The sequence below is a fragment of the Hyaena hyaena genome, unplaced genomic scaffold (genome assembly GCF_003009895.1).
Source record: "Hyaena hyaena isolate Hyena2069 unplaced genomic scaffold, ASM300989v1 scaffold_91, whole genome shotgun sequence".
NCBI lineage: Eukaryota > Metazoa > Chordata > Mammalia > Carnivora > Hyaenidae > Hyaena > Hyaena hyaena.
Genome location: NW_024080725.1, coordinates 476,751 through 547,714, shown reverse-complemented (window position 1 = coordinate 547,714; position 70,964 = coordinate 476,751). Strand labels below are relative to the sequence as shown.

At 49.1% G+C, this 70,964-nt stretch overlaps 1 protein-coding gene and 1 non-coding gene across 3 annotated transcripts; one reads left to right on the top strand and one right to left on the bottom strand.

Annotated features, from left to right (window-relative positions):
- Window positions 1–20,916: 20,916 nt before the first annotated feature.
- Window positions 20,917–56,750, bottom strand: MARCO (macrophage receptor with collagenous structure). 2 transcript variants are annotated; one of them, XM_039234866.1, is made up of 16 exons: window positions 56,642–56,750; window positions 44,065–44,166; window positions 43,022–43,231; window positions 41,692–41,727; window positions 36,894–36,938; window positions 36,572–36,616; window positions 36,224–36,331; window positions 32,637–32,735; window positions 32,506–32,541; window positions 31,921–32,019; window positions 31,766–31,828; window positions 24,114–24,158; window positions 22,973–23,071; window positions 22,406–22,450; window positions 21,741–21,917; window positions 20,917–21,185 (listed from the first exon to the last, which is right to left on the bottom strand). In XM_039234866.1, the coding sequence occupies exons 1-16, from the start codon at window positions 56,748–56,750 to the stop codon at window positions 21,055–21,057; spliced, it is 1,449 nt and encodes a 482-aa protein (XP_039090797.1). In that variant the 3' UTR covers window positions 20,917–21,054. The 2 variants fall into 2 exon arrangements, with proteins under 2 accessions (XP_039090797.1, XP_039090798.1); XM_039234867.1 differs by lacking the exon at window positions 44,065–44,166 and having other exon boundaries at window positions 56,642–56,714.
- Window positions 48,059–48,165, top strand: LOC120233585. The gene has a single exon (XR_005528858.1). It is a non-coding gene; the product is annotated as a U6 spliceosomal RNA (small nuclear RNA).
- Window positions 56,751–70,964: the final 14,214 nt, after the last annotated feature.

Here is a 70,964-nt window from a genome sequence, read left to right as displayed (position 1 = left end):
CAGAGTTGGGCCGGATCTGCCGATTCCACACAGTGACAGCTCAGCATTTGGGCCTTGGGTTTCCCCATGTCCATCGTCATAATAAGATCCCTGCGCAGAGTTGATGTGATGCTCACGAGGCCCAGGGCCTGGCACCTCCGGGGCCCTCTACACAATCTGCTTTTGCTCTGGTGCCCCGGTCCCCTCGCCAGACCCTGTCCTGCCCCTCCTGCCCCCACCCAGCTCCTTCTAGCCTGTCTTCCCTTTGGTGACACCTCTCTGTGGCCCAGTCTCGTGAAGCTTCCTCGACGGGATGCTTTGGCATATTCGGTTAATAAGGCACAGAGGGAAGGCTGCAGGGTGCAAAGGTGGGCATGAAGGCTCAGGGAGCTGGACCCCCAACGAGGAAACTACAAGCCCAGCCAACCCCTCACCTGTTCACCATGTGTGTTGTGGCTGGAGGAAGAGGGTGCACCCAGTTGTAGACACTCCAACCCCTCTGAGACCTAATAGAGACCGAAGACAGGGGAGTGTGACTGCAGCCACATAGGCACTGGGCCAAACCCCGCTTTGGCTGCCCACTCAGCTGTGTGACTGCTGGCAAGTTAATCTCCCTCTCTGAGCCTTGGACTCCCCAGGTAGGAAATGAAAAGCAATGTTGAGAACCATCCTCAAAGCGGGTAACGTGAAGATGCAATGAAACAGTGCTAACAACGTGCTTAGCACAGTGCAGGGAACAGGGGAAGTGTGGGAGGAATTCTAGAAATTAGTGAATGCGTGCAGGTTCACAGCTTTGCCAAGCCGAACGAACAGAATAATCCTTAGGGTCCATGGGGCCCCAGGAAAATATTTGATGAAAAATGTGTGATAGCAGCCATGTGGAGTCTAATGACTTATTGATGAAGATTTAGAGGTGGAGAAGAGGAAACTAATTGTCACTGGCCCACGAATGCTCATGAAGGTCCTTCAGAGAGCACAGCATGGTCTCTCCCCATTCGGGCCCAGGAAACACCTCCTTGTGTTTCTTGCTGACAAGAGCACATCGCTGGCTAATTTCATATTTGCCTCTGCAAGACACAGGTGGCGGCACCGTTTAAAGTCACAATGCCATGGCTCTCCAGCGTGTAAGCCACGGAAGCCGAACGTCTTTGTGGCTCTGCCATTCCCCGGTGACACTTACTGGATGCTGATAGACAATCAGCCATTGTGCTGTCCGTGAGCACTGACCTCACGGACGCCAGGTTGTTGTGGTACTTAGTTGCTGATGACCATGTGCGCGAAACCTGTCCCGAGTTGGCCCTCCAGGGAAAGGGGGACAGGATTCATTTTCCGGTCATGTTCAATTTGCCGCTTGGAATTTCGCAGCATAAACATAGAACAACACAACGCCCACCCATGTCTTCTTTCTAACTCATTAGGCTGTGACTACTGTGTCCCTAGAACTCGATGGCTGTCACTGCGGCCCAGGTGCCTGCCTCTTCACACCGTCACCAGTGTGGAGGATGGGCGAGGTGGCCTGGGCGAAGGGTGGGGAGGGAGCCCGCAGACTGGAGCATCTATACAGTGTCCATCTCTGGCGTGTCTTTAGATGGGCCAGGGGGCAGCGTGGTGTCACCACCCATGTCAGCCAGAAGAGATGGTGGCAGCGGCCTTCTCCAGAGCTCTGAGGAGATAGACATGGAAACGGCCCTGCTGGGAGCCAGGGAGGGGGCGTGGGCACCATCCTTGGTGCCAGGGGTGGGAGGCACACAGGGTGAAGATGGCCCCCACCCCTCCCACTGCCCTCAGGGGCCAGAGACCTGAAGCGGCACTGCGGTGGAAATATGCCCGCTGAGAACCAGCACATGGGCCCACATAGGTGGCAAGAGCTTAAGGCCCCATGGTGGACTGTAGGGAGCACAGAGCCCCCGAATTTACCCTCTATCTGGCATGAAGGATTACCCAAACCAGCATGTCAGCACATGCTAGGGGCCCCAGCTCCTGCTTCCAGTGAGAGGAAGAGCATGTCAGCCAGCGGTAGCCACCCACTCCTCAGACCAGTCTCCCAGAACCATGGCCTGGCAGGTTGGTGATCCCCTCGGCGTGGGTTCTGAAGCTCCTTCAGGTGCTTTGTAGATGCCATGCAAAGGGGAGACGGTAGGAAAGCTTCTGGAAGGGGAGAAACAGCACCAGAGGCTCCTGCCAGTCTAGGTCTGCACGAGGGGTGACCCACACAGAGGCTCTGCCACTTGTGACAGAGGACCTTTCTCAGGTACTATAGGGGACCAAAGAAATTCTCAAGGAGGGGGCTTCTGGAAGGCAGGACCCATGCCAGCCCTGGGCTTGGGGTCTGGGCTTGGGGTGCCCTGCATGGGCAGAACTCCCAGCCCCCACTGGTCCCAGGTACTCCAGGGAGGTTCAGAGAACTGCAAGGGAGGCACCTCAAAGTGGGACCCCCTGAGGCAAGGGTCTGCTTGCCTAGGCCTAAGGAAGCTACCTTGAAAACAAAAACAAAAACAAAAACAAACCAAAAGCAAAAACCAAAAAAGCAAACCAAAGAATGAGACTTTGAGATTTTAAATCCAAGGGTCATGAAGAACTGAACTGTGTAAGAATTTCCCTCTCTGTGCAGGGTTCACGCTAACTGCTGTGGGCCTGGCTGACCAGCAATGGGGCACGTGGACTGGGGTGGCAATGGGTCAGGCCCCCCAGGGAGGCTGCTGTTTGCAGATCCAAACTCAACGGGTTGGTGCCTCTCCCTGGGGCTTGTCTTCCTGGGCCTGGGCAGGGGTGCCCAGCCTGGCTGCACACTGGGGTGACTTGCTGATGTTGCTAGACCCATGCCAGAGCAGTCAAATCAGAATCTCTGGGGGCTTTTGTGCTTAGGAGAAAGATAAAGAAAGGGTAGGAGAATAGAATGAGCTTTGGGAAGAGCAGGCTTGAGTTCAAATCCTGATTCCTTTACCAAAGTGCTGTGTGACTTTCAACAAGTTAGTTAACCTTCCTGAGATTCTGTTCCATCCTGTGTAAACTGGATACTTCATAAGACTGTCATGAGTTCAGTAACACAGACCACGGACTTCAGGCAAATATGTTCTGTGCCTTACTGGCTGTGTGAACTTGGGCAATTATCTAACAGCTTTTGAACCTTCATTTCTCCAGTTCTTAAAAAAATGTTTACTTACTTTTGAGAGAGAGAGAGAGGGAAAGAGAGAGCAGAGAGAGACAGGGACAGAGGATCTGAAGCAGGCTCTATGCTGACAGCAGAGAGCCCAATGTGGGGCTCGAACTCATGAACATCACAACCTGAGCCGAAGTCAGATGCTTCACCAATTGAGCCACCCTGGTGCCTCTCCAGTTTTTAAATGGGTATAACATCCCATCTCTCCTCCACCCACCCACCCCCACCCAGGGCTGTGGAGATAGAATAGGACCCAGTATTTTAAATACCTAACATCGTGCCTGGCACACCCTAAGGAATGAAAATAGATGGTTATCATCTTGCCTATGGAAACTGCCTTGAAGAAATAGAAGATCCAAATCCCCTATCCAGCTTTCAGCGGTCTCCACTTCCCTGTCACTTTCCTGTCCGCCTCTCCCCGCCCCCCCCCCCCCGACAACACACACCTCATCAATCCTCCTCTCCCCTAACTGCTCCAGTCATATTAATCTTCCTTGTTCTCTCTTATCTTCGAGGCTTTGCTCCTGTCAGGTGCGACGGAATGATCTCCCCTCTCCTCTCGGCCGAAGTAGGATAAGCAACTTGTTCACGCCTTTGTCAGATTAAAATTTCCTCCGTGGCAAAAAATACCAGGAGCGAAGTAGAAGGACACACCAAGGGAATGTATTGACGTATTCTTACCCGGGCCATATGAAGAGCTCTTACAAATTAGTGGAAAAGAGTAATAACTCAATTTTTTAAATTAGGGAATAAACACATAGGCAGGTTACCAACAGGGACGTCCAAATGGTCCATTAATATAGGAAAAGAAGCTCAGATTCACTCTTTATGAAAAAACAAGGAGGTGCCATTTTTCACAATTTTCTTGGCAAAACGATGATGACTATAGAGTCGGGCAAAGGATCAGGGAGGAAGACACAGCCGGGGACTGTTTGTGGGAACGTAAAGGGGTGCAGTCTGTTTTCCTGGTGGTCTGACAACCGTACCAACATTTTCAAGGCTTTTCCTCTGAGAGGGCGAGGCCACTGCCCAGAGCTATTTTATAGTTGGAATCGCTTGTGCCCCTCCACTCATTCAACAAATCCGTAGCAAACTCGGTTGTCTGCAGGCATGGCTCTTGGCATTGGGATGCAAGGAGAGGAAAGCAAAACAGCAAAGCATCGATTCGTTTCTTCCTGCTGCTGTAACGGGACTTCAAACATCGTGGATTTAGCACCTTACAGTCCACGTCATTGCAGGTGGCAAGATCTCTCTTTTTTATGGCTGAGTACTATTCCTGCCCATGCGCGTGCTCGTGTGTGTGTGTGTGTGTGTGTGTGTATCCATTCATCAGCTGATGGACACCTGGGCTGCTTTCATAGTTTGGCTGTTATAGATGCTGCTAATATGAACAGCGGGGTGAATCTATCCTTCCATATTGGGAGTTTTGTATTCTTCTTCCATATTGGGAGTCAATACCTAGTAGTCCAATTGCTGGGTCATAGCGTAGTTCTGTTTTTACCTTTTTGAGGGAACTCCATTCTGTTTTCCAGAGTGGCTGCCCCAGGTTGCATTCCCACCAGCAGTGTGAACATGGATGGAGCTACAGAGTATGAGGCTAAGTGAAATAAATCAGTCAGAGGAAGACAACTACCATATGATTTCACTCATATGTGGAATTTAAGAAACAAGACAAATGATCATGGTGGAGGCGGGGTTGGGGGAAAGAGAGAGAAGAAAACCAAGAAACAGTCTCCTAACTACAGAGAGCAGACTGCTGGTTACCAGAGGGGAGTTGGGAGGTGGGGTGGGTGAACCAGATGACGGGGATTAAGGAGGGCACTTGCTGTGATGGGTGCTAGGCATTATATAGAACGGATGAATCGCTAAATTCTACCCCTGAAACTAATGTCACATTGTATGCTAACAAAGTGGAATTTAAATAGAAACTTAAAAAACAAGAAACCCTACAGCCAAGGTGTCTCATCCTGGAGGCTCTAGGGGAGAATGCACCCACTTACCTAGTCCAGCTTCTAGAGGCTGCCTGTGCTCCTTCCCTGATGGCCTCCTCCTCCTTACACTGACTTTGAACTTCCTGCCTTCCTTTGACAAGGACACTGTGATTACATTTAGGCCCCGCCTGGAGAAGGCAGAATGCTCTCCTGATCTCCAGATCTTTAATGTAACTGTATCTACCGAGTCCCTTTAGCCACCTAAGGTAACATGTTCAAAGGTCCTGGGGTTTAGGATGTGGAGGTCTTTGGGGATCCTTTTTCTGCCAACCACACGGCCTCCTGGGGTTAATATGCTGGTGCTTAAACACAAAGGTATTCACGGCAGCATTATTTGTAGCCACAGAGAACTTGAAACGCCTAACCGATCATTAATAGCAGACTAGTTAAATTGGTTATGATGCTTCCATTTAGTGGAGTCCCAGGCTGTCAGAGATCTGAGCAAGGTGGGGCTGTTCGTAGTCGCAGGGACCCATCTCGCAGACGCTTGTCACTGAGTGAAACAGGGACTGCAGGGCAGGATGAAGAGCGAGCTGACAGCCGAGCAGAAAGAAAAGTGCATGTGCTTTGATATGCATAGAATGCATTTGGAAAGATACACAAGAACCTGTTAATGAGACTGGAACTGAATCGAGGGTTGGAGTCCGGGTGAGACGCTTCATAATCCATCCTGTGGGTGGCTTTCCTATTTGCCATTGGTAAGAATAACTTGTCAATTAAAAAGAAATCTAGCCAAGGAAAGGACAGACATGAGACAACTGGTGTCTTAGCGGCAAATCCCACCACTTCCCAAAAGATCTGCCCCAATTCTCTTCCTGATGACTGCTCTGCCCTCGAGGGCACCTTCTGGAACAGCAAAGGGCTGGTCTGCCCAGAGCTGAGGGAGTAGATGCTCCATCCTGGAAGGGCGGCTGGAGGGTGCAGGGCTGGAGGGCACAGGGCTGGAGTGCGGGGGGTGGGGGGGGGTGGGGGGGGCAGAACACAGCCATGGGACCTGAAGGGAGGTGAGGGCAGGATGGAGAACAGCCAGGTATGGGTTCTTCCTTCCTTCCTTCCTTCCTTCCTTCCTTCCTTCCTTCCTGGTCAGGGTGGGGAGGGACACTCACTGGAGCCTAATCTCTTAATGTCCCCGTCTTACTTCAAACCCATAGACGTTTGTCAGGCGCCCCGGTCCTGAGTAGGCTGGGTACCTGGGTCCTCTGCCTCACCCTTGTTGAAGTCAGATGTGAAGTTTAGAAAACCTTTGGGCTGGGAGGGGGAGCGGTGGGCAGAGACCTAAAGGGGCAAGAGGTGAGGCAGGGCAACTGCTGGAGGCCAGCTCCAGAGGAGCAGGACACAGATCCAGATGAAGACAGTGGCTGCTGGGAAGAGGGAAAGGGTCTGAGGATGACTTAGTGACAGATGGAAAGGGCTGGGGGAGCTGGAGGGACCCCTTTGTCTCCTTCCTGAGAGGCTGCGTGGAGAACAGCATCTTCCCCCGAGAAGGATCGTGAAGGGGGCAATGGTCCTACCGAGAGAACACGCAGGCGAAGGCACCTGGGAGGCGCCCAGAGGATGGTGACGCTGCAGGGGTGGGCGAGTGGCCAGCAGCAAGGTCGTCACCAGAGGGACGGGGTGGCGGCGGTGCAGGGAGGGAAGGGCCACACCGCCGGGGCTGCTCATGCATGCACAGCACCCGCTCCTGCTCACCTTACTGCCGTAGAAAAAGCAAAGTCCTCTAAGCTGTTTTCATTCAAGCTTTCCTCAAGGATGACAAAACATGCACGTCACTTGCTTTTTCTCCCTTACTCTTCCCCCTCCTCATCTTTGTCCGCTTTGGAGGTGGTTTTGGAGGAAGCACTTGGCGTCTTCCTACCAAAGAATGTATGGATGTGAAGCGAGAGAAGGTGACTGTCAGTTTTTCAGGACCAAACAGAAGAGAAAGAAGCTGAGGAGGAATACTGAAGGGAGGTCAGGGAAACAGCGGGGTAAAGCTCCAAAAAAGTTTGAGAAAATGAAGGAGAGACAATGTTTCAAAAAACACATAATGCATTACGAATTTAAAAAACATTTTTTTAAAGAAGGCAATGGTTAACACTGTCAGTTACCTCCTCTGTCTCTCTCTCTCTCTCTCTCTCATCTCTCTATCCATTCATCCATCTGTCTAACCTGTAGATACTTATGCCTGCCAAGCACCAGGCACTGTGGTAGAATCTTTAAGCAATGGTTTTAAGTACCTATACTCTAGTTGGGTGAAAATTGAAAAACTAGCCATAAAATACTGAAAGAGCTGCTTAACCCTGAAGCCACGAAGGAAAAGATTGGTATATTTGACTACACACGAAAAATGAAAAGCTTTAGTACCAAAAAAAATCCTTCAGTACACACTGCAAAGGTATTTGGAATGCATATGACAGACTTCCCATTTCCCTAATTTACACTGAAAGAATCGTTGAAAGTCCCCAAATGAGTAGACGTGAACCGGAAGCTCTTAAACACGAAAGGCAATATGAAAAGTATTCTCAACTTAACTCATAATGAAAAGAATGCGATTTAAAACCGCAAGGAGACTTCAATAAGGCACATCTCAAACTTGGCAAGTATTAAAATGCTCGTTACCATCAAGCGCCGTCCGGTATTGGGGGAAATAGTCACTGCCGGTGGCAGTCAACTGGTAAACCTTTCCGGAGTGCACCGAGGACTACGTCAACATGTAGAACACATACCCCGTTTGACTCAGCAATTCTACCACTACGTGCACAAGGTACACCAGTAGGAACGCTAGGGGCCACACTGTTTAAAGACCGCCAACTATCTAATATCCATCACCTGGGGACAGGATAGATGAGTCATTTTGCATCTCTATTGTGGAATACCGTGTAGCCATTAGGAAGGATGAGGTATAATAGAGAACAGTATGTCTAGAATTATGCCATTATGTTGATAAAAAGCTTAGGCAGTCAGCCGTATGTGGATTACACCCCATTTGTTTTGGAAGGATGCATGTGAAACTGGTAACCATTTCTGTCTGAAAACACTATATGAATGGTTACTCCATCAGGCCAGATGAGAAATGCAGGAGCAGATTTTCAGATGGAAATCATGAGTCTGGCTTTTGATTGTTGAGTTTAAAGCAAATTTAGGAGGAAGACAGAGAGGGGCTCAATGCAGACAGAAAGGTGCTGCTATTATCTATTTTATGTTTTCAAGTCCTATTTCAATGTCTTACCATGTGCACGTGTTACTTTTGTCTTGTCATAGATTTTATTTTATTTTATTTTATTTTATTTTAATGTTTTATTTATTTTTAGGAGAGAGAGAGAGAGACAGCGTGAGCAGGGGAGGGTCAGAGAAAGAGGGAGTCACAGACTGAAACAGGCTCCAGGCTCCGAGCTGGCAGTCAGCACAGAGCCCGATGCGGGGCTCGAACCCACGAACCGTGAGATCATGACCTAAGCGAAAGTCAGACGCTCAACTGACTAAGCCACCCAGGCGCCCCTGTCATAGATTTTAGATAAAATTGCATATTAAGGCAATAATTGAGGAGTTGGCCCAAGGCCACATGTGAGAGACATTGACTTGCTCAGCCAACAGGGGCCAGGGAAGGAGGTCTCTCTGGCCACCCCTCTGCACCATGTTGTTTCTCTATTTAGTGAAGGCCTTGTGTTACCATGTATGGTTCCTAGAGGCCCTCAGGAGAAGCCCCTGCAAGGTGCGGGAGGAGTTCCCCCACCACCACGAGTAGCCAGCCATCTTGCCCCGAGATACAGACTTGGCAGAAGTTTGTTCTGAGCAACTTCCGTCAACTTCCGTTTCATGGTGATCCTGAAACATCGGAGTATTGTCTTGGCCAAAGACAAAATGAATCACGAATTTGGGTAACTGTGTGTGTGTGTGTGTGTGTGTGTGTGTCCCACGGTGGCACAGCTTGGTGAGTGAGAGGAGCCCTGAACTGGGGACAAGGAGACTTGTGTTCTAACCCAACTCAGCAGTGAACGCAGCTGTGTCACAGTGCCCATCTCACTTGCCAATAAAATGAAAGAATCCAGTTGAAGTCATGCCCTCCAAAGATCCTCATAGCCCAGACATCTGGTTTTTCTACATTTCTTTCTAGACCCCATTGCAAGCCTTGGTTCTACATTCCTCCATTTCTCTACTTTACCATAGAGCCTCCTATAGAGCTGAGCCAACAGAGGGCTGGGGCGGATGGCACCCCAGGGTGGAGAGCTTGAGCCTCAGAGTCAGTCACGTATCCTTGGATTGGGACCCCAATGCTGCTTCTCACCAGCTATGTGGCCTGGAATAAGCTGCTTATCCTTTCTGAAACATGGGTTCTCCCTATACTGAGGACCCTCAAGGTGGTAATGCAGATTAGAGATGCTTCATCTCAGGGGCCCAGCACATAGTAGGTGCCCAAAAAAAGGGAAGTTCTTGTCATTGCACCAGAAAGTAAAGATATGAGAGTACAGAATGTCTATTCCCTCACCTCCTTCAAGGCTTGTCAAATGCCCTTCCTCTAGGCCTCCATGTTACCCCACTGTTGACTGTATGACTCATGCCCTATTGAAATTGTCTAGTGATATCCCCATCTTCCTCATTAGACTGTGAACCCCATGGAGTCCTGGATTGTGACTTTCACCCCCTGACCCCCCATACTTGGTGGCTAGCACCAGAACTGCTCTGAAAACCTGTGTCAAGTGCATGTAGCCATGCGTAGACCTGTGAGGCCTGCGGGCTTTGGAGGGTAGTTTTGTCCCAGGGCCAAGCTTTTGTCCCGCCCACCTGTCCCAGCTCTGATTGAGCTAACCCAGGGGGGTTCCTGTACAGATGGGGGCCAGGAGGGCTCTCTGAGCAGACCGATGCGAGCAGCACGGAGGAGGCTCATTTTTAATTAATTGCAGCCTCTTTTATCAGGGACAGCAGGGGCCACAATTGGCATCACAGAACTGCTCTCATTGCCTCGGAGAACTCTCCACACTTTGGCTGTTCTGGGAGGGCCTCCTCAGCAGGCCCAGGCAGCCCTGGGGACTCCATCCTGTCCTCACCAATGAGATGGCTCCTCTGGGTGGGTGGGGGGAGGGGGTGTGCATCGGTCAGATTCAAGCTTCTCTTTTCCACAGCCTGCCCTGTTCCTGAATTCTCTGTTTCAGTGGCCAGCACAGCCACACTCCTGGGCACGCGGGCCGGGAATCAGCCTGGAATCCACCTTCCACTCTGGGCATCGAGGGCCCACCCTGTGCCCCAGGCCCCTGTTCTGGCCCTTGTCCTGCCTTTGCTAGGCTGCTGAGCCAGGCCCCTCACTGGCCTTGCCTGTTAAATGTCCAGCCCTTATACCCTCCCCATCCAGCTCTCGCTGTCTAGAGCAGCTTTGCTCTGGCCTCATTCCTCTGGTCAACTTCTGTCAGCGTCTCGTGAGCTCCATCACCTCGGTTCACTCCCCTGCTCTGTGTCCCTGGGCCTCATATTGGATTATCTAGTTGCGTGTTGATGGTCCCTCTCCCCAGCTGGACTGAGAGCTCTTAGTGGGCCTGGCTGCTATGGGGACATCCCCCTCTCCCCGCCCAGCACCTGCTACAGGGCTCCTGACACTTAGAATGTTCCTGGGCAAGTTCTGTTGAAATGGAATTAAATCCAACATATTCACAGAGAAAGAAGCTGAAGAGAAAGCTTTCTTCAAGGTGGGGGGGGGGGGGGGAATGGCTGTCAAATGCTGGGGGCAACTCCTGATGCCAGAGACGTAACAAGCGGCTGCAGGCACCCTTAGACCATGGGTGAGCACCTGCTTGTGAGGGCATTGCCTTCCCTGCTCCCCTGTTTTCTCAGACCAACTGGCCACCATCCAGCAGGCCTCAGGGAAGCCCTTTTCAGTGGCTCTGGCTCTCAGAAGTCCCTCCATCCAACCTGCTGGAGTACCCACCTCCTCCTGCCCCAATTCTTTACCCTGGGGTGTGGGTGTGGGAAGAGGGCTGTGAGTGTAGGAGAAGAACATGGGCTTCTAGGTCAGCTTGTGTTTAGGTCATTAGCTCTCCTGCATACCAGCTTGCTGTGTGGCCCTGGGTGAATAAGTTAACTTCTCTGAGCTTCACTTGTCTCCTCAGTAAAATGGGAGTTATAGACTCTCCTGGGACTATTCTGAGGACTTGGTGCATGTAAAGAACCCCATAGGACACCAGCTCACAGTCAGTGCTTAATAAATGGAAGTTTTCCTACATCCTAAGGGTGCTGACCCCAAGGACGTGCCTTTTTGAAAGGATCCTGTCCAGGGCCAGCTGTAGATTGGTTATTCCTGGGGAAGGGGAGGAAGGAAGGAGAAAGGACTTTAGTGCAGGCCTGCACCAGGAGCAGATGAAAAGCGTGTATTTTTTCCAAGGCAGGTGGGCTGAGGCTGGACGGCACCGCGGGTCAGGGAACCTTGGCGGCGCGCAGAGTCCAGAGGTCTGTGGCAGAACCAGGCAGAGACGGAGGGGAGGTGCCTGGTGGGCTGAGCATGGCCTGCAGCGCCCCCACGTGCCTGCAGCGAGAAGCAGCCTCCCAAAGCTCTTCAGGCCTTGTGTCCTGAAGGGAAAGCAGGGTCCACTCAGAGGCCCAGAAATCAGAGGCAGTCGGGTTATGTTTAGGGGAAGTGAGAGGCTCGAAACCCAGCCTTTTCCAGACTGTTCCTCAACAGCAGCCCTGTCACCACCTACAATGGTCACTCATTGCCCAACATATACCAAATTCTTGCCCGGGGACTGACAGCCTACGTGCCTTAGACCCCTGCTCTGCTCCTGTTATATTCTTCCCAGTCCTGACCAAACGGGCCAGAGACCAGAGAAGAGCTTTCAGCAGCTTATCGGAGGATACAATAAGAAAATCGAGATCAAAGATGCTATTTAATGTGTATCCTAACAAACTCGAAAAGCTCCTGTGTTATCTTCTGCATGGTTTTGAGTGCAGTTAGTGGGGAGACATCAAAAGCTGTTTTACATGTGTTATTAAGATTTTACTATAGAGGGGCACTTGGCGGCTCACTTGGGTAAGTGTCCAGACTCTTGGCTTTGGCTCAGGTCATGATCTCTAAGTGGGTTCAAGCCCCACGTCTGGCTCTGCACTAACAGTGCTTGGAATGCTCTCTCTTTTCCTCCTGCCTCTCTCTCTGCCCCTCCCCCTCCTCAAAAAATTAAAAGGGGCACATGGGTGGCTCAGTCGGTTGAGTGTCCAACTTCAGCTCAGGTCATGATCTCATGGTTAGTGAGTTCAAGCCCTATGTCGGGCTCTTTGCCAACAGCTCAGAGCCTAGAGCCTGCTTCCGATTCTGTCTTCCTTTCTCTCCGCCCCTCCCCTGCTTGTGCTCTGTCTCTCTTTCTCTCTCAAAAATAAATAAACTTTCAAATAAATAAATAAATAAAGGATTTTACTATGTAGCTTTGGGAAGTGGGGCTGAAGGAAGGAACCCCAGTTGGGGCCTGGGGCCTGGCCGGGGTTCAGAGCAAATCCCCCCACCCACATTCCTGGGCCAGCCCCGCCCATTGGTCTGTACTGAGAATATATTCACTTGTGGCTTCCCCCACAGACCCTGACCTCAGGGGACAGGAACTGAGCCGTTTCTCTTTGTGTCAGTGAGTCCCTCGTAGAAGGCACAGATGAGTGTCCGGCAAATTGCAGGGGGAAATACAAATGCGAGATGGTCAGGTTGGGAACGGGGTGGTTCCCAGCGGAAAGGCAAACAGAGGTACAGCACAGTCTAAGGAAGAGGGGCCCTGGCCAAACACACCTTTGAACTCTCTTGGTAGGGCATTAAAGCTCCAGCAGCCATCGATATGTGAGAGACCCCAAATTTGCTGGGTTCTCAGGAAACAGGACTTGACTGGGAAGAGAGAAATGGCACGAGGTGGTACCCAGATGGGCAGAAGGGGAGGCCAGGGTGTGAGGCTCAGCAAAGGTATCCAGCAGCGTGTGTGGAGGGTCACTTATCTCTGTCATCAGACCTGCCTGGGTTCAAACCTAGCCTCTGCCTCTTAGTGGCTGCATGACCTTCAACACACAGCGCCTCATCTGCACAATGGTTTCAGGAATCTTCACCTTGCAGGGTTTTATTTTTTTAATTGAAGGCTAGTTGACACACCACATCACATCAGCTTCAGGCGTACAACGTAGCGATTCGACAAGTCCATAACGCTGCTATGTTCACAAGTATAGCTACCATCTGTCACCATATAACACCATCACAGGACTGCTGACCATATTCCTTATGCTGTACATTTCATCCCCATGACTGACTCATTCCGTAACTGGAAGCCCATACCTCCTACTCTCTTTCACCCATTTTGCCCATCCCCCCATTAACTATCAATTTGTTTTCTGTATTTAGGGTCTGCCTCCTGCAGGTTGCTTTGAAGATCAAATGGGAAGATGAGTATCTGACACAGGGTAAGCCCTCAGTGGTTGGGCAGCCTGACAACCCCTAACATTTCCAGTAAAGGCAGCAGTGGGGCCCTCCCCTCCCCACCCCAGAGTCACATCCTTCTCCATTCCTCCCCGTGCCGTTCAGCTGCTGACCTTGGTTCATGCCCTTTGAGAACATAGAAGCAACCAAACAAGAACTCCACCCATTCCTCGTCTTCCCACTACCAAATGCCCTGGCTTCTGCATCTTTATTCATATTTTTGCCTTCCTTCCTCCTGCCACAGAAGAGCTCTACTGCTCCCACCGATTGCTCTGAACCCCTCTGACCTCAAACCCTTGTAAGGACGTAGCTGCTGAAATGATGCCCTCTCTCCTGATTTACTAATTTCTCCCTACCTACTTGGTCATTCCTGTCAACATACAAGCAGACCTAGTATATCTTGTTATAAAATATAAAGTCCTCCCTTGCACGCCCGGTCTCCTCCAGCTCTGGTCCCATTTCTCCTCAGGGCCCACCGCACCCGAAGTGTTCTCTGGACCCCATGCCTCTTGTCCTCCAAGGGGCTTGAGCCCCAGGACACAGAGACGGGGGCAGGGGGCAGGATTGGAAGTCTGAGCCCAGCGTGGGGGAGATTCTGGACTCTTTGAGGACACATCGCGTACTTTTACTGTCCACTTTAAATGACAATCTCTCTTCTGCTTATAAAGATATACTCATGGGATATATTTATTGTCATGGTCGACAACTCTCAACCCATAGAAAAATATAAAAAATAAAAGAAAATTCAATGATAAAATAAATTTTAAAAAAATGAAATCTATCACTCTATCATAATCCTGCCAAAGAGAGACATGTTAGTGTGTTTCTTTCCAATTTTTTTCCCTAAGCATATACGGTTAAAAATTATGTATTACATATACATATACCTTACACACACACACACACACACACACACACACACACACACACGATATATATACGTTGTGTGCTGTGCACTGTGCCAAATAACGGGAGGACACCATGACAAACACAGTTCCTGCACACAGAGCAGAGAGAGGCAATGAACAGTTCTTTTCTTTAAAAAAATGTTTAATGTTTATTTATTTTTGAGAGAGAGAGAGAGAAACCAGGGGAGGGGCAGAGAGAGAGGGAGACACAGAATCCGAAGTAGACTCCAGGCTCTGAGCTGTCAGCACAGAGCCCACTAACCCCAAGATCATGACCTGAGCCAAAGTCGGACGCTCAACCAACTGAGCCACCCAGCCGTGCCTAGACCCCTATTTAAATTGCCATTTCTCGGGGCGCCTGGGTGGCTTAGTCGGTTAAGCGTCCGGCTTTTGCTTAGGTCATGATCTCGCGGTTCGTGGGTTCGAGCCCCGCGTCGGGCTCTGTGCTGACTGCCAGCTCAGAGCCTGGAGCCTGTTTCAGTCTGTGACTCCCTCTCTCTCTGACCCTCCCCTGCTCGCGCTGTCTCGCTCTCTCTCCTAGAAATAAATAAAACATTAAAAAAAAAACAAAAAACAAAAAAATAAATTGCCATTTCTCTTTTGATTTTTCTGAACACAGGTAACTGAGCTTACACAGTTAAAGATGCATCCGTGTGCCTCGGTAATGTTATGCTCCACAGATATACTTCTGTAGGTTTATAGATGCCTAATTGGCCCCAGTTCCAGACCGCCTCTCCCATACATGCCCTTTGTCTCTTTGCCATCCTCTTACAGGTGGCAAAGTGGAGGGACATTCCTGTCCTAGGACTTTGGGCTTAACCATGTGACTTGCTTTGGCCAGTGAAATGTGGGCAGAGGTGACAGTGTGAGGACTCCGAGCCGGGGCTTTAAGGAGTATCATGTATTCTTGCTTATCCTTTGATGTTGCTGCCTTTACGAGGAGACAAGCTGTAGAGAGACTGCATGTGGCACAGCTGAGCCCTCTCCATGGCAAAGAGCTTAACCCAGGCGGCCCTGCAGCTTGAAGCAGGCTGGATCCGCCAACCTCCAGCCAACCGGCAGGTGCACGAATGAGTATAAATAATCGTAACCTGCCAAATCTTGGTTTGATTTGTTGTGCAGCCATAACTAGCCAATACAGTGGGCTTTTCTGATTAGTTCCTTTTTCTGTTTCAAAAAGCTCAAGTCACATTTTGCCACATTCCCCTTTCCCACACCTGGGCGATCCAGCTATATTTCTGTTTGCAGTGGTTAACAATATTCTTTTCCTTCCTCTGACCAGCATCAAGGATTTAAAAAAATTTTTTTGTAGTTTATTGTCAAGTTGGTTTTCATATAACACCCGGTGCTCATCCCAACAAGTGCCCTCCTCCATGCCCATCATCCATTTCCCCCTCTCCCCCACCCCCATCCGCCCTCAGTTTGTTCTCAGTGTGCAAGAGTCTCTTATACCAAGGATTTTTTTAATTGCCCATTTGACACAGAAATAAAAGATCTCACAGGTTTTTTTGCATTCTTTTTACTTCGGTGTAAGGATGAACTTTTAAAATAATGATTATTGGACTATGGTCTCTTGTGGATTGATGGTTTATATTTCTGGAGCTTGATCTTATTCGCCTCTCTTCAGTTCCCTCTTGTGATTTTTCCTTCCTTCCATGCATGGGCCATAGGGGTTGAGTGAAAGGAAAGATTCGTCGGCAGTGAAAGCCATCAGAAAAGGTTTCCTAAAGGAAGTAGTCAACTGGGCCATAAAGGGCAGAAAGGATTCCGGAGTGGTGGCTGGAAGAAGGTAAGATACTCGGTGTGGAGATGTGGTCAGAGTGGAAGCTTGGAGTCAAGTTGTTCTAATAAGCCTTGCTGTCATTCAGTTCCCCATATGTGCCAAGAGCAGGGCAGTTAATCCACATGAGGCAGTATATTATTTTTATTTTCATCATCATTATCATTTTCCCCCCTTTACAGATGGGGAAGCAGAAACTCAGAGAGGGTATGCAACTTCCCCAAAGCCACACAATTTATCCTTGGTGCTGGGATTTAAATTTGGTCCCAAACCCCACACGCCTTCTCCCAAACCATCCCCAGTGGACATGCGGGAGAGAAGCTGTCGATAGGCTGTGGGAGCACAGGAGCCTCCAGCGTCTGGGCGGCGACTTCATGACGCACCTCCACTTCCCGGTCAAGTCCGTACACTTCCCGGGCAGCCTGGCCAGGGACTGAATGGAGCAGGGGAGAGTGTAGAGCTTGACTCTTCCTGCCCAGCAGGGGCGCCTGTAGGGGGCAGTCCTTCTTCCGCATCTCACTGTCACTTTTGGTCTTTCACAGACCTGACCCCCAGCAAACCTCTTCCACTGCCAGCTCTGTCGGTGTGGGGCCCTGAAGGACCCATGGACCCCGTCCTGGTGTATCCCACCCTGCAAGCCTGGCTTGGATGGGAGGGCCCCGGGAACACCCTCCTGCCAGGGGCACATGGCCCAGCACAGCAGTGCGGGGGTGGGGGTGGGGGGAGGGTCAAGGGGTGGACTGTGGAGTGTCTTGAAGGATCATATCAAGCATTGCCATGTGCTAGGCACCATGCTAAATATTTTCATTTTAGTTACCATTTGGAGTAATCCTCACAAGAACTCTAAGAGGGAGGAATTCTTACTATATTTTATAGACACCGAACCCCAGGCCCAGAGAATTTCTTTTTTTTTTTTCTTAATTTTTAATGTTTACATTTGAGAGAGAGAGAGAGAATGAGTGGGGGAGGCTGAAAGAGAGGAAGACAGAGCAGTCTGCATGCTGATAACAGAGAGCCCTATGCAGGGGCTCGAACTCGTGAACTGCAAAATCATGTCCTGAGCCAAAGTCCTACGGCTCACCAACTGAGCCACCCAGGTGCCCCGGGGCCCAGAGAATTTCAACACCTTGACTGTCCAGGTTAAACCCTGTTATAGGCTGCCCAGCCCAGGCAGCCTGGCTCCAGAAACTTCCCTCTTAGATGCATCTCTACAGCTGGATGCCAGGGAGCTCTCTGGGCTTGCCCTGCTGGGAGCGGAAGTGATGGGTGAGGGGGAGTTGTGCACAGAGGGTTCTTTGAGGGCCACTTCTGTCCCCCACAGTTACAGCACTGTCTCAGCCAGGCGGCTCCGTGCTGGTGTGTGTCCCACAGGCCTCAGCGGTGCCATGGTGTCTCCAGGAAGAGGAAGCAGGGAGGAGAATTGCTTCACGTGAACAGCAGTGCCTCATAGAGGTTAGGAGGTCATGGCCAACACTCAGCGGCCCCAGCCCTGCCCTCGTCTGCTCTCTGGCTGTTAAGGATTCTGCCATGCTAATTTTACCCAGTTCCTCTTCTGCCCCGCAATCAGCCACCCATCAGCCGCAGAACCTGTGTACTGTGCCCTGCCCCACCCAGCCATCATTCTGGAAGGGGAGTTTTCTCAGCTTGGTCCGAGAGCTAATGAGGGGAACTGCCTGGCAGAGGTGCGGGTGGCAGCAACTTTCCTTTGTCTCTTACTGTTACTGGAGTCAGACAGACCTGGGTTCAAATCTCTCTGTCTCCTATTAGCTGGGTGTCCTTAACCAAGTTTGTATATTAGATGGTTATTATTATGTAACAAACCACCCCAAAAGTTAGTGGCTTTACGCCACACCCAACTGTGATTGCTCATGAGTTTGTGGATTAGCTGGACAGTTGGTTCCTCCTTGACCTGTCTTGGCTGGATTCCCTGATGTGACTGTGGCCAGCTATGGGCTGGCTGGTGAAGGCCGGCCTCCGCTGGGGTAACTGGACCCTCCTCACATGCTCATCCATCCCCCAGGGGGCTAGCCTGGGCTAGTGTTCATAACGTGATGAGAATTCCCAGAGAAAGGGTGTAAGAGCCAAGGACCTGGCTTCCGCTGATGAGCTGCAGGGTCACGTTGTGAAGACCATGGCCACATGCCACATCACTGAACCTCGCTGCAACTCGGTTTGCTTGTTTATAAGGTGAGAATAATGTCATTTGTATCCTGTGATGCTCTAGTGTTCCCTGTCCTTTTAAGAGATGGCCACTCACATGCTGCCACAAAAGGGGGCACAGGAGAGGTACAGGAAAAGGAAGTTTACTAAACTCACAGAGTCACTGCGGGCTGAGGTCCCGCTGCATGGGGAGAGCGCTTAGCCATGCAGGTGGGGATCTGCAAGAGAGCCAGGGCCCATGGGCAAGGGCCTTTATGCGGGTCCAGGTGGGTACACAGGCAAAAGGCATGAAGGGTCTTCATTGGTCCCCTTTGGTGTTTGACTATCACTAGGTCACAGTCATGGGAGGTAAGAAGGGGAACTTGGGGCAAGGGCCCACCTTACTGCACTGGTACACCTGGTCCCCTAGACTGGGTGCTCATAGCACATTTGTGGGGATGCTGAGGCAGCAAGAAGGTAGGAACTGTTAAAATTTATGATGTACCTAGTAAACCATGAGCTCCATGACTTTGTTTTGAAAGCCAGCCTTATAAAATAAAAACAACCAAGGAGTAGATTCACCTTTGGAGGAAACTATTCCTTCCTTTCCTTGGGAAAGTGTTTGAGTGGGGAGGTCCTTGGTCACCATAATTAAAGCATGATGCAATCCCAGTGCAGAAAAGCTGAGTGCTCTGCTTAGCATTCCTTCCTTCCATCCTTCCTTCATTTTTTTCAGGGAGTCAATCAGAAAACGTATAGCAAGAGCCTGTTGTGTGCTGTGTAGGAAATGCTGGATGTAACAGAGAGAGAAAATGAAGCAACAAGGTTACTGGAGGGCTGTGTGAGGTCGCTTGTCAGGGGCACTTCCTTGAAAGCCATGTGATGAGCGTGGCTCAGTGCCCCAGAGAATGGGGAGCCATTGAAGGCTTGAGGCAGGCATCAGTATGGTTTCTTGGTCATTTCTAAAGATCTCTCAGGCTGCTGCCTAGACAATGAAGATGTGGTGGTTGGTGGAGTGTGGTGCAGGGAAGAGACTAACTGGATGTTCTAAGCATCTGGGCTCTTGGTGCTGTGGCCTGAACCTTCATGGTTGCAGAGACGGAGAGAGCTGGATGGACTGGAGAGACTTTTTGGAGGGAGGGAGGTAGACTTTGTGGGACTGGGTGCCTGGTGGGTGAGGGGTAAGGGACGGGGAGGCATGGTGTTTGACATTCAGTTTCTGTCTTCGTCCCCGATGGAGGGAGTCACTGGCTGAGACGGGGGACACATGAGTGGCAGATGATGAGTCAGGCCTTAGCTTCTTCACCTTGAGACACCCACATGGAGGTGACTTGTAGACAGACCTATATGACTGGAGCCCAGAAGAGAGGTCTGCACTTGGAGTATAGGTTGGGGAGTCAATAGCTCAGAGATGGAAACTAAGGCCATGGATGGGAAGTGTTGAGTGTGTACTTAGGTCTTGAGAAGAATTGTGTATTCCTGCTTACACTTTCATGCTGCTGCCTTCACCGGGAAACAAGTGGTAGAGGGCATCTAGGTGGCACAGCCGAGCTCGGCCCGCAGTGAAGAGGCAAAACCAGGCAGCCCTGCAGCTTGAAGCAGAGCTCCCTGGTGGAGCGCAGCCTGGATGGGCCAATCTCCGGACGATCTGCAGGGGCATGAATGAGCATAAACAATATTTCTAACCTATCAATACTTGGTGCAATTTGTCATGCAGCAATAGCTAACCCATACAGTGAGTGTTTCTGATTAGTTCCTTTTTCTGTTTCAGAAAGTTCAGGTCATGTCTCACCAAATTCCAACTTCTCCGTCCTGCAGAGATCCATCTATGTTTTTATTTGCAGTAGGTAACTCCTGGGCCCAGCCCTTCCATTGCCCCTCCCTGGGTTCTGACCTTGACTCCACTATTTACAAGTGACCCTGGGCAATTTTCCTTGCCCTGAGGCTGAGCTCCTCATGGGTTCAGTGCAAATGATGATACCTTAGAGTCATATCACACATGCAGCTCACTCTCCCAGATTTAACATTTACCAAAGCATTTATAATGCTGAGAGAGAGAGAGAGAGAGAGAGAGAGAGAGAATACTCATGAGAATGCACTCAGAAAATATATAATCCAGGGGAAGCCTAAAAAGGGAGAGGGAAGTCAAGTTTCTCAGAGCTGCTCTCCCTTCTTGGTTTAATTCTGTTGTTCATTCAGTACATGTGTACCAAGCCCCTACATGGGTGAATAAAACAGACAATAGTCCTTTTATTTATGGAGCTCACATCCTAAGAAAACTAATTTTCATGCTTAAAGCCACAGTTCCTATTTATCATGCAATATGCCATCTAAGACATACCAACGTCCCCCTTCACTGGCGGATGGATGGAAGGGAGGGTCGTGCCTCACTTTGACTTCAGGCACTCTTCACTTTCCATGTCGCATTCAGCTCCCCCAAATTGAGACTCCACTGTTCCCCCAGTGAGAACTCAGTGAAATGGGTGCGTTGAGTGGGCTCCTCAGTAATGGATGAGAGGTACAAACTAGTGATTTCAGCCCCAGCCAATGACATTACCAGGTAGCGCTTTGAGCTTTATTAGTGACCCCACCCCAGAGTGAGCCCCCAGAGAGCAGCGGCCCTGCCCCAGGTGAGTTGAGTGTCCCTGCCTGCAGACACTTTGGGAGCAGAGCAGTGGAGGGGCTGTGAGGGGTCAGCTGCATTCCACACCCGCATCCTCACTGTGGTTGCAGTTGTGAGAGCCCCAGCTATTCTTGCTGCAACTCCACAGGGTTCCCTCTGTCCCTTGACAGGCGACGTTATCCAGCCAGATATCCCCAGTGCCTGGATATACAGAAGGCAAGGAGAGAGAGGAAGCACAATTAGGGGCCAACTTCCATTTGGCGGTAGACAGCTGATCTTCCTCGCATCTACTCAGGTCCAAGGTGCTGATTTATTTTCTCATCCCTTTGCACCTTCTCCTTAAAGACGGTCACAACATGGCCTGTCCTGGTCTCTAGTTTCCAGACCAAGCTGAGATGAACACCTGCGTTTGCCTGCCCTGCCTTCCAGGACCTGTGCCTAGCCGTCCTTTAGAGAGTCCTGCCTCACAAGCCCCGTCGGTCATGGAGCGACCTGGCTTCAGGGCCGTGCAGACAGTGGTCCAAGCCAGGTTAGCGGGAGCCCCAACCAAACCCTTGCTCTCACTGCTGGGAAAGGGAAATCATCTCTTTCCTGGGGCCACCCGCCTGGAAGGCTGTCCACCAGGGGCACTGAACTCTAGGACTGTTCGTTCAGTTGCTTAAACCAACCCTTTTCTTTGAACCCACACTCACTGAGTCACTCACAGCCAAAGGGAAGGGCTCAAGGAAAGAAGCTCCCGGCTGAAGACCCACTCACCAGGTGTCATGTTGACAAGGGCCCTTCCCCTGGAGAAGCCCAGCATGCGGCAGAAGACAGTGGCATCTGAATTGTCCCAGTCATCATCGCAGATGGTCCCCCAGGCACCGTTATAGTAAACTTCAGCCCGGCCTCGGTTTCTAGAGCCAATAATCCTGACGGACACTAGGGATTCACCTGGGTGCAAGACGTACATGAGAGACGTGAGAACGGCCTGGGGCTCCACGCAGATGCACTCTCTGCTTCTCTGTTGCTGGAAAAGCAAGCCCCCTGCGTGACCGTCCCCAGCACCAGGGATGTCCACATATGGTACCCGCACAACCTCCATGCACCTGCAGGTGACCTTGCCTTGCCTTATTGGGAAAAGAAAAGGAAGAGGTGAGGGGAAAATAGAGGGAGGGAAAGAGGGGAGGGGAGACACAGGGAAGGAGGGAAGAAGAGAGAAGGAGAAGGAATGGGGGTTCAGTGGGGGGAGAGGATGGGAACTAACTGGCTGTGTTGTGGCTCTCAGCCAGGGGCAGGCTTAGCCAAGGCACGAGCCGGTTAGCTCTTCCCAAACTGAGGAATTTCTCTGAGAATTGGACCCGCTCCCCCTCGCACCTACAGTTCTCAAGTACAGAGTTTCCTCTAAAGCCCAAATTTAAAAGAATAGAAAGAATGATTACCTTTTTGACCTTTTTGTCCCTGTATCCCTTGCTGTCCAGAGGATCCTGTCACAAGGGGGGGAAAAAAGCCCCATACACAATATGAAGGCAACCAAGAAGCCAGGACCTCCTCACCCTTCTTTGCCAGCACTGGGAGGAGGGTGGGGGATGGGGGAAGGTCAGACTCTCTCTTCCAGTATTCCCAGTGACCTGGCATCGTGAGTGCTGGATGTACCCTGGGAGCCGATGACTGAGCAAGACGAAATAGGCTTACACTACAGCATGCAGGATTTAAGCTAGATCAGTGAGGAGCATGTAATAGGGAAGAGGTATGGAGTGGGGAGCAGCTGCTTTGTGGAAAGTTCCAGTGGCCTGGGCACGGGCTGGGCGTCATGCGATCACTGGTCCACATGTCCGCCCAGGACGTGCCTTATTCACCTCTGCATGCTCAGGGTCAAGGGCAGTCCCAGCCCATAACTTGTCCAGGGAGGAGCCAGCAAACCTCTACACCTCTGGTTCTGGAAACTTCCAGACCCCATGCAATAGGGACTCTCCTTAGAACCCACAGATCAGAGACGGAGGCCTTACCTTTCACTCCTGGGTCTCCCTTTTGGCCTTTCAGTCCGGGTGCACCAGTGAGGCCTACGAGGCCCGGGTTTCCTTTGTCGCCCTTCATGCCTGCAGGGCCTGGAGAGGAGAGAGGCCATGTTGGTCAGATGCTTTGTTCTGCTTTCCCAGGGGAACCAAGGACCTTGGTCTTCAGGGACCGTGTTGTCCTTGACCACCACGTTTCGCGCTTCCATGAGTGGGCCGTTTGGGTGTTCAGCCCTGCCTGTGGCCCACCTTGAGGGGCAGTGGGAGGTGGGGCATTGCTCTGATCTCCCCCCGGAATCCCCTCTGAATGCTGGTTGAGCAGACACAGGTAAAAACAGGTGACAGGACTCCAGGGGTTGTGGGTCCTCATTGAACGGTATGATTGTGTGCAAGTTCTGGCCATTGAGAGAACGTGCTATCCTGTGTCTAAGTCCCCCATTCTCCTTTAGCAAGTGAAAACAGGAACTGAATACGCAGATCAGGAGAGAGGCCATGTTGGTCAGATGCTTTGTTCTGGATCAGGAGGAAGAAAGAGGGTTCAAGAAATGCGTCTGGGAAGTTTTACGTTGGTGCCCATGGGGGCGGGACTGTGGAGAAGACTAGAAGGATGCTCTCTGTGGGAAGCGCTGCGTGCAGTGACCAACCACAGGTGGGGGCTTGGGAGGTGATCGATCTAACAGGCTCGTGGGAAGCGGCAGGGAGAGGAGGGGAGGGGCTTGAGGGGCCAAAGGAAAGACAGAGATGGACCATGGCAGGTATGGGGAAGCAGAGAGAGGCCCCACAGCCCACCTGGCAGGTGGAGATGAAGGCCACACAGCTCCATGGTGGGCGTACGGCCTGAAGCTACCAGCTGGCCCAGCTCTCCGGGCCCTTCTTACCCTTTCTCTACCCTCAGCCAGCCCCCTACCCCTACCCCCTCAGGTTACTGAGTTCTGTCGCTCTCCAGGTTTTCCAGGGGAAAGAACCTGAGGCTTGAGGGACAGAGCCCTGGAATCTTAGCCTCAAACAGGCTTGGGCGCCGGCCCGTTTGGGGAAAGGTTATAGCATCATGTTCAAAGTCAACCCGACCTGTCCTCTAAGCGCGAGGTTTTCCAGACATCATTCTGAGAAATTAAAATGAAGTCCGGCCCTTTACCTGGAAATCCTGATTCTCCTTTTGTTCCTTTCTGTCCTTGAAGTCCTAAGATCGAAATACAAAAAAAAAAAAAAAAAGAGGGGAAGATAATAAAACTTAGATATTAGACACTTTTAATCTTAGACAACCTCTACTTTTTGCCTGATTAATGCAGACGGAAAGATACATTGGTTCTCCACAATTGTTTAAAGCCTCCTGAGCAGAGCATAAAAGGAGACAGACTGCAGATAAATGGGGACATGTGTTGAGGACAAATAGAAATGGAGTAGATGAAAGTCTGCCTTAGACAGACAGACAGACTCTGGATTTAGTGGCTGGCCTTCTTCGTCCGATTGTAACGAACTCCAGTGTGTCTAACTCCAGTCCCATTCCTTCCTGCTGCATTTTATTGGAAAGGAATTGAGAGATATTTTGAAAACAAAGTTGTCTTTATTTCCAAAAGCCTGTGGAGGGGACTCACTGGTCGCCAGGAGTGTTTGGGGGCTCTTACCCACAGTGGTTGCTCTGTAGAATTTGTTGGTTTATTTCATCATGGCCCTAATGTGGCATAAGATCTATGTGGCTAAAGGGTCTCATGTCCAGAACATGGAAAAATAATCACTGCCATCATTGGTGATGATAGTATTTGTGGTTCTAATGTGAAAGATCCTTTCTCTCTCCCTCCTTTCCTTCCCTCCTTCCACCCACTCATCCCCTTGTTCACTGACTTTCCTGGAAGACCCACATGAAGAGGAGAGAAATAACAGGTAGGGAATACTTTGCTGGTTTAGCACCACTGTGGTTTCCTTTTTATTTTTTTTTGTAAACTTTTTTAAAGTTTATTTATTTATTTTGAGAGAGAGAGCAAGCCAGTGGGGGGTTGGAGGCAGAGAGAGAGGGAGAGGGCGAGAATCCCAAGCACACTCCACGCTGTCAGTACAGACCCCGATGTGGGGCTCAACCCCCGAATCGTGACATCGTGACCCGAGCGGAAATCAAGAGTGGGCCACTTAACTGACTGAGCCGCCCAGGTGCCCTGAAACGTTGTGGTTTCTTGACTTTTAGCGCCAAAACCGATTTGATTCCAGAGAAACAGGACTCTCTAAGACACACAGACTTGGGGAAATGAAAGCTCAGTATTGCCTGGGAAGCCACAGTTGCTAGAGACGAACAAGAGGAGCACTGTGCTCACCTCCACACGCCCCCAACTGGCGTCCTTCCCTTGGCTCAAGTCCACCTGTGGCAATGACCAGCAGCCTCAGGGAACCCAGTTACCCAACTTGCCCATTGCCTGGGGGAAGTTCCTACCTGGGGAACTTCCTGCCTCTCCCTTCAATGTCTGACTTTCCTAAGCACCTACTGTGTGCTGGTCAATGGGCGGCAGGCGAGGGGCCTGGCGGACCTCTTCGGGATCCCTTTCTGGAATAATGAGCAAGGACATTCCTGGCTCCCAGCAGCCCTTGCGATTATTCCCCTGAGGCCGGGAGCCGCCTGGAAGTAGGTAAGAAACCCCAGGACTCAGAGCTGCTACTGTAGGCCTTGGCATCAGAGAAGCAGGAAGCACTGGAAGGATCTGAGAGGGCAGCGAGTTCAGTCCCTCATGTTAGGGATGGGACGGGACCAAGGATCGGAAGGAAGTTTCTTCTAAGGGCTAAAGGACCCTCAGAGGTCAGACCCTGGCAGGCAGCCCCAGCTCACTCCGGGGCCATTGACACGTGCTGCAGCCCCTCCCTCTCCCATCCCCTGGACAACTCAGATCAAGCCTGTGAAACCCGATAAGTTGTCAGATGTTGCCAACTGTGAAGCCTTCTCTGGCCTCGCCCATGGATGGCACACTCCCTTTCAAGGGAGCAAAGTGGCCAAAGTCAGAGACCCCGGGCTTGCATCTGCCTCTGTGACCTTGAGCCAGGCGCTGCCCTCTGGGAGCTCCACTTTCCTCCTCTGACTCTCCTGGCTGCCTCGGGGCGGGGGGTGGGACACTCGGGAGCCTGAAACGAAGCCCTCCGTGTCATGTGCTGAGCTTCATATCTGGCGTGTGCTCAGTAGACACCGTCCCAGGGACCCCATGGACCCTGTTTTCATGCATCTGCCTCCCCTCTCAGTGGGGAGTGCCTCAGACACTGGCCCACGTGAGTTCTGGGCTTGCTGCCCAATGAGTCCCATAAATGTTTGCTGGTGACCTGAGGTCGCCCAGCAGAGGTGGCAGATGTTTCCCCTCCCCTCACCTACTTCTGAATTGCATGTGTCAAAATTAGAGAGGAGAAGCTACACTCAGAAATAATGTCTTTGGTTGTTAATAAATAGAAAGACGGGCCATACCTTGACTCTTGGCTCTTTGCATCCTAGAGGACACCGGGTTGCAGAAATCTCTACCTCAAGAGTCTGTCCCTGGAAGACAGGTTCAGGGACGCGAGGCCCTGTGACCTCCCCTTATAGTCCCTTCCCGAAGAAGGGCCCAGCTCCAGCTGTCCCCAACGCACCAAACAACAAGCACCCTGTACAGACAGAATCCCCTATTCTCTAGGTCTGTGGTCCCTGCAGCATGACCCCACCCGGCTCATTTCTCACACCGTCCTCCCTACCCCCTTACCCCCTTGGGGACTCTGCTGCTGCCAGCCCTCTACCAGGCACCACGCCAGGGGCTTCACAGGTACTGCCTCATTCCATCTTCCAGCTGCCCTACACGGTAGTGCCATTTTCCTTCTTACGGAAGAGGAGGAAGTCCACAGTCCCAGATGCCAGGTGATTTATCCAAGGTCACACAGGTAGTGTGTGGCGGACTTGAGTTGTAACCCAGGCCTGGCCTCCCCTTGGGTGCTGTAGCTCCCTGTGTCTGGTTCCCACAGCAGCTCACACCTTCCTGGAGTTGCCCTCGGGCTGTCTACCTGCTTCCAAAGACACCCCCGGCCCACCGTGGGCCATCCCGCTCCCCTGAATGAGTAGTCACACTCGGGGTGCATCAGAATCACCAGCACAGGGCTTGCCAGACAAACCAGCCTGTTAGGCTCTACCCGATGTTGCTGATTCAGTGGATCTGGGGTGGGGATCTGAGACTCTGCACTTCTAGCAAGTTCCCAGGTGAACTTTGATGCCATTGGTCCAGAGACCACTGCCTTAAACAAACCTCACTGATGCTTTAAGGGGGCACAGCCCACCTTCTCCCCACTGCCTTCCTGTCTGGGAGGCCAACAAATGCTGGGTTTCTCCTCTTAACCATAGCTAACTGGGTTTTCCTGGATATTGCACACATCCCAAGCTGAGGGGACCCCAAACTATGTATTTGCAAGGTGTTTATTTAGAGAAATGATTTTCTCCCAAGAAAATCATGTAGTTCGAAAGCACTGTCCTCTTACTGTTTAGCGCTCAGCTAGTATTTTGCCTAAAAGCTTGGAATGTTCCCGCTCTGAGGAGAAACTGTCCATTTCAAACCCAGAGTGCTGTCAAACTAGCAGGGACAGGGATATTATTCTAGACTATTCCTCTCATTCCACAGGGGAGGAAACTCCAGCCCGGGGCAAGTTGGGGAGCAAGTCTCCCAACTCTGATTTAATGCAGAAATTTCTAGTGCATTAGGAAACTTTCTTCAATGCTTCCCTGACATACAGGTTAAGTGGAGCTTGGCAAGTCGATGAGTTTAATAACTGACAGATTGAGCTGCGTAGCAAGCAGGGGACCAAACACTGAGTGCCTGTAGAAATCTGCAGCTATCCCTGAGAAATTTAGAGGCAAATGAGAAAAGTTTTATAAGTGACAATTTAGTAATGTGATTTGATAGAATTCAGTAAATTCTGGGGCTAACTCAGTCCTTAGACATGGGGGCTGGAATGAGCTGAGAAACTATATTCACAATGCAGGGCTTAATTGCTATTATGACTAATTCTTTGCTGCTTACCTTCAAAGTAAAATGTCTTAAAATACAGACGAGAAAACGGATTTCAGGTTATTTGCATTTTGGCTTTGCCTCAAGAGGAAAATAAAAGAACATGGGAAATTCAGATTCTTGCTGTATTTTAGACAGGAAGGGATGTTGAGATGCAGAACTTCTAATCAGATCGGTGTTTTGGAGCTGAAATGTTTTGGCTGCTTCTAACATCATTTTATGAGGTGGAATGAGAGAAAGAGAAATGGCATGACCACATGATGAAGCGAGCCCTTCCTCATTTCCAAACAAACTTCAGAACAGCTAAGGGATTTTGAGCTAAAATTATGTTTTTGTGTGTGGGGTTTTTGTGTTTTGCAATTCTCCCCACTTCAAAATCAAATGATTTTGTCATTCTTTGGAAGATCAAAGGTTAAGGGGAGAAACCGAAGTTTGGGGGGTTTGGTAAACTGCTGTTCAGTGAATGCTAAAGGAAATGACCCTGAGAGACAGTTCTGCTGAGTGATAATGCCCGACTTAATACATTAACTGTGTACTTTGTCTTCCCGACAGAAGGAAAAGAATTTCCTCTTCACCATCTTTAATCTGAGCTGGCTCCTTTCTCTCGAGAGGTGTCAGTGAGGGAGGGGAAACATTTCACCAGGATGGGGTGGGGTGTGGTTAGTGGCTGTTCACGGCAGGAGGGGGATCTGGTGACAGAGCCAGGATTTACCTGGGAACAGAAGTCCAGGCGATTCTGACTTCTCTGGAGCTCTACGCTCTGTTATTCTATATGACAAAGTCTGGAACAGCACAGTTTTGGAATCTGACTTTGGGATTAACTCCTGGATTCAGAGTATATTCAGGAGAGGCTTTGCCCTTGAGGGAGTCTTTGCTTCCTCTGCTGTAAGGTAGTGAAACTCAGGAGTGTGGGCAGGGGAACTAAGATCAGGGGAGTAAATCCCAAGCACAGCGCCTGGCCCAGAGGCATTGCTAATCATAAACAGGCTTCTTTGTTTAGATACATGTAATTAACGCACGATAATAGGATCTAGCTGTTCCCTAGGTCAAGCCAAGGCACTGTCATTTCTCTGTTCTCATCTAGGGGGGCTAGATATCCTCTTGAGAGATTAATGATTTTATTTACGAAATGGGAAATACATTGGTTCACAACACTGGCTTGATATCATCCAAACTGGATAAACACTGGAATGTCTCCAGTTTGGGGAATACCAGCGTCCTGACATGAAAAAGTGTGTATTATCTTCCATGATAAGAAGGCTGGGATCCTGTGTAGGGGCCCAGCCTTCCTTTTCCTACTTCAGAAATCTCCAAAAATTCATTAACCCCTGACTCGGGGAGGTGGGTAGACCCGCCTGTGTGTGACCAGATTATGGACCTGTGGGCATTCCCTCTTGAGATGTCCATGTGGGCCATTAGCTACAAGATCAAGACCGGCATTTGGATTTGTGTGGGAAATCTATGCAGTTGTACATAAGCTGTAAGTATCACACGCTCCACGCTGAAAACATAACCACCATGTTTACTCAAGGCAGGGGAGCCAGAACTAAAGAATACCCCTTAGCATTTGCCCGTTTGGGATTCACCAGCAGGCCTGATTGGTGGAAATCCCCCCAAAAAGTGCTCAGCAAATATACAGGAACTTGATAATGGGGTTAAACTGATCCCCAGGCTAAGGGCCAACAGTCTCTATGCTGTAAGGGAAGTGGGTTTGGGGGTAAATAATGAAGAGCCGTAACAGGGCCTGAGAACGTCATCTCCTTCTCAGAGTGGTAGAAGCTGCTAGAGCCTCAGCTCTAATCGTCCCTGGCCTGGGATGGAGAGAGAAGGTGTGGGATGGAGAGTGCCCGATGGGGGTAAGGGAGCACGTTCAGGCCTCCATGCCTGGGCAGGAAGGCGGCCTGACGGAGTGCAGTGGGCGAGGCCTCAGGCTTTGGGCTTGGATTCCAGCCCTGGCTTGTCCTGGCTCCTCAAGGCTGGGCAAGTTGCAGTGAGACAGAACTTAACTTAACTTAACTTAACTTAACTTAACTTAACTTAACTTAACTTAACTTAACGGTGCTCCTTGTGGATAATATTATGCTTTTCCCCGAATACCCTTGCTTGGTTAAGATTAAGAACCATTGGTCTGGCAGTGGGGGAAGAGTGGGGACAGGTGGGGACAGAGACTCACTGTTTATAGTTGAGGGGTAAAAGCCACCATCCTTATGAAGCCAAACAGAAAACTCAGGGACAGGGCAGCCTCAGGCCCTAAAATCTGGGACCAGAGAAGGTGACAATACATGTGATCAGGAGGAGGTGGCAGCCCACATGTCAGGGGCATCTGACCACCACAGCCAGATGGAACCTTTCTAGAAGGTGACACCTGGCTGCCTGCCTTCAAGTGGCATCTACATGGCATCAGGGAGCAGATATCCTCCCCACACTGACACGCAATCCATGAACAAGAAATCAACTCCAGGAGCCCATGGACTGGAAGGGCAGTGGGTGCTAGAGGTGCCTGGGCCACAGCTCCTGATAATCTTCAGAAAAGCCCAGATAGCTGAAGGCCCAGAGTCAAGTGCCAGCCAGGAAGTGGCCCCACTTACCCCTCTGGCCAGAGCTCCTGACCCTCTCTCACGTCTCCACCCTCGATGCCAGGGACATCAGCCTACAGAGCCCTCCCGCATTCTTCTGTGACTTCACTTGCTCTGTTCCCTCTCTCTAGATTTCCTATCCCCCTCCTCCACAGGGCCAAGCTCCACTCATTCTACTACGAGCCCCAGCTCTAGCCCTTACATCGTTCCTGTGCTGCGCTGTCTTTTGCCACCCTTGCCAGACAGGGGACACTGTGCAACTGAAGCACTTAGCTGAGTTAAGTCACATTTAAGGACTCAATCCATCCATCAGTCAACCCGTTGATCATTGAGCACTGAGAAGACACAACACTGGTGCAGGTCTGTGCACCACTCCGCACGAGGGCATCAGGTTGTCTCACACGGACTGGCCTTCGGCTCTGGCAGAGGCTGGGGTCACGGAAGACTGTCCCTGGCCACCCTACGCGGCCGCACAGCCCACACTCTCGCCCTTGTGCCGCTACCATACTTCCAGGCTGCACTTGGCTTTCTAATGGGCATTGGCCACTTCTCCATGGAACAGCTCACAATACGGTGTGCCTGGCACAACCTGGCAACAGTCTGTGTGCCCGTGTCCTGCCCCAGCCTGTGTGTGTGAGGGCAGGAAGCAAGCATCACGGTGATCCAGCACCCAACACAGTGGCCCAGACCTTCTAGGCCACAGTAGGTGCTCAGACTCAGAGACTCAACAAAATTGGCGTAGAGGTTTAGGACGCAGATCACACTAGTTTGATGGTTTGTAACCTAGAGGAACTTGGCATGAAGGTGTCTACTGTAGTCACTGTGACTTTGGTCACAGGGGTCACTCCTCCCAGCCTGAGTCCCTTTGGGACAATCCCCTACCCGGATTCAGAGCCCTGGCCCTTGGGGCCCCCCTACAGGTCAGCAGGAGAGAAGAGAAACTATACACAGAGCTGGAAGGCAGGCCAGGAGGCAATGTGGGCCAGCTGCCCTTCTCTTCTCGTTAGTGGTGGAGGTTTGGCTGCTGGGCAGAGAGAGGACAGCCTTAGGGCTTTGAGCTAAAAGGGCCCTGGCAGAGGGAAGTGGCCTTAATCAAGGTGCCTCAGGGACCAGAGCCCAGGAAACTCTGTGCCTCCTTCTCGGGGGCCCTCTGAGAGACAGTGCTCCTCCCTGTCCACCCAGCACCCCCTCCACCCCCTACCCACACCCTCTGTTACCTGGGTCCCCCTTGCTTCCCTTCATGCCGTCGGCTCCTGGTCTCCCGGGTGTCCCTGATGGTCCTGTACAGCAGATGCCCGGAGAGCATGAGGGCTGGGTTCTGTGGCTCTTCAGACATCACTTCCCATGCCCCCCGCAGGAGCGAGGATCTCACCTGTGAGCCCGGGGGGGCCAGCGCTGCCAGGCTCACCCTTGGCACCTGGGGGTCCCACCGTGCCCGGAGAACCGGGAACACCCTTCGCTCCAGGTTGCCCTGCAAGTCAAGTGACAACTGCAAGATTGGGGGTGGTGGGCAGAGAGCCTGGCCGCCCACCCCTCCCTCTACTCCTCTCTCTTCTCAGCCATGACACGGGTACCTCCTATCGCCTCGTGTGTTCCTGAGCAGCGTTAAACATCTCCCTTTAGAAGCCGTGAACTAGCCCAGTCCGTAGGAGATAAGTTACAGCCTGAGCAGTGTGTTCATCTTTGCTGGGACTCTGCAGTGTCTGGGGCCCACGGGCTCCCTGGGCACCCTGGTCGTGGCTGTGTGTGCCACACCCCTGCGCGGCAGACCATGGCCAAGCTCTAAGGGGATGCCAACCAAGCCCGTTCCTCCCAGGCGGGGGCTGGCTTTGAGAGACCCCATGTGGTCCGCATTAATGCTACAATGAAATTAAAGACGGTGGAGTCATGTTCTGGACTTGACTTTGCCCAGCCACAGTAGCAGTTCGAATGATGCCTGGGTTCCCAGAGTTCTTACCTTGGTCTCCTTTCATTCCGGGAGATCCAGCCACACCTACAATGAAGAAGGATTTTAGGGAGTTTGTTCCCCTCTAGCTCAGTCTGCCAGAGAAACAGGGAATATCTACCGGCCAGTGGACGGCCTCTTACCTGGGGGACCTGGCTTCCCTGAGTCACCTTTGCTCCCCTGGGCTCCAGGGGGTCCCATGGCCCCTGCGTCTCCTTTCATGCCCACGTCGCCTTTGCTTCCTGAAAAACCAAGGAGTCATGGTCAGGCACAGGAGGAGGACAAAGCCGGTCGCAAAGTTCCCCAGACACTGTCCCACCCAAATTCCAAACTCGAATTTCTTGGGCTCTGCCTACCTGGTGCCCAGAAGTGGAAGATACCCTCAAGGAGCAACCATCTTGCCCCAGACACCGGGTGTAAACTCGTGAGAAATGGTTGAGGTCACCTGGCCCGGCCGAAGGGCGGTGGAAAGCCCGGAAGCCAGGCTCCCAGGGCCGCAGTCAGCATGCTGGTCCCCTTGGGAGGGACCACAGCCTAGGCTCAACCAGCGCTGCCCGGCTCATTTCAGTATCTGCCTGTGGGGAATTATTCTTTTCTTTTCCAAGCCTCCCAAACCGAAATCTGAATATTCCAGAATGCCGATCCCAGATGCCGAGAACAGAAACTCGAAGGCATGAGTGGAGAGAAAACCATCGCAGCAGCTCGGATGCCTGCCAGTGCTCCAGCCTTGCCTGGTGCCCAAGGTTTCAAATTTTCCACTTGTCATCAGCATTCAAGGCTTGCCCCAGCCTGTCCTCTCCTCGGTCCTCCACTGAGCTCCCTCCTCCTCTCTGCCACTGCACGGCACATATCAATCGCATGGGGGCTGGCAACCTCTTCCCAACCTGCGGGCCTGGCTGCAGAGCGGGCTGCACGCCCTTGTTAGCTGTGCCAGCTGGGGTCTCTTTGTCCGCAGCCCACTGGCATGGCTGGTGTCGCGGCCACTAGTCACGGTCCCACCCCGGCAGCGGCCTCAGCCCTGGGACAGTCTTTTTGGGATAGAATGAGGTTAAAAGGCTCCACTGCACTCTTTACCTCATATCAGAGCTGGGAGGCCTCAGAGGGATAGTAGCCTTCTCTCCCGTGAACTGGGAAAGGAGACAGAGAGGTCGGAGGCAGGGGAAGGAATTACCTGTCATGTGAAGCTTTCTGGTCTAAGCGTGGGCTGGCTTTAGGGGCAAGGCTCGGGGAGTAGATTCTCTGAGGTGGTTTAGGTACTTGAAGGATGATTATTCCTTGATGGGAAACAAGGTAATCAGAGAGGGCTTGGTTCTGGTTGAGATCTCTTACGGCCTCAGGGGCAAGCAGCAAAGAATGTAGTTCTTGCTCATCCTGGCTGTGCACTTTGGCAGAAGGGACAAATGGCCTCTGGGAGACTGGGCTAGGAATTACTTCTCTGGAGGAGTTTGCTGGTGCCCGACTGCCCCAGGTCAGCCAGAGCCATCCCGTTATGGGAGTGGATTCGGGAGTGTGGTCTGGGACCGAGTCTGCGTGTGGCTATGACTGCCACACGTCCATCGAAGGGGTGGGCCTGGGGAAGCAAGGCGCTCTCAGTGAAAGGACCAGAGTCTGGCACCAACGCGTGAACTTCAGCTGCCATCTGGTGTCAGAACGTTTCCATCACAGCTCAAGGAAAGGTGGGGAAAACAGACAAGGCCCCTGGAACCTCCCCAGGGGCCTTCGTCCCATTGGCTGGGACAAAGCACAAAGCCTCAGGACCCCTGGAGCAGGCCCCTCTCCCCAGTCCTGTCCACCTGCAGGGGATTAGGAAAACGGTGGGTGAAAGGGACCTTGTGGTCTTGGGAGAGGAAATCTAGGAAGAGGAGGGGTGGGGAGGAGACCCGATTTCCGAAGAACTGAAACTTCTGAGTTTCCCCTAGCCAGCCAACCACAGCTTTTCCAGGCAGAGTGCGGCCGCCTCACCCTGATCCCCAGTATCTGCATATCTGGGGCACTGGATGAGTTGGGGGGGGGACACAGTAGAGCACCCGCTGCACAGGCTGGCTCTCATCCCCTCCTCTGGGACTGGCAGGGTCACCTTGAGAAAGTCTGGGCCTCCCTGTCCTGTTACCCAGTGAGCTACAGACAGCAGCCTTTGGAATCACCCTTAGAGGTCAACTGTCTAACCATCTGCCTGGTGCACAAACCGCCCTCAGTCTGCCAAGGAGAATTCTGCAGTTCCCCTCCCCTTCCCCGCCCCCCCACCCCCAGTGGCCCCTGAGCCCCGCGCATGCGCATTTCCTCACAGGGACCCCTGAGTCCTAATGCCTCCCTCCTCTGGCACCTCAGCACGAGTGGCTCTCCTGAAACCTTTGATCATCACTCCTCATTTTCTGCAGCCAGCCCAGAGCAAGCGTGTTTTCTCTTCCACGAGTGCCTTTCTGAACTTTCAGGATGGTTGACTCATGGTCGTCTCCCTAAGGGCCCTCTTCCTGAAGGCCCGAACCCCAGTCTCTTATAATGTAAATAATTCCTATTTGGGTACAGCACCACACATCGTGTGTCTTCTATTACTGTTGTAACCATCCTTATTGAAGGTTGCTCTTATTATCCCCCTCTTAGAGGTGAATAAATTGTGGGTCAGAGAGGTCGAGGCATTTGCCCAAGGTCGCCCAGCTAGGACCCAGGACCGTAGGGCGGTTCTGATCTCAGAACCGAGATCCTCCCCTTTCTACCTTAAGGAATCCCTAACGCTACTGATATCTAACCGTTATCATTTGTTTAGGGTTTAACCATGTGGCAGATAGTTTGAAAATACGATCTCTGGCCCTTGTCACTGCCCTACAAAGGATGCATAATGTAATTATTATTATTTTTTAAATGTTTATTTAGTTTTGAGAGAGCGCAAGTGGAGGAGGGGCAGAGAGAGGGGGACAGAGCATCCGAAGCCGGTTTGGTGCTGACTGCAAGCAGCGAGCCCGATTCGGGGCTCTGACTCACAGTCTGCGGGATCATGACCTGAAGTTGGAGGTTCAACCGACTGAGCCCCCCAGGCGCCCCTGATTATTGTCATCTTAATTGCCATTCTTTGCTGAAATGAAGAAACTAAACCTCAGCTGGTTAAGTCATGTGCCTCAAGGCGCAAGTGGACAGGTGCAGAGCAGGGGTGGCATCAAGCCCGCTCGCAGCACGGCCCTCATTCTCCCTACTGCACCCCAGAACCACCGAGGGGGGGTTCAGGAGGCAATGTGACACGGGCATGAAGGTGCTGGGTCACAGCCAGAGGCCCTGGCGCAGCGCTTCTCAGAGCCCCCTGGACTTCCGGCGTCAGAATGTCCAGGACTTTGAAACACAGACTCTTAAACTCTGGACAAGGGCCCCCAATGGTTCTGAGGTAGCACCTGCTTCTGGAATCAACCCCTTCCTCCTCCCTGCCAGCCAGTGTCCCCCGCCTACCCGCCCTGTGTCCACCTCACAATGGCTGCCACCCTTCAGCACCCTCTCCGCAGAGCTCCTGGCACAGCCTGTGTCCTCACTCGTCACAGGGTGTGGCTGCCATGACGCAGTGTCTCCCCCTACACATGCTACTCTCAGCTCTCACATTCCTGGTCTCTGCTCACCTGGGCAGATGGGAGCACAGGTGTGCTCCTCGGAGGGAGCAGAGCACAGCCCCGCCCTCAGTGGGACTGCACAGACTGCCCAGCCCCCAACCTCTCCCCCACAAGCCCCGACACCCCTACACGCCCCTTACCTGGGAGGCCCAGGTCTCCTTTGTCTCCCTTAGCCCCGGGTTCCCCCTTCGGGCCAACAAGTCCCCCGTCGCCTTTGCTGCCCTTCTCTCCTTGCCGTCCTGGGGTGCCTGGGCGGAGAATGGCCAACAAGATGGGCTCCCAGCGTCCTCCTAGGTCCTTCTGAGCCAAGGAGGCTGGGGGATGGCAGAAGTCTGGGGATGTTAGGTCATCTCTCGGGGGGGGGCTCTGTGAGGCACCGAAAGACTCCAAAGCAGGGGACCGTGGGAGGGCACCAAGCCCCTGGGGCTGCAGGCGGGGATGGGGGAGGGGGTACCCGGCTGAGCCCAAGCAGGGGAAACACACATTACCAGGGGCTCCTTGTTTGCCTGGAGCACCAATGGGTCCTTGGAGGCCTGTGAAGAAGGAAAGAGGAACCAATCACAGTGCTCTGGGCTCCTGGTCAGCTGAGGTTCTAGAGCCTGCAGGAGGGGACGAGGGTCCAGCAGGAGGGGAGGGGCTTTGGTCTATCTCATTCTCTCTCTCTCTCTCACACACACACACACACACAGCCCCTTCACAACAGCAAGGAAAAGAGAGATGGGGTGGGGATGGGGGGTGAACGGCTGAGTTTCTTAGGTGCAGGGGTATAAACGAGCCACGCCCCTGCCTCCTCACCCAGCCCCTACCCACCTGCCTCTCCCTTGATTCCAGGCGGACCTTGGAGTCCCGGGGGGCCTGGAAAGGAAAAGGAATTCAGAACGTAGCCTGGACGAGGAAGAGAAACAGGGTTACAGGGCCAGGGGACAGATGCCGGTGCGTGTGGCATCATGGCATGCCACGGTAGGTCCCCTTCTCAGCCAGTGGCCTTGACGGGCTGGGGATGCCAGGCATGCCCTGGGCCCCTAAAAGACCTGAAAAAGAGGAACAGAGACACCAGTGGGCCAACTCACGAGGTATGGCGACAAGGCCACGAACTGTCGCTGAGACTGAGCCGAACGGTGTGGAAGGAAGAATTGGAAAGTCAGGATTCCTTCTTGTGGGAAGTGCACGGCCTAACAGGCAAAACGCAGTCCTATGGATGAGGGAGGCTGCAAAGACGGTCCCGCTTCAGGGAACACCACCGCCCCCTCAGCTGTGTGGCCTCGTGCATGTCACTTCATTTTGAGCCTCAGCTTCCTCGTCAGTAAAATGGGGTTAATATGCCCAGTTATGCAGGGCTGTCCGGAGGCAGGCTCGAGATCAACAGAACCTACTTTTGCTACAACGTGCATGCGGTTGCATCCCTTTCTGAGGGCTGCCAGGCAGACTCGGAATCCTGACAACCCAGGAGGGTGAGACGTCCCATTCTAGTTCATTCGGACTGCTGTAACACCACAGAGCTGCTGGCTTTGAAACAACAGACCTTCATTTCTCCCAGTTCTGCAGGCCGGAAGTTCAAGATCCTAGAGCCAAGAGCTAGTGTGGTTGGGTTCTGGTGAAGGTTGTCTTCTGGGGTGCAGACCGCTAACTTCTCACTGCGTCCTTGAGTGGTGGTGGTGAGGGGGTGCCCAGGGAGCTCGTTGGGACCCCTTTGATAAGGGCACGAATCCCACTCAGGGGGGCCCCTCCGCTCATGGCTGACTCACCTCCCAAAGGCCCCGCCTCCTAACACTGTCACTCTGCGTGTTGGGTTTTCTGCATATGAATGCTCATGAGAGAAGACCACTCAGGCCACAGCGTGTCCCCCCATCACCACAAGGAGAGTGACTTTCTGAGATGCATGGCTTTGCCTGAGGTCACACACGTGGAGAGAGCCCGGCAGATTCCAGGTCTCCCAATGGCAAAGCTTGTCCCCGAGTCAGGGCAGCACGGTGACAAAGCCTTTGACACGCTTTCTATTTCGGAGTTAGAGCCCCAGTCTGATTTGCGGGACCCATAATGCTGTGTCTCTCCTACATTCACAAGACGGGGCGGGAGGGCAGAGGGAAGGGAGCAGAGAAGGGACCCAGAGTCCCTGTCACACAAGTCTCAGGGAAGGAAGGGCGCTGTGGAGAATCAGTTCGGGTGCTGACCGCTGGTCTCTACTGGCCAGCTGTGTGGCCTTCACGTGGCCTCGCCCACTGTCCGGTGGGACACGGGAACAGTGCCACCTGCCTCCTAGGGTCCTCAGGGGTCATGGGACATGGTAAAAACCCAGGGAAAGTGGGCTTTGGCTACCCTTCTTAGCTAAAGGGAAGAGGCAAGAACTCCAGAGACCCCGTGGGTACAGGGTTCTGGGTACAGGCCCCTGCACCTGGCCCTTTAGGAGTAGTTCCCCGCTTGTGATAGGATTGGTCCAGATCCTCAGGGTGTGAGTCCCTAGGATCCTGTGCCGGTCAATATGACTCCTTTCCACCACAGGCTATTCAGGCTGGACCATCTCTGCTGTGGTCGCCTGGTCTCCGGGGCGGGAATGGGATTCGCTCCAGCTGCTCCTCCAACTTTGCCTGACTTTACTTGAGTACGCCAATGTACCTCTGAGCCGGTTTCCTTGTCTGTGAAATGGGGGCAATAGCAGCAGCCACTTGGGGTTAGTGTGAGGAGTCAACAGTACACGTACCAAGGGGCACCCCCTTCACCGCCCCTGACCCAGGCCGGCCTAGTCCCTGCCGCTCCCAGCCTGTCTTCCACCTCTGCTCCTCTGGTTCTTGCACTTTGGCACACAGGTGTTCCTTCTTTGCCTTCCTATGTTCACCAAACCCCCTTCCTACCTCAGGGCCTTTGCACATATGGGTCTCTGCCTGGAACGCATATTTCCTGACACTCTCCGCTCATACTCAAGTCAAGGCTGAAAGGTCTCTTTGGAAAACTTCCCAGCACATGAAGTTCTGTTCCGTGCTCTCTTTACTTAGGGAGTTGTCCCAGTCTCTCAGAGCAGAAGGGACTGTAACCAAATCATGCTTCCCTGGGGGCAGGGGGTCTGTCTGTCTTTCTGTGTCTGAATTCCCAGTGCCTGGGAAATGCCTGGTCCTTAAGAGGCTTTCAGTAAATATTTGCTGGGAAGAGAGTATGGGTGGATTCCACATTACCCTTTCCCCAAACTTAACTTAGGTGAAGCTTCCCTCTCTACCCATGCCTGTTCTGGAAGCTTGGCCAGAATGCAGTTTCTCAGAAGGCTGCCTCCAGGCCAAACCAGTCACCTCTGAGCTCTGCACCCAGACATCCCCTGGGACCCATCTATTGGTCACCAGGGGCCTTTCAGGAAAGCGTGCCTTTGGGGAGCCCTCACCAGGCAAGGCAGGCCATGGGGGAGGGGGGAGAAATTGCAGGCTCCCTGGGGTGGGCTGGGTGGTGGGGGAAACTAGGAAGTTGTCTGGGGGTTGCTGAGTTCCAGCTGCTAGAGTCAGTTTCCAGCCTCTGGTTTCTGGGCCCCAGAAGAGAGAAAGATGGGGGACAAAGAGGTAGTCAGAGACAGAGAAAGGCTGCGAGAGACGTGAGAGAGAGAGAATGGGAGATTACATACATACATACATGTGCAGATCTTCTTGACTCACAAGGGGTCACATCCCGATATACACAATATAAATTAAAATATTCTAAGTCGAAAATGCATTTAATGCGATGAAACTACTGCACATTACAGGTCGGCCTCACCCACCGTAAATGCACTCAGAACACGTATTTTAGCCTACAGCTGGGCAAAGTCATCTAACGCGAGCCCAGTTTATAACACTGTTGACCTTGTCATGGAACTTACTGACTAATGTATTGAAAGTGAGGAGCAGGATGACTGTCCAGGACGGAGTGGTTGTCAGTGGAGTGGCTGTTTGCTCTCCTGATCGTCTGGCTGACCCAGAGCAGCCCCGCCTAGCATCACGAGAGACTATAGTCCCTCCTGTCACTAGCCAGGAAAAGATCCAAATTCAAAATTTGAAGTACAGTATCTGCTGAATGTGTACCACTTTGGCACCATTGTAGGGTCCAGAAATCGTAACTGGGGCCACTGTACATCAGCGACTGTGTGTACGTTCACACAGAGAGACAGAGACTGAAGGGCAGAAGGTAGGCTGCCCCCACCCTGACCGTGAGCTCTGTGTCTCTTCCTGGAGCCCTGGGCCTGCGGTAGGTGCTGGGGCAGACTTCAAACGTCAGACTAAGCCCACTGGGTTGACAATAGGTGTAAGCCCTGATCAAGGAATTAGCTCCTTCAAACCTCCAGAGGAAATAACAAAGCAAATAATAACAACAGACAACCACAACGGCACTATTGAATGCTTCCTCTGAGCTGGGCGCTGGACTTAGCATTTTTACATTCATCATTTTTATTCTCACCCCAATCCCAGGAGGGCTTGGGATTTTCCCACGGTGCTAGGGGAGAGCACAGAACTCACAAATGTTAAGCAATTGGCTCAAGGCCACCCAGCTCCAGAGGGAGCCAGTGTTTGTCCCTCTGTGATAGTCACACAGTGCACACTCGCACCTTTGGCCAAGGCTGCCTCAACTCTTCCTGGCCAGTGGGGGCGCCTGGGTGGCTCACAGTCAGTTAAGTGTCCGACTCTTGATTTCGGCTCAGGTCATGATCTCACGGTGCGTGGGTTTGAGCCTTGCCTCCTGCTCTGCACTGACAGTGCACACAGCTCTTCCTGGACAGCAGTGTGAACTGGGCCATATAGGAAATATCATGAAGCCAAGGAGTTCTGTCCCAAGAAAGCCATGTACCCTTCTTTTCCAGGTGAAATTTCAAGCATTTGGGTGATAGAATGGAGTAGGAGGTGGAGTGAAGTGTGTGTACATGTGTGTGCATGTATGAGACAAGACCTGCATGTGGTCAAGTAGAAAGGAAAAGCAACTGAGGCCCAGGTGTCTTCCTCGGAGAACACTTGCTACTGTCAGACGTTTGTCACACATCCCTTCACATGAATCTTACAGCGTCCGCGTGAAGTGAGTTCAATTGTCTCCATTGGTTTTTACAGGGCTGAGTGGCTGAGGTTCCAGAAAAGTTAAGTAACTGGCCCCAAGTCACACAGCTAGTAAGCAGCAGACCCGGGATTAGAGGCTGCCCCTCCGGCCTCTTCCCCACGTCATTATGGTGCTCTAGGAGACACGAGCGGTGCGGCTCTGGAAATTATCACAGCCAGGTGGGGTGACAAGCTAGGTTTCAGGTAAGAGGCCGCTGAAAAGAGTGCTCCTGGGAGACAGAGGGGGAGTCCTGCATGTGCAGCAGGGATGCTGGGGGGAGAGGGAGCAGGAGAGATGCACTTGGGATGGCCTTGGACGGTGGCTTAGATTTGGCTGGGTGGCATGATGGGGAAGCCATTTCTCATTCCAGGCAAGGAGCAGGGGAAAAGCCCAGAGGCTGGGAGTCCCGACATGGTCAGGGAACAGAGAGCAAAGCCAACTGAGGACCAGCGAGTTTGTGGGGGTCTCTGGAGGTCTCTGGAAGGTAAGCTGGGGTTGAGGCCCAGAAGGGAGCCCCTTGGGGAAGGCTGTGGGGAGTGGGCGGCGTGGATCAGAGGAGAAATGAACATACCTGGAGCGCCTCGTTCTCCTTTGATCTGGAACAGCTCTGCAAGGGGAGAGGAGAGGGTTGTAGGCTGGGCCGTGTGGGCGCATCTGCAGAGAGCGCAGCTCAGAGCTGGAAGGCTGCGCCCTTGGGGCCGAGGGGAGATGGGGGATTTGGCCCACAGGAGCCAGAACTCGGGTATTTTCCAGGAATGAGTTTCTTGAAAACGCCCAAAGTTTAGTTGGAAGTAGTGGTGGGCACCGGAGAGCGATAGATCCCTGGGGGCCACAGGAGTGTAGAAAGAAGGTTGAGACCCCCGGACTCTACCCTGTGTTGTCCCAAGACCTTACAGCCAAATCCGTGAAGGAAGAGCCTCAGGTTAAAGGCAGTCCTCGTGCGGATCATGCCTTCACGTCTCATGAAGGGAGGGGTGGTCTCTGTGTCTCAGCATCTGAGCCTGGACTCCGCCCCTCTTCCATAGCCATCACCTCTCTCCACCTCATGGCTCGGCCTTTATCTGTGCTCACTGGGGAGACCACGGCCTCCGGGGGGCCCTGTGTCCGTTCAGCATGTGCTCCCAGGGGCACAGAACCTCAGTCATGGAATTGTTCCCAAAGCCCGAGCTTGTCCCAGGCCTAAGAGCTGGTGCTCCGTCCAACAGCGTGGACCGTGCAACAATGAGGGCACACCGAGCGGCTGGTTTTGCCCAAATCAGCTCTTCCTGTCCCGGAAGGAACAGCCAGAGAGAGTGGCGGGTGCAGTGGGTGGACAGCCTTGCCTGGCCCAGGGAAGACCGAGGGAGGGGGAGGCCACTGGCATGTCCACCTTCAGGGTTGTCACCTCCTGTGTGCAGCCCTATCTTCCAAGCCACCATGCTTCCCCCGTGGGCCCACCGCCCTCTCCCTCCAAGGTTCCCACGTGGCCTGGACGGGCTTCGTGCCTACCATGATGCTCTTGCCACCAGCATATCAGTTGGCTGCATGGGAGCAGTGCTGGGAATCGCCCCAGGCTCTGTGTTTTACCCACCTTCCCAAACATTCTAGATCCACCTGTGGGCTTTGTGACTAACACCTGGCCTCGGGCTGTTTGCTCTTGTCCGTGGCTCTTGGAGGTCACACTCTGCTTGGATAGAGCCCTTGGTTCCTAGGTTCTTGACCCACCGGTCTACACCCCCAATGGGGCTGGAACCTCATGCCCCACCCCGTGTGGCTCTCACCTCTTGTCTTGGGCCAGGGTTCTGGAATGCCCTCTTTGCCAAGGAAGGAGATTCAGGCCCAAAGAACCCCTTGCCCATGAACCAGCTGCCCCTACTTTCCATCCTCTGAAGCGTCCCAGTGCAGGAAAGAGGGGGCCAAACCTGGGCTCTGAGTGAAGTTGTCCACCTTCTGCAGCAGGTGCTCCTGTCTGGTGCGGACCTGGGTGATCTGGGCCTGCAGGACTTGCAGTCCCAGGAGAGGCGGGACGGGCATTGACTGGAGCAAAGAGAAGGACGGGCTGTCCTCTGTGGCCAGCGTTCCATTGGTGAAGTGAATCTCCAGGGCCCAGAGCCGCTCCTGCAGATTCAGAACTGGACACCCCACCCCCACCCCACAGCATCCTTTTAGGGACCTCATTAAAGCCCCAGGCATGTGAGCATGTCCCGGACATTCCTGTGTCATATGTATAGCTTCTGTGGGTCCTGAATACTAAACACGCATTTCATGTGCTATGAGGACCCAGCATGAGCACAGAGCTCTTTTTATATCTTGCACGTGTGCACTTTACACCATGATGTCACACGTTCACAGAATATTCCTGCAGGGCCTAGGGACATACCTACAGCATCACGATCAACCTTCAACCTTCCCGCAGGCTCTTGGCATGAATGTATGATGACTAATATACTGGCATGACCTAACCACGCGTGACCTTAATATGCAAGTGACTCATGTTTATGACAGCTGAGTGCGCGATGTTCTTGTGTGACGTCAGCGTCTGCAGATGGGATTGCTTCACGACCTTAATATTTGGACTGGGGACACTTTGAAAGTTAAATCATTTGAAAATGAACAGCCTGCTCAATAAAGCCCCTTCACACTCAGACACTAGGGATCCTTGATGAAAGCGGCACACGACATTGTGGGCGAAATTATTGCTCTGTTCACTGCTATAGGCACACACAGGTTCACGTGAGCTTTCTCTCTCTGTCTCTCTCTCTCAATCTGTCTCTGTCTCTCTTTCTCTCATACACACATGCAGACACACACATACACACATGCTCCTATGGCCACTCTCCTCCCCATCCATGTGGCTACCCAAGGACTAAGAACTTTCTGTCAACAGGTGACCCCACAGCTCTTCACTTAAGCCTGAGCCCTGTGTCAGCCCGGGAAGCACCAGGCAGAACCCAGACCTCTTTACCTTTCACCACCAGCAACCCGGCACCTGTGGTAAGGAGAATCAGATAGATGACCACTATGACCGTGGAGCAGTTCACCGCCTTTCTCTTCCTTGACTTGTGATCTGAAACGCAACCCAGGTAGAAAGTAGCTATTGCAGAAGGCAGAGGGCAGGAAGCCCCAAACTGTGTCCGATCCCCTCTCTGTGTGAGCAGAGGGCTTCCTGCGAGGTCGAGGGCAAAGACACAAAGTCTCACTGCCTCCAAATCTTCCCCCTGATCCTCCTCTTCCCACAAGCCTGGCAGTGCCACTGTTGGTCACTCATTGGGGTGGCTGGGGACACAAACACCCGGCCACACAGCATTAGCTGCAGAACACAGTCCTTAAGCCAGGCTCAGTGTCAAAGCCCCAGCACGGTGCCCGGAAGTAGGGGGCCCTCAAGAGAGGCTCATCAGGCGAGTTGATGAATGAATATACTTGAATTTCAAAACCTTGGGAGAAGGATGCCTGTTGCCACTTTATAAACTGGGAGTGAGGCTTGGAGAAGTTGGAAAACCTATCATGTTATGAGACGCAGATCTGGGATTCAGATCCAGCCTTTGGCTTTCTTCTTCTTTAGGTTATTTCATTATAAAAATAAAACATGCTTAATATGATTTATCAAACAATACAGAGGGCATTGCAAAGGTTAATGATCTTGCGATCAGGGACTTTAAGGGACCTGAATTCCTCAGCGTCCTAACCTGCTGACATAAGCTTTGGTGGCGTTCTGGGGTGTGGCCTTTTTCTTTATCTTGTTTGCTTGCGGAAACAGACCCATAGTCTGCTGAATAGACTTGTTTTTTTCTTTCGGTTTACACGGTTTACACAGTCAATGTCATCTTACATACAATACAGCACGTTGCTTTGTGCAATGATTGCTTTTCTATGGACATTCCTCCAGTCTTTTGTTTGTTTGTCTTTTGTCCTTTTGCTTTGTAGAGAGAGATTTAACCATTCTTTTAATAGCTGCCTAATACTCCTTCAAGACAAGAGCCACAATTCATAAAGATGTTTCCTTGTTGACAAGCTGTTTCCCCATTGACAAGTTTGGGGGGTTACAAAAGAGGCCACAGTGGTTCTAACTCCGGTCTTTCCCCCACGCCAGCTGTCTCCCCACTCTGGGGCATCCAGAGGCGGGGAGCCAGCCTGCAGAAAGCCCTGCAGTTTACCACCACTGACACTGACCAAGCACCGACTCGGTGCCAGGCCCTGTCCTATATCGTCTCTAATGCTGCCCACGGTCCTGCAAGGTAGGTGTGATCATCCCTTTGCACGGACCTGGTGTTCAGAGAAGTTAGAGCAGTACAACAGGCACGTGTCCTTGGGTCCGTCGGACCCCAAGGCCTGAGCTTGCCTCATTAGCCTACACTGACCATCACCCTTGGGAAAATGCAGTTGAAATGAACTCCAAGGGCAGGCATGAAGGGAAAAGGGATCTTAGGTGAGCATCCCAGGGGAGGGGGTCAGGGGTTGTGAACACATTCCTTTGCTTTGTGGCAGGTGGCGGTGTGTATGAACCTTGCGTCTGTTTTCTGTCACCCGTGGAACTGTTATTCTGCTGACGATTGTTCCAGCCACTGCAGAGCAGAAATCTCTGTGTCAGTATTGTCGAATGCACGCTGGTCTCAAGATGGCCCCGGCAGCCACAAGAGGAGTGTGGTGATTGGGTGATTTCTGGTTAGCGGTACTCGGTTATGCTTAGCCTAGTGTAGAGTGTCCCCTGCACTGCACCTCCCAAATGGGGGCCCACACAGCAGTGAGCTCTCTAACACGCAACCTGGCCACGTCTCTTCCCTATCTTCAGCCCTCCAGTGGCCATTCACTGTCCACTGTCCTCTTCACCTCCTCCCGGCCAGTTCTCCTGTGGCTACACCTCCATACACACACCCCCGTGGACCCCGACCAATAGTCAGGCCGGACCACTCGTGGCAACACCCTTCTGATTCCACGCCACGTATCTCCTCTGAGTACATGACCTTGCCTCCTCCCTTCTGCATGACTAATTCTTCCTCATCTTTTGGGAGCACAGTGAATGCTCCAAGATGCATTCTCTGACTCCCCTGGGTTAGGTGGGGTCCTGCCCCCTTTCCCCACATTGCTCTGGGTTTCTACCTGCTTTGACATCCATCACCCTGAACTGTGTCTGTTTATGCCTCAGTTTCTCCCCAATAGCCCGGAAGCTTCTTGGGCTGCCTTCTAGCACCAACATGCTGTGGACCACACACTGCGTGCTGAAAAGATGGGTGCTGAATGGAGGGATGAGTGGCTGCGGAGGTTTGGGTACTGAACACATACAGAGGGGAGCGCCGCCAGTTTAAGTGTATTGGAAATGCATCAGGAACGCAACTGCAGACCTCAGGCAAGTGTGTCATCGTGGCGAGATGGGAAACGTGTAAGGGAAGCTTCATATTTAACAAAAGACGGTGGACAATGAATGCAATCTTTTAGACAGCACTACACTTTCTTTTTAAAAAGATGTATTTATTTTAAGATATATGTAGAAAGGGACAGAGAGAGAGATTGAGTGAGAGAGAGAATCCCAAGCAGACTCCACACTGTTAGCCCACAGCCCAATGCGGGGCTCGAACTCACAAACCAGACAGCACTAAACTTGATGAAACAATGGGAATAGAAAGACAGAGTGCTTCAGAGAGCCGGGCGTTACACAGGTCAGAGGTGGCAATGGGGGCCAGCATGGAAAATACAGATATTTTCTTTTCTTTAATTCACATTTTATTCTAATTAAATGGGGGACATATAGTTTTCTTGAACAACTTTAAAAAAATTGAGATTCAAGTTAGTTAACATATGAAAACATGAACGTGTTCAAACCAGATGGTAGGAGGGGTGGAAGGCATTTGAGTAAGGATAATGAGAGGAAACACAGGCATAGTAGTAGGATGGGAGTAGTTCAGGAGTGTTCACTCAGGCCCAGGGTGCTTTTTTTTTTTAATGTTTATTTATTTTTGACAGAGGGAGACAGCACGTGAGTGGGGGAGGGGCAGAGAGAGAGAGGGAGACACAGAATCCGAAGCAGGCTCCGGGCTCTGAGCTGTCAGCACAGAGCCTGATCGGGGCTCGTAGCCACAAGCTGTGAGATCATGACCTGAGCCAAGTCAGATGCTTAACCGACGTTAACCCAGGGGCCCCAAACATATTTTTTAATATATGAAAAAATAGAGAATATAAAAAAGAACAAATGGAAATTGTAGAACTTCAAAGTACCAATTTAAAAAGAATCTCACTAGATGGGCTCAACAGGGCAATAAATGTGATAAAGGAAAGAATCAATGAACTAAACGATAGAACAATAGAAATTATCCTTCCTGGAAAATAGAGTAAATTGACTAAAAAAAAAAAAAAAATAAAGAGACTTAGAGACTTATGTATCAATAACAAAGCACATAATATTCATATCATTAAAATCCCAGAAAGAGTGTGAAGCTGAAAAAATACTTAAATAATGGTGGCTAAAAACTTCTCAAATTTGGTAGAAGTCACAAACCTACCAATTCAAGAAGCTGAGCAAAAACCCAAACATGATAAATTCAAAGCAATCAGTAACAAAACACATCATGAGTAAAAAAATCTGAAAAAAAAAAACCCTCCATACCAAGAAAATTAAAAATCTAAAGAAAAAGAAAACATCTTGAAAGTAGCCAAGGAAAAATGATCCATTACCTATAGACATATCAGCCTAAATGACAGCAGATTTCTCATCTGAAAACAGAAGTGACATGACATTTTTCATGTGCTCCAAAAAAATGAATTATCAACTGTATCCAGTGAAAATATTCCTTAAGAATGAATAGGAAATAAAGAGATTCTCAGATGAAGGAAAACTAAGTGAAGTTATTGCTGCTAGATCTACCTTTAAAGAATGGCTAACAGGGGGCACCTGGCTGGCTCAATTGTGACTCTTGATCTCAAGGTTTTGGGTTGGGTGTAGAGATCACTTAAAAATAAAATCTTGGGTGCTCGCTTCGGCAGCACATATACTAAAACTGGAACGATACAGAGAAGATTAGCATGGCCCCTGCGCAAGGATGACACGCAAATTCGTGAAGCGTTCCATATTTTTCCCTATGACCCAGCAATAGCACTGCTAGGAATTTACCCAAGGGATACAGGAGTGCTGAGGCATAGGAGCACATGTACCCCAATGTTCATAGCAGCACTCTCCACAATAGCTAAAACATGGAAAGAGCCTAAGTGTCCATCAACAGATGAATGGATCAAGAAGATGTGGTTTATCTATACCATGGAATACTACATGGCAATGAGAAACAATGAAATCTGGCCATGTGTAGCAACATGGATGGACCTTGAGGGTGTTATGCTGAGCGAAATAAGTCAGGCAGAGAAGGACAAATATCATATGTTTGCACGTATAGGAGGATTAGGAGGAACTTGACGGAGGAACAAGGGGGAGAAGAAGGGCGGAAATGGTGGGGGAAAGGGAGAGAGGCAAACCATGAGAGACTCTTGAATGCTGACCAAAACTGAGGACTGATGGATGTGGGGGGAAGGGGGGGATGGGCATGGAGGAGGACACTTGTGGGGATGAGCACTGAGTGTTATGTGGAAACTAATTTGACAATAAACTATTTGTAAAAAAAATAAATAAATAAAAATAAAATAAAATAAAATCTTGGTGTGCCTGGGTGGCTCAGTTGGTTAAGTGTCCAACTTCAACTCAGGTCATGATCTCACAGTTTATGAGTTCGAGCCCCACATCAGGCTCTGTGCTGACAGCTCAGAACCTGGAGCCTGCTTCGAATTCTCTCTCCCTCTCTCTCTGCCCCTCCCCTACTCACAGTCTGTCTCTGTCTCTCTTAAAAATAAACAAACATTAAAAAAATTTTTTTTAATAAAAATAAAATCTTAAAAAAAAAGAATGGCCGAAGGAAGTTCTTCAAACAGAAGGGCAGTGATAATAGCAGAAGACATGGCACTTCCAGAAGGAAAGAAGAAAAAAGAATGAGTAAACATGGAACTGTGTTTAGACCAACGCCCTTGTAGTTTTTTAAAAACACATTTGATGGTTGAAACAAAAATTATTATTATGTGATACCTAGTGCATGTAGAGGAAATGTTTAAGATGATTGCATTTCAGAATTGGAAAGTCTCAAAAGACATAAATGGAAATAAGATTTCCACACTTGACTCAAAGTGGTAGAAAGCTGGTATCAGTAGACTCTGATAAATTATGTATGTACATTGTAGTGCTCAGAAAAATAAATCAAGAAAACTATTTCAAATAATAAACTAAAAAACAAACAAAAACTATAAATAAGTCAAAATGGAATTCTAAAACATGTTCAAGTAGCTCATAGGAAAGTAAAATAAGAAAAACTGGTAATGGGAAACAGAGGAACAAAGAGAAAATGCATAATAACAGAGCAGATTTAAGCCCTAACACATCAATAATTACTTTAATGTACACGGTTTAAATATATCAATTAGGAGGCACCTGGGTGGCTTAGTCAGTTGGGCGTCTGGCTCTTGATTTTGGCTCAGGTCTCTATCTCACTGTTGTGGGATCGAGCCCCATTTCAGGCTCAGCATGGAGTGTGGAGTCTGCTTGGGATTCTCTCTCTTTATCTCTCTCTCTCTCTCTCTCTCTCTCTGCCCCTCTCCCACTCGTGTGCTCCCTCTCTCTCTCTTTCAAAATAAATAAACTTTAATAAACAAACAAACCAACTTGATGCAAAATTGATATAACTGAAAGGAGAAATCAATATATCCACAGTTTTGCTGGGGATGTTAACATCCCTCTCTAAGAAATTTGTAGAAAGTCAGCAAAGGTACAGAAGAAATGAACAACAGCATAAACCAATAGAATCTAATGAACAGTTATAGAATACTCCATGCTACAACAGCAGAATACACATTCTTTCCATGTACACATGGGATATTCACCAACGTAAACTCTATCATGCATCCTAAAACAAATCCCAACAAAATGGAAAAGAAATGAAGTTGCATAGAGTATGTTTCCTGACGATCAAATCAAAACAGAAATCAGTAACAGACAATATGAAAGACCTCTAAACACTTGGAAAATTTTTTTAAAAATTAAATGATGTATGGGCTATAAAGTCTTAAATAATTTTTTTTTTTTGAAGAGACAGAGGGAGAGCAGGGGAGGGACAGAGAGAGAGGAAGACATAGAATCTCATGCAGGCACTGTACTGTCAGTGCAGAGCCTGACATAGGGCTTGAACCGATGATCTGTGAAATCATGACGTGAACCAAAACCAAGAGTTGGATATTTAACTGATTGAGCTACCCAGTCACCCCTTAAGTAAAAATTTTAAAAAACAGAACTGATCAACAGTAAGAATACAACATATCAAATTATTGGATTCAGCTAAAGCAGTACTGGGAAGGAGTTCAGAGCAGCACTAAAAGGCTTACATTACAAATGAGGAATGGTCTCAATCCAATAAGCTAAGATGCTAGCTTGAGAAATTGGAAAAGAAAAGAAAAATAAACCCTAAGCAACCACAAACAAACAAAATAACAAAGATCAAAGCAGAAATCAATGAGATTTAAAATAGGAAAACAAAAGAGAACATCAATAGAACAAAACACTGGTTCTGTGAATAAAACCCATAAAACTGATAAGGCTATGGCAAGATTGACAAAGAGAAAAAGACACAAATCATCAACATCAGGAATAAAACAGGAGCTATTACCACAGATCCTGCAGCCAAGAAAATAAGAAAATCCTGTCACTGACTTTATGCTCACAACTTAGAAGAAATGAACCAATTTCTCAAAAACTGCAAGTACCAAAACTCAGCCAATATAAAATACATAATACAAATGTCTGTATTTATTGAATAAACTTAATTTGTACTGAAAAACCTCCTAAAAATGAAATATCCAGGCCCAGATAATTTTATTGGAGCATTCTATCAAAGCTTTTAAGAGAATTAACACTAGTTTTACATAGTCTCTTACGAGATAATGGAAGAGTAGAGGACACGCCCTAATTCATTTTAGGAGGTCAGGATTATCTTGAAATGAAAACCCAAGACAATATAAAAAAAGAAAACTGATTAGTATCTTTCATGAAACGTGACATAAAAATTCTCCATAAAATATTAATAAACCGTATTAAATGATGTATAAAAAGAATTTATGTGCCATGACTAAATGGGATTTCCAGGTATACAAGCCTGGTTCAATATCCAGAAATCGATCAATATCATCCACCATGTCAATGAAATAAAGAAGAAAAATCAGATAACCATATAACTGATGCAGAAAAAACACTTGACAAAATCAAATTCACAATAAAATTCTCATAATTATAATTCATAATTCTAACTCTTAATACGTAACAAATTCATAATTTAAAGCTTTCAACAAACTAGAAATAAAAGAGAATTTCCTTAACTTAAAAAAAGGAGCATCTAATAAGGTGCCTGGGTGGCTCAGTCAGTTAAGTATCTAACTGTTGACTAGGGCTCAGGTCATGGTCTCACAGTTCATGAGTTCAAGCCTCGCTTTGGGCTCTGGCACTGACAGTGCAGGGCCTGCTTAGGATTCTCTCTCTTCCTGTATCTCTGCCCCTCCCGCATGTACACACATACTCCTTTTCTCTCTCAAAAATAAATAAAATAAAACTTAAAAGGAGCATCTAAAAATTTTTAAAGGTAACATGATATATAATAGTGAAATGGAATCATTTTCTCTGAAGATTGGGAATGAGGCAAGGATGTCTGTTCTCACTCTCTTATTCAGTCACATGTGATATACTACTGGAAAATAAGTGGAAATTGGTGGAAATCACAACTAAAACATAATGGCATTTACAGTCTCTCCAAAGGAAATGAAATCTTTAGATATAAAGGCAACAAAATGTATACAGGACCTGTAGGCTGAAATTTTGAATACCCTGATTCAAAACCAAAACCAAAAATCAAATATAGAGATCTAAATAAATGTGGAGGTACACTGTCTTGAATTGGAAGGTTAAACATAGTAAGATGTCAGTTCTCCAAAACTGATCTGGAAGTGTCACATAATTCCGATAAAATCCCAGCAAGATTTTTGGTAGGTATCAATAAGCTTATGCTAACATTCGTATGGAAAGGTGCAAGACGTAGAATAGCTAGACTCATCTTGAAAAAGAACAAAATGTGAGGAATAACTATTTGATGTTTAGACTTGCAACAACCTGTAGTAATCAAGATGGTGCGGTATCGGTGGAGAGCTGGGTATATGGATTTAAAGAACACAGAAGGCATAAAGAACACAGAAATCATCCTTACACGAAGATAACCAACTGATTTTTTTTTCCACAATGGCACAGAAGTAATTTAATGGAGGAAGCATAGCCTTGTCAGCAAATGGTGTTGGAGCAATTGGACACCCATAGGCAAAACAAATAAACAAAGAAAACTTGACCTAAACTTCACTTCACATCATATATTCATATATATACATATATACATGTATGATAAAATAAAAGTTTTATAGTTTCACATTTTACAGTTAAGTCCATGGTTCATTTTGAGTTTATTATATATATATTATATATGTATTATATATAATTTGGTTTTTTTAAATTTAAATTCAAGTTTGTTAACATATAATATAGTATTGGTTACAGGAGTAGAATTTAGTGATTCATCCCTTACATATAATACCCAGTGCTCATCCCCAAAAGTGCTCTCCTTAATATCCATCACCAATGTAGCCCATTCCCCCACCCACCTCCCCTATAAAACTTTTAGAATTAAACAAAAGAGAAAAATTGTGGGTCCTCAGGCTGGGTGAAGAAGTCTTGACACCAAACACAATCTGTAAAAGGGAAAATTGCTAGGTAGGGCCTCTCCCATAGAATTAAATACTTTTGCTTCATAAAAGACTGTTAAGAGGATGAAAACACATGTTACAGACTGGGAGAGAATATTTGCAAACATTAGTAGCCATTAGGAAAATGCAAATCAAAGCTATAATAGGCTATCACAATCAGACACCCATCAGAACTGCTAGAAGAAAAATAGTAATGACACCAATTGCCGGCAAGGACCCAGAGAAACTCAATCCGTTGTACATCACTGGTGGGAATGTAAAATGACACAATCACACAGGAAAAATAGATCCACGGCTCCTTATAAAACAAAACGTACACTTAGAATCCAGCAATTGCACTTTGAGGCATTTATCCCAGAGAAATGAAAACGTAGGCTGAAACAAAAACTTTTCCATAAATGATCATAGCAGCTTTATTCATAGTAGCCCCAAACTGGCAACAATGCATTCATCTTTCAAGGGGTGCGTGGTTAAACACATACATTCATGTCTGGAGTAATTCTCATGAAAAATACCCATTAATAAAAAGAGCTATGATTCATAGACCACCTTGGATGAGTCTCAAGGGAATTGTGCTCTATGGGAAAAAAGTCAGAATTAACAAAGTTACGTATTGTGTGATTTCGTTTATATAACGTTCTTTAAACGGCAAAATTATAGACTTGGTGATTGTCAGGGGGCACTGGTTGCCAGTGGGGGGGTTGAGGGGTGTGTATGTGTGGCTGTGAAGATAGCCTGACACAGAGTCTGGTTGTGAAGGAACAGTTTGGGATTCAGATACTGGTGCTGGTTACACAAATATGCACACCGGATAAACTTGTAGAGAACTGTATTCACACACACTAACGAATGCATGCGATGAAATCTAAATTAACTGTAAGTTGTACCAACATCAATTTCCCGGCTGTCATATTGTAGCTATGCAAGATGTCCTCACTGCGAGAAACTGGGTGGGGGTCACACACACCTCTCTATACATGTTTTTGCAACTTTCTGTGAGTCTATAATTATTTCATAAGAAAAAGTTAGGGGAAAAAGAACCCTAGGGTGGCGCTGGATGTCTAAAAGATGCTGAGAAATAGTGACGTGACAAAAACAAGGTCGGAACAAGGACCTGACGTGACAGTAATCACATCAGCAGGGCTGACCCTGAATAGATTCCAGGGTTGAGGTCCATTGGGAGAATGTTTAAAATTATCTTTAAAGCAGGAAGAATAGACAGCTAGACCCACAGCTGGGAGCCAGTGCTGACTGTTAATTAAAACAAACAATAGCTTTGCAACCTGTACTTTTGGGGAGTTTTCTCTGTCAAGAAGAATGCTCTTCAGACTGAAAATGGTGGGAAGGCGTATCAAGAAGCAAGATGTGAAGGCTGAAATGGTTGAGGGCTCAGGGTGAGAGGTTCAGACAGATTACATCCCACAGGCCTGCAAGAGCTTCCTGATGTGCTAACGGAACTCCTTCTTGAGAAACCAGACACGCTGGGGGAAAGACAGGAAGCTCAATAAAGAAAAATGCCCATAGTTTTCCAAAAGGTGGACAGGAGTGCATCCCAGAAGGATACTGACATAGGGGGCAAATGGAGAGCCTCTTGTTCTAGCCCAGATGCTCTGCCGTTGAGGTGGAGGATGAAGCCGATACTGGTCCATGAGGAAAGACCTGGGGTTTGGGTGGACCTTCAGGGCAGCAAGGGCAGTGGTATGTTGAGTCTCTTCAGAAAACGAAAGCACTCTTCAGCAGACAATAAGGAAAGGGAGGGAGTGAGGAAGGAAGGAAGGAAGGAAGATGCTTGGAGCCATTTAGTGCTGAAGCAAGGAGTTTTCTTCATTTCAGTAAGCCCTGAGGGGGTTCCTATGTTACAGAGCCTCATAGGATTACTGTCCATAATGGCATTCATCTAGAAAGTTCCATATATTCCACGATCTGTGTATCAGAAGACAGAAAGTTGCGGATGTATTTATAAAATTGTTCCTTCCAACGAAGCTGGAGTGTTTTGTTGGTTGGTTGATTGGTTAGATTTTTAGTTAGTGGCATCTGTGAGCCAAATCAGAAATCTGGAATTCCCCCCTTGAAGCTGGTCTCCCCCCTCACTTGCCTTGCCCCACCATTATAGTTCTACTGACTTGACTTCTAATATCTTTCCAGAACATTCTCTCTTTTCCTTCCTCATAACCACTGCCTCTTATTGTCTGTTGCTGCCATGCTTCTCTCTGTCCTCAGAGTTACTCTTTTTAGCTCATCCTGGGTTTATGATATCAAGTAATCTCAAATGCAAACCAGGGCCTCTTTGCCCAACGTCAAACTTTCAACACTCCCCATTGCCTTCAGGACAAAGTCTAAATTAACTGGTCCTAGGCTCAATCTCCACTGAACTTCCCCACTCAGTGTTGGGGAACCATTCCACCTCATGGAACCATTTGTAATTCTCTAAATAGTCCCTATTGAGAGATCATAAACGTGTGGTCCTCTATTCCTGCCCCAGTCAGCATCTTCTTTCGCTAATTCCCTTTATCCTTCAAACTTTAGAAGAGCTCTCACCTCTGACCTCCACATCAGACCACGTTAGATCTGACCAGAGATCTGTCCTATGCTGGTGACAAATTGTATAGAAATAGTTCACGGGTGACCTCACCCCACCACCCTCCTGCCACTACCAACATGACTGAGGGTTGACTCCCCGTTAGCTTTTGCCTGTTTCCTCGGTGCTGAGAGCAGTGCCTGCCAGGTGCTCAGTATGTTTGATCAGCTGACATTGCGTGCACATTTTCAGTATCTTAAAAAGGCATATATGTAGAATGCTGCATTCCCCCAAAGTTCTGAATAGCCAACAATTATTAAAGTCATTTGCATACATGCCTTCTCTGTTACCACTTTGTAAATTCCTAACGGCAGAACATCCAACTCCCTACCATTGTACCCCTTTAATTTCCAGCCGGTGACCACACGCATAAATGCTGTGAGAGACAGATCAGATCAGGGGACAGAACTTCGCTTGTTCTGAACATACAACCTCGAGAAAAGACTGGGAGTAGGGATGACTCATTAGTTCAGAAGGTAAATCCAAGAGAATATTCTAGAATGGGAAACCAGAGAGCCCCTGAGTATGAAGCACTCACTGGTGACTTTAAATTCTAGAAGATTTTAAAAAATCCATCACCTGTATAACAAGGACGGAGGAAAGAAAGACGGCAGAGTTGTCTGGATTTTTAAAACCTGAACTGAATCTAAGACAAACTAATTATGAAGCGACAAATATAGCCTAGCCCACACGAAATGGAGAAAGCACTCCCTGATCAACACATCAGTTATAATGGAAGTCACCTTAAAGAATTTTAAAGGAGTCACATTAAATAGCTATGTGGCACTGGCTTTAGTTCTGTGGAACTTTCTCATCTCTCGTGTTGCTTTGCCATTTCGTCACACAACCTGTGTGTCCAAATAAGACGCTAATAAAAAGGAGGAGCATATGGTAAGCATTAGCATTAATCTAGGGGAAATTATTCGAATACAATTTATTGCAAAGCTAGAAAGACAACCCCAACTACAGGCTAATGATACAGCATCTATTACCAGCATTATACGAATTCCAGACTGAAGCATTCCAGAAATGGGTTAGTAAGAGTCTATGGTACAAACCAAGGCTTCCTATCACCTTGTCCATCCTTACGTTGCCAGCAGAAAAAGTCTATCACAGGCAATGTCATGACTGGGAAGGAGTACTTTACCATTGATTTCAAAGGTCTCCATTGCAGGGAACATGGCGTGGTCGATGGCTTCTCTTTCTCCGGTATTAGCCAAGAACTCGTCTTCCTTGAGAATTTCTTTATTTTCCATTGTGAAGCTTTATAGATGGCCCAAAAGTCCTAGAGCCAGCAGAAATGTTCCCCTCAAGAGGAACCACTTGGGGAAAGATTGTTCCCATTTAACTACTGCTGCTAACTGTAGGACACAAGCACTTCCCTTTGGCTCTGATTTCTGAATCTGCAAAATGTTTCCTGACATGATCAGAATTGGACGTTTCTCAAAAACAAGGTATTCACATGTGGGGCTCCTGCTCGGTGCAGCTGCTTGTTAAGGCGGGGGGGGGTGGGTGGGAGGGGAAGGGGAGCGTCGAGGTGGCTTTAGAGCTTAAGTCACAGGTCCTTGGAACCACCCAGGCCCCTGAGAGCAGGGTGTTGGACGGGCCAGGGAGGATGTTTCCCTCCCTGCCTTCTGTGCATCCGAGCCTTGCCATCATTACAGACCCAGGACACTGTCCCAAGCCTTCTATGCCTCACACGGAAATCTCCCTCCCTTGGCCTACTTTGGCCTTAGGGTTCATCTTTGATCCTCAAAGTATGGATCCTGGAGCAGCAGCATCAGGATCGCCTGGAAACTTGTTAGAAATGCAGAGTCTTAGGTCTCATCCCCCGTGAGTCCAGATCTATAGTTGAACTAGATTTGCGGGTGACATACCTACACCCTGGACGAGCACTGCTCTGTGCCACAACTCGTAGCATGTAATTCTGTTTCCGCTTGCGTTTTTCCATACTCTCTCTGGGTGGGTGCACATGCATGCTTGCTCTGGCCCCAGTAAGAGCGGAACTCCTTGAGGGGAGAACCCCCTTCCCCAGCTCCCTCTTGTCAGGCATTCCCCACCCCTTCTGATGAATAGCTGGGTGGTGAAGTTACAGACCCCATGAGTTCAAACGTTCAGGTTCAAATTCTGCCTGTCCCACGTAGCAGCTGTATGCCCACGGGAACATGGCATAAGGTCCGAGCGTCTCACTTTCCTCCTTCATAGTCTAAGGAAGACGGTGATATTTGTTGTGTTGGCGAAATGGACTAGACCACGTACAGTGGACAGGAGGACACCTGGCTATGATCACTAGAGACATGAGCTTCCTGGTTTCCGGGGAGAAAAGGGAAAGAGTGCTATTAAGTGAGGCAGTGACTGAAGCCCCTGACAGAATGGAGCAGGGCCAGGGGCGGGAACATCCCAGAGAGCTTACTGATCGGCCCCGGGTGCGGGGGCTGTCCGGGGCTTTGCCTGGAGAAAGAGATGGGTGGTGGCCTCCCAGGTCAGAATGACGGCAAGTTCAGCCACACAGGCAGGGCGGCTTGAGGGCGGAGGAGGCCTGAGACTTTGGGGCTGCTTGGAACCTGAGAGGTGAAGAGGAAAGGTGGCCCGAGATGAGGATGGGCCCCGCTAAGCCACTTTCTTCAGCCTGTGGGCATGGCAGAAAGCAAAAAAGGGAAGGAACTGGAAAGTGAGTTACTGGCAGTGCCCGCAAAGCAGAGGTCCCAGTGGCACCCGCAATTTCAGCATTCAGGAAGTCCCTGGCTGGGGCTGAGGTGCTGGCAGCCACAGCTGGCACCGGGAGGGTTAAAGATGGGATATGAAAGGAGCTAGCAGCTCTAGTCAGAAGTTTGGGCCACGCAAGATAGTAGGGGCTGCAGGAGGGTTCCCCACCCCCCGAGGGAGGGAAATCCTCCAGGGACAGGAACCTGCTCATTTAGGCTGCGGGGCCTCCTCCCCCTGCCTGGTCAGCTCTGCTCTGGCCAAGAGTAATCCTCATTTGCGGTGGGCTAGTAACCGGGCGCGGCCAGCCTTGGGGGGAGTGTTTAGTGGATATCAGATGTGGTTCCTTTGGCTCTAGATATGGGGCCAGAAAGACCCAGGCCACAAACCCAACTCTTTCATGAACTTGCTGGGTGACATTGGGTAACTTTTCACTTCTCTGGGCCTCAGCACAAAGGAATAGAGCATCGAACTATTAACGGATATCCAGGATTTATCAGGCGTCAAGCATTGCACTACACACACACATATAGTACTCAAAACTCTCAACAGCATGCAGCTAGTCTCAGCTCTTGTGGTTAGAAAGTGAGGCGGCCAGAATTTGAATCCAGGATACTCTCTTTCTTCAGCCTGGTTTAAACCTAGTTTGATCCAGAAGCTGTAATCCAGTAGTTCACACTGGAGGAATTTTTTGAAAATGCACATCCCATTTCTCCACCTCCAGCCTGAGAGTCTGGTTTTAATAAAAGCCCCACGGCTGGCTCTAATGTGCAGCCAGACTGAGGACCTTTGCGCGCGCGCGCACGCGCACGCACGCACACACACACACACACACACACACACACTAAGATAAAACAGTCACAAGTAGCACAGAGATGCTAAGGGACTCCTTCCTGGAAGGATCCATCAGGTTGAACCATACAAAATTACTGATACTCATCCCTTTTTGACATACAGTAAATGGCCACTTCCTAGGATTCGAGCTAATCCATTCAGCCTGCAAGGATGGGCCTTGAATAAGGCAATTGAGGCACCAGCTTTGGGTGCAAAAGATTCAGTACTCAGGGTCATTAACAGTGTAACACAACATTCTAAAAATCAAAGTTAATGCAAAAAGCTCGTGATGAACAAAATGCCAGTATCTTAAAAGAAAAGCAGGATCCCATGCTGCACTTGCAATGACCCATCACTTTCTCTCCCTGCTCCCAGCAGGGCTCTTTACCCTGTTTCAGTGATCTCATTTGCAAAATGGGATTCCAGTGGGTGCCCTGTTTGCCCAAAGGGTGGGTGTGAGGGTCAAACAAAAGAATAAGCGTGTGTCCATGTTTGTCAGTGAAAGGGCTCTCAGTAGAGTGACATCTCCTGTCAAGCTGGCACGTAATGTTTTGTTACCCTTAAAAATCCCTTAAATCTCCCATAAAGCACAAAACACACAGTTTGGGAAATATTGTACAGTCTCTTCTTAAGTGTCTTCCACTCAGACACTTTTATCTTTGGGAATAAGGATTGGGCTGTGTTTTCTCTCGAGCACCAGATGAAATAGTTAACTTGCACTTGGGACCATGTTGCTCAAGAAATGCAGGCTTCGGCTTTATTTTTCTAGTGCAGGTAATTGGGTTGGAGAATTTAAAGGCGTGTGCAGAGTGGCTCTGATGTAGTTACATCGAGTTCTGTTGTTCTCCGAAGTGACAGCCGAGTGGCTCACGGTGCTCTGTCAGACAGGGGTCATGGGTCTGGAGTCCCAGGCAAGTGTGTTCCCGTGCCTGGTGAGCTCTGTAAAGCTGAACTTTCTGTGAACCAGTGGGTCCCAAGCGAGTGTGGCTGACAGACCACCCAGCAGATCAAAAACTCCCAAGCAGCCCTGTTCCAGCTAAACACTGGGCAACCATGTGAACGCATGATGTAAAAACCACCGGCACAAACCCAAGTGTTCAAAACAGACAAATGAAACTCTACAGCCAGCAGGTGAGCCAAGTCACCAAGGGTGGCCCCACGGTCTCCGCTGTACCTCACTGGCTGTTTGGCCATTTGTTCTGTCGTCTGCCTGAGCTCGTCAGCAGAGACCATGGAAAGGAGGACCCAGGCAATATATAAAGTATATAAAGGAAAAATGTTAAACGTTCTATTGACTTTATTTTTTTTTCTAGTTGTGCGTGATGAGGTGGTGGTCAGTGTCCCCAGGCCGAGCTCATCACCATCGCCTGGTGCTTAATGAGGCTTAATAACTGCTGATTGAGCTTGGGGCTCCTGGGTGGCTCAAATGGTTGAGCGTCTGACTCTTGATCTCGGCTCAGGTCATGATCTCACAGCTCATGAGTTTGAGCTCCGTGTCGGGCGGGCTCTGTGCTGATGGTGTGCAGGCTGCTTGGGATTCTCTGTCTCTCTCTCCTCCCCTGTGTGCACAGCCTCTTTCTCTCTCACACAAAAGAAATAAACATTAAAAAACACTTTACAATAACTGCTGATTAATAAAAACAAACAGCAACAGAAAGGACCATTGATGGGTGAATAGGTAAATAAATGTGGTATGTCCATCCAATGGGAGGGGTAAATAAATTGTGGTATGTCCATTCAATGGGATATTAATCAACAGTAGAAAATAATAAGCAAAAGCATGAGCAAAAGAAGCCAGACCTCAAAGAGGACATCTTGTATGACTGCATTTATATTAGGCTCCATAAAAAGCAACATTCATCTATGGTGTCAGAAAACAGAACTGTGGTTCCCTGGGTGGGGGGTAGGGGGCAACTGATTGCACAAGATCACAAAGGAATTTCTGGGGTGACAGCAATATTCTGTATCTTGATTGGCACGTTACTTCCAAAACATACAGAACTTTATGCTTGAAATGGGTATACAGTTCGTAAAATATACCTCAGTAAAGCCGATTGGACATAGTATATAAATTATACCTCCCTAAAGTTAATTAAAACAGCAATTAAAGGGAAAAGATGTCAGAATCCTTCTTGTTGGACCTTGGCCCAATTCGCAGAAGTTCATCTTTTGAGAGCCATCAAGGGTGAACGTGCCAGCCAACCAGCGACATGTGTAGGTGGAGATGTTTCTCCAGGTGCGGTGGGTGTGAGGCCTCACTGAGCCACCCACACCCCTCTCTTCCCTGAGTGGGGAACCTTACCCACACTTTGGGACTGTCATGTCAGGACAACGGCCTGTGCTTTCAGAACAAAGAAAAAGAAAGTGAAGCAAACAGGTCTATGGTGAGATTTTCCCACTGACCCTGTACTACTCGTACCCACAGCGCACCCTGGGCAAAGGCCAGCAACTCAGCTCTGCCTCCCTGGTCTGATTTCAGGAACACAAGTTCTCCTGACCCCGGACTCCATGGTTTGCTTTCCTGACACCTGTAGTGTTTCCACAGAGGCCAAAATTTGTGTTCCTGTGCCCCATTAAAATGGGTCCTTCCAGGGGTGCCTGGGTGGCTCAGCTGGTTAAGCGTCTCACTCTTGATTTCAGCTCAGGTCATGATCTCACAGTTCATGACATCGAGACCTGCGTTGGGCTCTGGGCTGACAGCACAAAGCCCGTTGGGATTCTTTCTCTCCCTCTATCTGTGCCCCTCCCCTGCTCATGCTGTCTCTCTCTCAATATAAATAAACATTAAAAAAAACTAAAATGTGTCCTCCTGGGAGAGGAAACAATGACTTATTCATTCGGAGGTATAAACAGGCAATATTATTCTGTTCTCAGAGCAGGTTTAAGGGTTGGCAGTGATTCAGGAACAGGAAACAGTGGGACCACCCTAGTCCCCAGAAGTCTCTGAATAAGATGTTAAATTAGGAATTCTGGGGTTTAATTGTGCCAAGGGTCACCTGTGCTAATTCTAAGACCACTTTGCCTGAGCAATCCGGGGCTAAGAGCAAATGGTTGGAACAGGGAAGGAGGAAATCTACCAGAACTGCTGTAGAGGCCAGCTGCCAGTCACTCCCGTTCATTCAACTGATGTTTATTGAATGCCTACTTTGTTCCAAGCTCTATGCTGGTGGGGAAAGAAAAGAGAGCCCTATGATGAGCTTGGTCTTCAGCCTCCCAGAGTCCCATTCTCCTAGGGTCATCTCTACCTTGTCGTTTTTCATGATTGTAAATCCTTCATAATCTCTCATCCACTCCCCTCTCTTGCCACACCTCCTGTCTTTGATTTATTGTTCTGCCATCTTCCACTGTCCCTTACCCCCCCTTCCTGTCCTCCCTCTTCTACTCAATCAACTTAAATTTATGCTCATTATATTATAAGCACCCGCTCACCCACATGCTCAATTCCCTTGCCCCTCTCTTGCTTCACTGTATTCACTTGACAAAAACCACAATGCGGACTGGATCCAACCCTTCGCACAACAGAGCATGACTGGAGAAAAGGATGCTGATGGTGTTATTTTGACACGCACTGGGAATGAACCTTAATCCTATCTGGCAGTTGTCATACAGTTCATTTGTTCATTTGTTTGCAGTATACTTCCTTATTCAACCTCCTCTCCCATTCCCCAGTCTCCCAGCCAGCTCTTTCATTCTTGTCTTCACTCATCTTCACTTTGTCTCCATCTTCCCTCGTGGCTTAGACTTTGCTCTTCTCTTTAGCAAGAAAATGTGAGCAACCTGAAGAGAAATTCTCCAGACTTCCATCACTAGCATCTGCGCCCAGGATCCAGCCTGTGTTCCTGTGGCATAAATGAACTTTCCAAGCTCCTGTCAAGAGCCAATCCTTCAAACCTGTGCACTGAATGCGATCGCCACTCACCTGCTCAAGGGTACCTTCCCCGCGGCTGTTCTTCCTTTTTCCTTTATAGCATCCATTGTATTGTCTCTTGGGTTATTCTGAACCACTGAACATACATAACCATTGTTTCTCCCACAGTTATTTTTCCCCTTCGAAAACACTGGCACTTGACCCACTTCCCTACAACCTACTACCCAGATTTTTTGCTTTCTTTTATAGCAAATTTCCTCAAAATTACTGTCTGTACCCCCTGCCTGTAATCATTCTCCTCTCACATTCTTTTAAATCCACTCCAATGAGGCTTTTATCCCCATCGCTCAACCAAGACTACTGTCGTTAACCTCACCAACGGCCTCTACATGGTGCCATCCTGTTTTCAAGTTTTAGTCCTCATCATACTAATCAGAAGCATTTCAGAGGGATGCTCATGCTCTTCTCCATGAAAAAGTCTTTTCAGTTTGTTTTTTTAAGACATGACACTCTCTTCATAGTTTTTCTGCCTCACTGGTCACTCTTGGTTTATTTTAGTGATTCCTTCTCGCTCTTTCACCTCTCAGTGTTAGAGTACCTCAGGGCTCTATCCTTTTTGGCTTTTCCTCTTACACTCACTTCCTTGGTGATGCTATCTCATCTCGTGGTTTTAAGTTCCACCTGTTGTGATTACTCACAAATCTACATTTCTAGGTCAGACTTCTCTCTTGAGCGTCAGGCCCATATTTCTGCATATTCGCCTCGTGGGCATCTCAAGCTGGCTGCTAAAACTCTCCTCCTGATGCTTCTTCCATCTTAGTCGATGACAATGTCATCTCTCCAATTGTTTCAATAAAAAAAGTCTTGAAGTCAATCTTCACTTCACGTCACTCTCTCTCTTGCCACATTCAATCTATTTGGAAATCTTTTGCCTTTACCTTCAAAAGACACCCAGAATATGAAACTTCTGATTATCTCCCTTTTGCTGCTCTGGTGCAAGTTACCATGATCTCTCACCTGAATTACTTCAGTCAATTTAAATGGTGTCCATACTTCTGTCCCTGCTGCCACAGAGCCCACATTCAACATAGCAGCCAGAGTTATCCTTTAAAAATATAAATCATTACGGGGCACCTGGGTGGTTTAGTCAGTTAAGCGTCCGACTTTCGCTCAGGTCATGATCTCACGGTTTGTGGGTTCAAGCCCCGCGTCGGGCTCTGTGCTGACTGCCAGCTCAGAGCCTGGAGCCTGTTTCAGTCTGTGACTCCCTCTCTCTCTGACCCTCCCCTGCTCACGCTGTCTCTCTCTCTCTGCTAGAAATAAATAAAACATTAAAAAAAAAAAAGAAGTCTGGTTTCAGAGGGACACTGCCTTTGGGGAGAATCAGGATTCATTCACTAGCTCTTCAGTATCATATGATTTCCTGGGGGCCCAAAGGAATGAATGGAGTGATCTGAGCCTAAAAACAGAAGTGAGTGCTTGTGAATGAAATGCCGGGGCTGAGGTTATTGTTTAGGTTTCTCTTCTTCTGACTTTCGATTCTGGGCATCGTTAGCATGGGCCCTCTGACATTCAGGGGGGCTGCATGGTCATGTGGTCTGGAAATGCAGGTGAAGAGGTTTCATGATACTCTCATGGCATTCCAGAGAGCACGTAGGAGCTTTGGGAAGGAGAGTAGTGAGTTGCAGTTTGAGGTAACTGACAGATGGGCAGACAGAAGATACCTGATTGCCTCATCATGGCGGACAGTTGGCTGCACAGATCCAAACAGAATTCTGTATCACACCATCTCCAGACTGGCTGCAGCAGGGGACAGGGCAATAAAATCAGGAAGGGTGAAATCAGTGCTCATTTGACTGTTAGACCTGAGTTAAGTTCAGATGCAAGTGGATAGGAGGGGGTTTCTGAGGTCACACCAGTCTTGCACAATTATTGGAGCTGTGCTGCACACTTGCTCAGGATTGCTAAACTGCACTTTCGTTTGGGAGTTTGGAGCTGTCCAGCATCTGCTTTCCCTTCCTAGAGCACCCCAACGTCCTTTATCAATATCACCTCTTCCTTATTGTCATTCAGACCCCTGCTGTGATAATCAGGCACCTGCAGTAACTCAGCCAAGGGGTAGGCAAGCAAACAGAGCCACGCCAATGGCATGATCCTCTACTGGTATTTAGTTCATAAGCAGAGAGAAAATAGCTTAAACCTCACTGGGGCTTTACTCCTTCCTAGCAGTGTTGTCCTGAGCAGGTCAACAGCAACCTAGCCCTGCCCTTCTCAAACTGCCTCAAATTGCCTCAGTTTCTCTCTTTTCTAAACCCAGGTCTTTCTGTCAAATCTCAAAGTCCTCTCTATTCTTCCCTTCAGTTTCCTCTTGTTAAGTTGGCTAGATTTGCTTTCTACTGCATAGAGCTAAAGAACACAGACTCCTCTCGTTCTGCACAAAGGGCTTCCAGAACCTTCTTCTGACCCTCTTTCTGCTTTCCTCTCAAGTCTGTTTGCCCTCTGATTCTGGATTCTCACCGTTTGGGGTAAGTTACCTTCTTTACTAGCCTGAGCTTTATGGGACTCAATTAGCTCAAACTCAATCCAGGGGAGAGCAGTCTCATAGATTTCAGAAATGATATGGTTGATTCATTCTCCAATAACCTAATTCACTCCATGATTTTTTCCTTTCTTTAAGTTTTTACTTAAATTCCATTTAGTTAACATACAGTGCCATATTGGTTCCAGGAGTAGAATTTAGTGATTCATCACTCCCATACAACACCCAGTGCTTATCACATTGACCACCCTTCTTAGTTATCCATCACCCATAAAATCCATCCCCCCCACCCACCTCCTCTCCAGCAACCCTGTTCGTTCTCTATAGTTAAGAGTCTGTTTCCTGGTTTGCCTCTCTTCCCCTGCCCCCCATGTTCAGATTTAGATATAATAACCATTGATCCTTTTTTGGCAGCTCTCAATTTTACCTATTTCTGGAAGAAACAATATTTTCAATAGTAAAAAAAACTAACACGCTTTTTAAACGACAGCAACCCGGAAACAATCACCAACTGGCAGTGAGTAGAGCGTTCCTCTCAAAAACTCTCTCAGGAAAGGCCCAGAGGCAGCTCCTCTCGCTCTTGTAGCTCATGACTTGGTATCGAGTCGAGAATACTCCAAAGGCTGTTTTTCTGTTAAGTCATGGCTGACCTGCATTTGAGCCCCTTCCAGTGTTTGGGGTCCTTCCCACCTTTGGAGATTTAAGGGGGTGGGGAGGAAACACGTACACTAGTGAGGATGGAGAGTCTAGTTGCTTGAGTTCCCAGGCTTGCCTGCAGGGAGGTGTAGGCATGTGGCCAACCAGACACAGCTTCCACATTCCTGCAAAGGGGCAGCAGGGAAGGGAAGGAGGGGCATAGTGAATTGAAGTTTCTGGTGACGGACAGATGAGCAGATAGAAGGTAAGGGGCAGCAGCTCCAGTGAGGCCAAGCGGCAGCACACACAGCAGCAGGTGGGTCCTCGCGGGATGGGATCTATGGCATGATCTGGGCTGTGGCCTGATACGCTGCACCTGACCTTTTCCCAGGCCTGATGCCACAGTCTTTTTTTTTTTTTTTTTTTAATTTATTTCTAGGAGAGAGAGAGAGAGACAGCATGAGCAGGGGAGGGTCAGAGAGAGAGGGAGACACAGACTCTGAAACAAGCTCCAGGCTCTGAGCTGGCAGTCAGCACAGAGCCCGACACGGGGCTCCAACCCACGAACCACAAGTTCATGACCTAAGCGAAAGTCGGACGCTTAACCGACTAAGCCACCCAGGCGCCCCTGATGCCACAGTCTTATCAGCAAGTCTGTGAACACCCAGTAGACTTCCAATAATTTCATTCTCAGCTTAAATCAGCCAGATTTTCATCTCTGTTGCTTGCAATGAGTATTGTGGACTGGTACAGAGAGCAAATGGTGCAATCAGTTTTGCAGATATGCAGGAAGCCCAAGTGCTAAGATTTGGGGAGAATAATAAGGTCCAAGTGCCTTATTGCTTGGTAAATAAAAGCCTCTGTGATTGTGCCAATGCCTCAAAGAACTAGGTTCTTTTTTTAATTTTTTTAAAAAATTCTTTATTTATTTTGAGAGAGAGATGGGGTGTGAGCAGAGGAGGAGCAGAGAAAGGGAGGCACAGAATCTGAAGCAGGCTTCAGGCTCTGAGCTGTTAGCACAGAGCCTGACACAGGGCTCAAACTCATGGACTGTGAGATCATGATGGGAGATGAAGTCAGACGCTCAACCGACTGAGCCACCCAGGCGCCTCTCTCTCCAGGTTCTTACTGCTACCTCCTCCATTCACCTATCTTTCTCTGGTCATCTTGAATTACTACAGTTTATCAAGGCTCTTCCTTCAGTTTGAGGAGATTTTCCTACTCCCAAATCCCTGCTGGTGAACGACTGTCAATCAACCCTGGGGACATGTTCCCTCTGAGCCTATTGCCAAGTAGAACTGATGATCCCTCACACTATTGACCCAGTTTTTCAAAATATATTCTTTTTTTTTAATGCTTATTTATTTTGAGAGAGAAAGAGAGAGAGAGCATTCAGGAGACGGGCAGAGAGAGAGAGAGAGAGATTTCCAAGTAGGCTCTGCACTGTCAGCACAGAGCCCGACATGGTGCTCAGTCCCATGAACTGTGAGATCATGACCTGAGCCGAAATCAAGACTTGGACGCTCAACTAACTGACTCATCCAGGTGGCCCTCAATGTATATTCTGCACAGAGATTCCTCAAGAGCACAAATAACTGCACCATTGTTTTTTTTGTTTTGTTTGTTTTTTAATGGTCTCCCTAAACTGTGAGTTCCCCGAGAGCAGGAAGCATGCCTGGACTTCGGTTCAAGCAGGAAGTGTTGGGAGTCATTCTGAGCTCACTAGTCGAGAAAACTCCTGGTGAGGTTAAAGCAAGTTTGCACGGTCTCTTGCCAATCAGATGATGACTCATATCCACCCCCACTCAATTATTTCTGCTTGAGCACTGACCCCTAGGGTACCTTGTTGATCAATATCGGGACTGACTCATCCCCTTATTCCGGCCCTGGTATGATGATTTCACCTTGTGAAGGAACTTATTGTAGGGACTTCTTCTTTTGATTATGGGAACAGACATCGTGTCTCCAGAAGGTCCTGTTTCCCTACATACTTTCCCTTGAGCTATGAACAAGCTAATGACCCTTACTCATAAAAGATTGACCTTTATATGTACAATTCTTTTTCTACCGTTGCTTTAGTCCAAGATGTTCATACATTTCAACATGTAAATCAACTATCCAAAAATGTCTCTCATGCCCTAGCTATTCTAGAAATCATAAAAGTAGACACAAAGGTAAATGCACTCAAAGAGGCTATTCTATGTATGGGAAATAAGCTAAACTCTTTAAAGGTATGGTTGGCTCTCTGGTGCAATAAAGCATATAACTGGAAAATCAAGTCTTGCTTGGAGACAAAGAGCCTAATTTAGAAAGAAGGACAGAAAATAAGTTAGTACATACACCTTTACTAACTAATGGTGTATAGCAGCCCCTTCCCTAAGGCCTACTTTCCACAAACGCCTTCCCTTACCCTGGCAGCTGTGATAAGGATGGATAAGAGTATCTACAAACCTGTGAATGACTTAATCTTAGCGTTATTAAAATGTGAACACCTTGTTATTTTCTTAGTTACTCAACCTCATTATAATTGGGGCAGTTCTGCAAGAAGACTTCTGTAAAACCTGTTTCTGTACATTTTCCAAAAACACCTTATCACAAGGAGCTATCCATTGTAAAAATTCCATTTCCTGATGCCGTGTTAACATTTGGCTGTTAAATAAAGACACCAAAACCGACAGGACGGAGATGCCTGCCTGGTGATCAGAAAGGATCTCGGGGCTCTCTCACTCTCTCTGTCGCCAACACCGTCCATCCTTCAGGGACCCCTGGACCTGCCGGAGCCGGCCTCCGACAAGGAAGAAAGAAGGGGAAGGGTGGTTAGGAAGTCTCCAGACTCTGAGGAGCCCATGCCCACGCAGCATGTCTGGCACCAGGAACTGAGCGTCGCCCCCCCTCCCCCCCACGGCAGGTGGAAAGAGGGAAGCAGAGAGCCGGCCAGAGCCCCTTTTGTTTTCTTTGGGACTCTGTTAGATTGGATCTCAAAGAATGGTGATCAAGAAAAGCTTGGTGGGGACCCATGGCTGTTTTTACCCAGCACATAACTTCTCTTGCAAGGACTGTAAGGAATTTTATGGCCAATTCCGCCCAAGATGTTTTTCTTTAGGATCCTGGATGTTAAGTACTGACCCTGGATATTCGTCTTTCTGAGAACTGGACACCTTGACAAGGAACCTATGTATCGATGGGCTAGATTTCTGCAGAGGGGAAACACTGGGGGGCTGAGGACTTTTGCTAAGATTGTATGTCCTCTCTATCTTGTTCTTGTGGGGAAACAAAGTGTACACATGAGAGTATTTCCAGCCATCCAGAGCCAAACTCTGACCCTCCTTCCTTTCCACCTTTTTTGTTTAGTGGGGAAGATAGGCAATAAAGCAACACAGCACTGACTCCATCATTTGTTCTGACTTGCCCTTTCCTCTATATGAGGCTGTAATCTGAGGACTCAGCACAGTGCTGGGTGTGGTGAACCCATAGAAAACGTAAGTGCAAGGAGTTCTACTATTAGTCTACAAAATTCCCAGTCTATTCTTGTGTCATTTCTGAAAGGAGTTAACTAGCGGTGACGGTACAAACGATACCAGCAAGAGGGAAAGCAAAGTCCTGATGCAGAGGTTTTAAGGGCTGGGCGGAGAGGAGCTGAATTGACTGCATTTCCGGAGACTCCCTTCCAGAACAGTAGATTTCACAGAGCCACTTCCCCCGGAATGTATGTTTACATTTTAGTTCCCACTTCGGGCCTGGCACATGCAAGCGTTTACATAGGCTCATTCTTTCATTCTTTACAACAAGCCTCTTTGCATTGTAAATGCCAGTTTTCTTTTTCTACAGGTGACGGCACAGGCCCTTGCTGTCCCTCTGAAAGAGACTGTGTCCTCAGCTGAAATTTACCCTAAGGACATGCTTAGGGTAGCATGCATAGTCTATTATAGCAAAGACCTGAAGTCGTCTTAGGGAACACAATTAATACGTTAGAGGATACTACACAGCCGTCCACAAAACAAGGTAGATCTGATGACGTTAATTAGGAGAGCCTTGCAAGAGTTATCACTAAGGAGGGAAAAAAGGGGGCAGAGCAAATGAAGTTTGATTCCAGAGATGCAAATTAGGAAAGGTATGCTTAGGCATACTATATGACTGGTCATTTGTAAGTTAAAAAAAATTTTTTTTTTTACGTTTATTCACTATTGAGAAACAGAGAGACAGAGCATGAGCAGAGGAGGGGCAGAGAGAGGGGGAGACACAGAATCCGAAGCAGGCTCCAGGCTCCGAGCTGTCAGCACAGAGCCCAGTGGGGGGCTAGAACCCACGAGCAGTGAGATCATGACCTGACTCGAAGTCAGGCGTTCAACAGACTGAGCCATGCAGGCGCCCCAAGTTTTTAGAAGTAGAATAATAGCCAAAGACCTTTCAGCAGTGTCTTTGAGACAAAAGATGGGGAGCGAGAGGGGTATAATTTTTAAATCATTGTCAACCATCATTTCATAATAAAAATACTTAAGCTTTATGCTATGTGTGTATCATCCTTACACTGTCCTAAGCTTTTCATGTATTTTAAGGTATTTGATCCATGTGATAATTAAGGCTATGAAATTGGTATCGTCAGCTCCGTTTTGTACATAAGGAAATCTGGTTCAGAGAAGTTAAATAATTTGCCCAAAGTCTCTTAGTTTTTAATTGACAGAGTACGGGTTTGAGCTGAGCCACTCAGGCTCCAGAGTTTAGGTTTATAACCACAGCACTACGCTGCCTTCTGGCATAGTGTCATGCACGCATATCAATTGCAAAGGAAAATTGATAATAGGCTGATCTCTAAAAAGCAGGATTCCACTCACCCACACTACCTCTTTAGGGGCAAAACTTTCAAATTTTTGTAGCTATTACTTCTGATTA

Excerpts from the sequence above, each read along its gene's own strand:
- MARCO (XM_039234866.1), bottom strand. The coding sequence starts at position 56,750 with ATGGAAAATAAAGAAATTCTCAAGGAAGACGAGTTCTTGGCTAATACC. Across the intron at positions 32,020-32,505 it reads CGGAATGAAAGGAGACCAAG|GGCAACCTGGAGCGAAGGGT; the intron begins GTAAGAACTCTG and ends CTTGACTTGCAG. Across the intron at positions 21,186-21,740 it reads CCTTGTCAACATGACACCTG|GCACTGGGGATATCTGGCTG; the intron begins GTGAGTGGGTCT and ends CTGTATATCCAG.